At 42.2% G+C, this 71095-nt stretch overlaps 2 protein-coding genes and 8 non-coding genes across 10 annotated transcripts; 7 read left to right on the forward strand and 3 right to left on the reverse strand.

The window, feature by feature from the left end:
* The first annotated feature begins 8201 nt into the window (after window positions 1-8201).
* LOC105729263 (olfactory receptor 6S1) lies at window positions 8202-9197 on the forward strand. The gene has a single exon (XM_021674834.2). It carries the CDS (start codon window positions 8202-8204, stop codon window positions 9195-9197), a length of 996 nt encoding a protein of 331 aa, XP_021530509.2.
* A 10310-nt stretch (window positions 9198-19507) lies between these two features.
* TRNAP-UGG (transfer RNA proline (anticodon UGG)) lies at window positions 19508-19579 on the reverse strand. Its single transcript has one exon. It is a non-coding gene; the product is annotated as a tRNA-Pro (tRNA).
* Window positions 19580-21668: 2089 nt separating this feature from the next.
* TRNAT-UGU (transfer RNA threonine (anticodon UGU)) lies at window positions 21669-21741 on the forward strand. Its single transcript has one exon. It is a non-coding gene; the product is annotated as a tRNA-Thr (tRNA).
* Window positions 21742-22386: 645 nt separating this feature from the next.
* On the forward strand, window positions 22387-22477 carry TRNAY-GUA (transfer RNA tyrosine (anticodon GUA)). Its single transcript is given in 2 exon segments — window positions 22387-22423; window positions 22442-22477. It is a non-coding gene; the product is annotated as a tRNA-Tyr (tRNA).
* A 5285-nt stretch (window positions 22478-27762) lies between these two features.
* Window positions 27763-27844, reverse strand: TRNAL-UAG (transfer RNA leucine (anticodon UAG)). Its single transcript has one exon. It is a non-coding gene; the product is annotated as a tRNA-Leu (tRNA).
* A 12322-nt stretch (window positions 27845-40166) lies between these two features.
* On the forward strand, window positions 40167-40239 carry TRNAT-UGU (transfer RNA threonine (anticodon UGU)). Its single transcript has one exon. It is a non-coding gene; the product is annotated as a tRNA-Thr (tRNA).
* A 310-nt stretch (window positions 40240-40549) lies between these two features.
* TRNAP-AGG (transfer RNA proline (anticodon AGG)) lies at window positions 40550-40621 on the forward strand. The gene has a single exon. It is a non-coding gene; the product is annotated as a tRNA-Pro (tRNA).
* A 2120-nt stretch (window positions 40622-42741) lies between these two features.
* On the reverse strand, window positions 42742-42823 carry TRNAL-AAG (transfer RNA leucine (anticodon AAG)). The gene has a single exon. It is a non-coding gene; the product is annotated as a tRNA-Leu (tRNA).
* Window positions 42824-43501: 678 nt separating this feature from the next.
* TRNAP-AGG (transfer RNA proline (anticodon AGG)) lies at window positions 43502-43573 on the forward strand. The gene has a single exon. It is a non-coding gene; the product is annotated as a tRNA-Pro (tRNA).
* Window positions 43574-52691: 9118 nt separating this feature from the next.
* On the forward strand, window positions 52692-53991 carry RNASE12 (ribonuclease A family member 12 (inactive)). The gene is made up of 2 exons (XM_064374454.1): window positions 52692-52806; window positions 53304-53991. The coding sequence occupies exons 1-2, from the start codon at window positions 52773-52775 to the stop codon at window positions 53783-53785; spliced, it is 516 nt and encodes a 171-aa protein (XP_064230524.1). The 5' UTR covers window positions 52692-52772; the 3' UTR covers window positions 53786-53991.
* Window positions 53992-71095: the final 17104 nt, after the last annotated feature.

Here is a 71095-nt window from a genome sequence, read left to right on the forward strand (position 1 = left end):
CTAAAAATTCAAAAATTAACTGGTCATGATGGCGCACGCCTGTAATCCCAGCTACTCAGTAGGTTGAGTCAGGAAAAGCTCTTGAACCTGGGAGGCGGAGGCTGCAATGAGCCGAGATCATGCCACTGCACTCCAGCTTGGGTGACAGAGGGAGATTCTGCCTCAAAAATAAACAAAAATAAACAAACAAACAATAACAAGAAACTCCTCATTCTGGACTGTGATTCTGTGTCTATGTGTGTGTTGCTATATCGCCTCTATTCCTTCTGAACCAGAAGGCAGGTTGTTGCTGAGAAGGTTAAGTTCCTCTTTGAGTTGGTATTTCATTACAGTTTTACATTTTCTGGCTCTAAGTAGCCCAAATGGTATTTGACATTCTTCAGTGGCTGGCTGGTTAATTTTGTGGAACTAGAGTTTTCATACTCAGGGAAGTATTTCTCACCTTTATTAATTTTTCACGGGAAAATCGTTTCTAAAAATTTACCATTGTCTTGAAATAGATATTTGATTTTCACTACATATTTCTGAGGCTTTTTATTATGAAAAATTTCAAACATATTGAAAATAGAATAGTATAATGAATCACATTTATAATGGACATATAGCTCCATGAAGTACCAGTTCATGGCCAAGAAAGTTTTATCTATATCCCTCACTTTATTTTGAAGAAAATTCCAGATATCATATCATTTTGCTGTAGCTCATTTTTATTTACAAAGTGTTAATTAGATTTTTTGTTACAATTTCTACTACAATAGGATTTTTACTAGTAAGGAAAATTGAACCAAAAGAGATATCGAACAATAATTAAAGCAGACATAGCCGGGCGCGGTGGCTCACGCCTGTAATCCCAGCACTTTGGGAGGCTGAGGCCGGTGGATCACGAGGTCAAGAGATCGAGACCATCCTGGTCAACATGGTGAAACCCCGTCTCTACTAAAAATACAAAAAATTAGCTGGGCACGGTGGCGCGTGCCTGTAATCCCAGCTACTCAGGAGGCTGAGGCAGGAGAATTGCCTGAACCCAGGAGGGGGAAATTGCGGTGAGCCGAGATCGCGCCATTGCACTCCAGCCTGGGTAACAAGAGCGAAACTCCGTCTCAAAAAAAAAAAAAAAAAAAAGCAGACATGTAGTTCAAGAATGTTGCAACTCATTTATCCAATAGATGTGTCATTCTGTTAGTCTTCTTGGTTTATACATTTTCTCTTGTTCTTTATGTTCTGACAGGGAGAGTTTTCCAGGGAAAAACAAGAAACAAGGTGCAGAACAGTGTAAGAAAGTCTCAAGTAAATAAATAAACATTTTGTCATTTCCTTGTTTATACAAAAAAAACACTGAAAGGAGACCAATGAAATAATGAAAATGGTTAATTAGGGGGGCAGGATGGGGTGAAAAGGAATGTGGGGGCTAGAACTGTTAAATTTATACATTTTTAGTTTTGAACCATGTGAATATGCTTTAAAAATAAATACAATTTTTTCTTCTAACATGGTTTACTTTCACGTTAAAAAGCTAGGAAATTCGTAAGACCAATTCAGTTTGAAAGTATTTTAAGCAGCAGGTTGCGGTGACTGATGCCTGTAATCCCAGCCCTTTGGGAGGCTGAGGCAGGTGGATCACTTGAGGCCAGTAGTTGGGACCAGCCTGGTCAACATGCTGAAACCCTGTCTCTACTAAAACTACAAAAGTAGCTGGGTGTGGTGGCAGACACCTATAATCCCAGCAACTCAGGAAGCTGAGGCAGGAGAATCACTTGAACCTGGGAGGCAGAGATTGCCGTGAACCGAGATCATGCCACTACACCCTAGCCTGGGCGACAGAGCAAAATGCCATCTCAAAAAAAAAAAAAATGTAATCCCAGCTACTCAGGAGGCTGAGGGAGAATTGCCTGAACCCAGGAGGCGGAGGTTGCAGTGAGCCGAGATTGCACCACTGCACTCCAGCCTGGGTAACAAAAGCGAAACTCTGTCTCAAAAAAAAAAAAAAAAAAAAAAAAAAACGAAAGAAAGAAAAAGAAAGTACTATAAGCTAAATACAAAAGCTGGTATCAACTGGGCAAATAGTTTTTTGTTGTTGTTTTTTGTTTTTGACACAGAGTCTTGTTCTGTTGCCCAGGCCGGATTGTAGTAGCACTACCCTGGCTCACTGCAACCTCCACTTTGCAGGCTCAAGCCATCCTCCCACCTCAGTCTCCCCAGTATCTGGGACCACAGGTGTGCACCACCGTGCCCAGCTAATTTTTATATTTTTAGTAGAGAGGAGGTTTTGCCGTGTTGGCCAGGTTGGTGTCAAACTACTGGCCTCAAGTGATCTGCCCACCTGGGCTTCCCAAAGTGCTGGGATTACAGACCTGAGCCATTGCACCCAAACTGTGTTTGTTTGTTTGCTTGTTATAAACAAGTTGCCTGTCTTTAATCTCATCTATTTCTGTAGTTTCTTTAGTCCTTAAGATTTGATTAAGGTTTAAAAACATGTGTGACTTAAGTGTGCTTTACTAGTTCTTAGATGTCATGGGTCTCTTTTTCAGACCCCTTCTTCGCTCAGCTCAACAAACAGGAGTTGCAGTTTCTAGTTTAGTTTTTTGTTGTTGTTTGGCTTAGCGCAGCCAGTTTCTCCCAGTGTTTGCTCTCACTCCTTTAGAATCTAGTGATGACACTTCTCATGCCTCATCCATGCTTCCATTTAGATATTTTCTTTTTTCTAGAAAGAGTATGTCTAGAAAGGATGTAATTCAGCTAAACTAAATCCCAGGAGCCCTGTGCACTCTTCCTCTCAGTTCAGAACTTAATTGGTGCTCATCTGACAAGGGCAGCTGCTCCTCAAGTCTGGGGTTCAGAGCAGCCTAGTTCACATGCCATTTACCAAGCCCCTCATATGTGCCAGGCACTGTGATTGGTGCTAGAAATACAGAAAGAAAATATTCTTGCTGTAGGAATTTAGAGTCTAGCAGGGGATACAGACAGAAAAGCAACATTATAATACAATGGATTACATGGGGAGAGTGGGTAGGGTAGTAGGACTGAGGATGGCGGGTAGGGGAAGCTGTCTCAGAAGACCGGATATGCACTAGACTAAACTGAGTCTTAGGACATGAGTAGAAAAAGTCAAGATTTTAGTCAGGGGCATTAGAATGGACACAAATGGAAAAAACTTGAACAATGGCCCAGAATTCTGAATGTTTGGGTATGTGGAACATATATATTATCACTAGGAGATAAGGTGCAAGGCTGAGAGAAGCAGTAGAATTCACTAGAGATGAAATAGGGAAATGTCCCTTATCAAGCCCATGGGGCTCCCATCATTTACTAACCCTGAAGCCAGGGGAGGGATTCCCAATCCATTTTAAGTCATCAGGGAGAAAACACAATGTCTGTGTTACTCGGGATATAAACACTTCCCCTGGGTGTCATGCAGAAGAAAGGTAGATGATGGTCATAGCCTTCCATGGTCGGTCAAACTCAAGGTCCACCCTCTCCTTCATTCTCATTGTTAATGCTCCTAAACTTTTGCAGTGACCTGGCTTGATGTAGTTAACAGACAAATGCAGAAATATTCGTAATCACCCTTTCTTGAACGAAGGGTCAGCTGGGTTTTTTTTTTGGTTGTTATTGTTTGTTTGTTTTTTAAACAGAGTCTAGGAAATTAGACTCTATTTAAATTTTGTTTTGTTTTGTTTTTGTTTTTAGTTTTTTAAACAGAGTCTGAATAGCAAATCTCCTGTGTCTTTTAGGAATTTTTCTTTCTTTCTTTCTCTATCGTCTTACTTTCTTACCACCTGTTTAACCTCTCTCCAAAAAGCCCTGCTGCTTGCTGGGCTCCTGATGTCCAGATTAGTCCTCATCTAAAGACATCTCCATTAGAAACTAAAGTTGTGCACAAAGGATCCCCCACCCTTCAGTAGAGAGATTAGTTGGAAACCAGTGACTTCAGCCTTCTCCCTCCCTGCCCTCAGGCTAACACTGGGAGCCAGGGAAGGTAGGATCTAAAAGAAGAAAACTGATACTTTGTACAAAAGTCCCATTAGCAAAAAAGTAAAGACATGGCTTTAAGTGGAACGTTTTCCCACACCTAGAGATGAAACAAACTACCTTAGTGTGCTAAGTCTTTTCAAAGATAGGAGGTAAATGGTGTAGTCCCTCCATATGTGCCCCTAGCCTTCTAGCCTGGTGTTGTTTTTGCAGTAACATTTCTTGTGAGATAATTGTCTTTCATTTGGGAGATAATGGAGATAATTGTCTTTCACTGGAATTATGCCTGTTGAAATCTAAGACAGTCACATTGCAGAAGACATTCTTTCTACAGGGAGGGAAGGGTGGGTCCTGATGGCTGACTTACGCATGGCCATAAGAAGGGCAGCATGACGCATCCTCCTTAGGATTAGAAAGCCACCTTGTTCACCTGGCAGAAAGACAACATCTGAGGAAATAAACCAGAGAGGAAAGCCCAAGAGAAGAAAGAGATTATCCAATTTCTCCTTGTTTTCCCAAATGCTTTGCCTATCCTCCCCAACTCCAAGGATGTGAGCCTAGGGTCAGCTTTAGGGTACACGGTGTGGGAAGGACGCCCAGATGGAGCAGGACTGTGAATCATAAAAAGGGGAAAAATTTTTTTTCAGGGTGACCTCTGCCCTCATGGAGACAACAGGAACATTCAGGAGGAGGTAGGAGGAATTCCTTCCATATTCAGAGTTGAGAATTCATCTTCCTGTCACTTAAGATATAGCATAGATTCAGCTCAATGGTGGATTTTCACAGGGAGGAACAGAGTGCCAGACAGAGTCCCCTTTGAGGTGACCAGTCTCATCTCTTTACATTTCCTGTAAAGAAATGTATGTTCTGTGCTGTGGCCCAAAGGTACTACGTTTAAATGCTGCTCTTTTTCGTTGAAGATGCTTCCTTTTCTCTATCAAATGCATATTAATTTTCTAGTATTCATTTCAGACATTGCCTTTCTCCAGAATACTGCCTGTCTCTCTAAGTTTCAGTTTGGTTCCTTTTCTGTTTCCCCTTGGTACCTTATACTTCCCTGCAACATTCCACCTGTCACACGTCTTAATTTTTCTGTCATTCTTAGTGGGCAGTGAGGGTAGTGACAATGTCTTCTATCTCTGAATCTCCAAGAACAGCAGCATTTGGTACGTAATAAATATGAAGCAAAAGTTGAAAAGCTTTACTGACAACAGGCAATTTTATGGAAGCTGGAGGGAGCGGAGGCACTGAATGAATTCTCAGGGAGGAAGACCACAGTACTGCTTTAACCTAGACAAAAGGTCCAGACATTTTCCTGTCTGGACCTGCCAGATCCACAGGAGAGAAATTGCAAGTAAAGAGCCCAATGCTTGCTGAGAACAAAGACTGTTGGGGTATGCTAGAGAATAATAGAGTCTCACGCTTGTCGCCCAGGCTGGAGTGCAATGGCATATCTTGGCTGACTGCAACCTCTGCCTCCCCTAGATTCAAACAATTCTCCTGCCTCAATCTCCGGTGTAGCTGGGATTACAGACATTCACCACCACGCCTGGCTAATTTTTTTTTTTTTTTTTTTTTTTTTAGTTTTAGTAGAGACGGGGTTTCACCATGTGCCAGGCTGGTCTTGAACTCCTAACCTCAGGTGATCCACCCGCCTCAGCCTCCCAAAGTGCTGGGATGTGAGCCACTGTGCTCAGCATCAGACTAAGGGTTTTTAAGGATTCCAGGTGGGAGAGTTTATCAGAGGCTTAAACTGCTTCTCTATCTCTTTGTTATGCTTACCGAAGAAGGAGAGTTGTGTGTCTGTTCCCACACATCTTTCTGCAGCTGCAGGCATATCCCTGAGCCTGCATTTAGCTTCCCTATCTTAGTGCACCTGAAGGGAAAGGAATGTGCTTATTAACTGTTTTACTGGGGCCCATTGTATGAAGATGAAGTTTGGTGGTTACCCAAAAGAATTTCCTCCCACCTCCCTCTGTGCCCTAGTTGTCTTCTTTTTTTTTACTGTCTGCTCTTTCTGGCTGCTTGTAGTTAGAAGAGAAGTGATTTCTTTGAAATGCATGAGGTTAGAAAAGGAGCTGGAACTTAAAGTGATGGTGTTTGAGATTACAGTGCTCCTGCTCTGTCAAAAGGAAATAAAGATTCTCCTGATATCTGAGGCATTTTTAAATAAGCTTTCTGAATATAATTGACTTGATTTTTCTGACTGGTGGTGGTCCTCAGAACTGGGAGGACTTGAATAAAAAAATAAGAACATTTTTTATTTTATTAATAGTCAGAAATTCACAGTTTTGGCTCTGACAAATTATCTAATAGAGCCCGAGTTTGTGAAATGGCCTTGGATTGGTAGTTCAACAGGATAAATGTGGGCTTTTATCAGTCTAATTCCCCAAAATACTTAACTAGAAGTTGACATTAAGTAAGCAGTTATGGAAAACTGACTGACTGATTCAATGTATCAATATAGTTTATTCCTATTCTTTTTTTTTCACACAGCACAACTTGCTTTAAAAATGCAAATTCTTTGTAGCAATCTGAGCTGATTTAGACCCTCTGGTTGTTGGAAAGATTCTTCATGAAAAGGTTTTTTTTTTTTTTTTTTTTTTTTTTCTTTTTTTTTTTTGAGGCGGAATCTTACTCTGTCGCCCAGGCTGGAGTACAATGGCACACTCTTGGCTCATGCAACCTCTGCCTCCCGGGTTCAAGCAATCCTCCTGCCTCAGCCTCCCAACTAACTGGGATTATAGGTGTGCACCACCACGCCTGGCTAATTTTTGTATTTTTAAGTAGAGATTGGGTTTCACCATGCTGGTCAGGCTGGTCTCGAACCCCTGACCTCGTGATCTGCCTGCCTCAGCCTCCCAAAGTGCTGGGATTACAGGCATGAGCCACCGTGCCCGGCTGGTAATTTTTTTTTTTTTTTTTTTTTTTTTTTGAGACAGAGTCTCTGTGCAAGTGCAGTGGAGTGCAGTGGTGCGATCTCGGCTCACTGCAACCTCTGCCTCCCGGGTTCAGGTGATTGTCCTGCCTCAGTCTTCTGAGTAGCTGGGACTACAGCCGCGCGCCACCACACCCAGCTAATTTTTGTATTTTTAGTAGAGACAGAGTTTCGCCATATTGGCCAGGCTGGTCTCGAACTCCTGACCTCAAGTGATCCGCCCCGCCACTCAGCCACCCAAAGACCTGGGATTACAGGCGTGAACCACTGCGCTCTGCAGAAAAGGGTAATTTTATGTAATTTCCTTAGGTATACCGATGGCCTAGATTCCTGCGACTCATTGTACAGTTGGACAGTTAAAGTGCAAATTGATAATCTACCAAGGGTAATGGCAAGCCAAGCCTAGATACTGATGTCCTAACTTATAGCCAGGGGCTTTCTTCTGCCACATAATTTTTAAGTGCTAGAAAACTCTTTTTTTAAAAACAGAGTCTCACTCTGTCACCCAGGCTAGAGTTCAGAAGCACGATCTTGGCTTATTGCAACCTCCACCTCCACCTGAACTGGGTTCAGCGGTTCTCCTGCCTCAGCCTCCTGAGTAGCTGGGATTACAGGCACCGGCCACTATGCCTCGCTAACTTGTATTTTTAGTAGAGACAGGGTTTCACCGTGTTGACCAGGCTGGTCTCAGTCTCTTGACCTTGTGATCCGCCCACCTCAGCCTCCCAAAGTGCTGGGATTACAGGTGTGAACCACTGTGCCTGGCACGAAACACTTAAATTCTTTGCGTTATTGTATCATTTGCTCCTTACAGCATTTCGTGACTGAGGAGCAGGAGAGGGTAAGTAAACTTGCCAAGGCTACTCAGCCAGTAAGTGGAGATGCAGGCATTTAAAACTAGGCAGTCTGACTCAAGTTCTGATCCGAGTTGAATGGCAATCGTATTCCTCACAGTTGTTTTTCAGATATTTTTGCCCAGCTCAGATGCTCAGTGATATTGCTATTACAATAATGAGATCTCATTATTTAAGATCTGAGAACAGGAGTTGTGAAGATGGAAGAGATGCTCCTGGCATTTTCACACCTACATTTTGTTATCCTTTATAGAAAATCTTCTCCAGCACTAAAATTAATCAGATAATGACCTTAAGTGCTTCAGATCACAACAGGACCTGCAATTAAAGAAACTGGGGATATGTGTGCCATACTATGATAAAGTATGTTTTAGGATTGTAAGGAGAGGACCTGCTCTCACCAGGATTGTGTTTTTGTTCTTGCACAGGTGGAAAAGATAATGACTCCTGATGGGAACCAGAGTAGTGATGCAACAGAGTTCGTCCTGGCAGGGTTCCCAAATCTCAACAGCGCGAGAGTAGTATTATTTTCTGTGTTCCTTCTTGTCTATCTCCTGATTCTGACAGGCAATGTGTTGATTGTGGGGGTGGTAAGAGCTGATACTCGACTACAGACCCCCATGTACTTCTTTCTGGGTAACCTGTCCTGCCTAGAGATTCTGCTGACTTCTGTCATCATTCCAAAGATGCTGAGCAATTTCCTCTCAAGGCAACACACTATTTCCTTTGCTGCATGTATCACCCAATTCTATTTCTACTTCTTTCTCGGGGCCTCCGAGTTCCTACTGTTGGCTGTCATGTCTGTGGATCGCTACTTAGCCATCTGTCATCCTCTGCGCTACCCCTTACTCATGAGTGGGGCTGTGTGCTTCCGTGCGGCCTTGGCCTGCTGGGTGGGGGGCTTCGTCCCTGTGCTTGGTCCCACAGTGGCTGTGGCCTTGCTTCCTTTCTGTAAGCAGGGTGCTGTGGTGCAGCACTTCTTCTGTGACAGTGGCCCACTGCTTCGCCTGGCATGCGCCAACACCAAGAAGCTGGAGGAGACTGACTTTGTCCTCGCCTCCCTTGTCATTGTATCCTCCTTGCTCATTACTGCTGTATCCTATGGCCACATTGTCCTGGCTGTCCTGAGCATCCCCACTGCTTCAGGACGTCAGAAGGCCTTCTCTACCTGTAGCTCCCACTTGATAGTGGTGACCCTCTTCTATGGAAGTGCCATTTTTCTCTATGTGCGGCCATCACAGAGTGGCTCAGTGGACACTAACTGGGCAGTGACAGTAGTAACGACATTTGTGACACCACTGCTGAATCCATTCATCTATGCCTTACGTAATGAGCAAGTCAAGGAAGCTTTGAAGGACATGTTTAGGAAGGTAGTGGCAGACTTTTTAGGGACTCTTTTACTTGATAAGTGTCTCATTGAGAAAACAGTAAGGTGAAAGTGAAGAGACTCAGTAACTAATCTTTTTTTTTTTTTTTTGAGAAAGAGTCTCATTCTGTCACCCAGGCTGAAGTGCAGTGGTGTGATCTCGGCTCACTGCAACCTCCACCTGCTGGGTTCAAGTGATTCTCCTGCCTCAGCCTCCCAAGTAGCTGGGATTACAGGTGCCCACCACTACACCTGGCTAATTTTTGTACTTTTTTTTTTTTCAAGACGGGGTTTCACCATGTTAATCAGGCTGGTCTTGAACTCCCGACCTCAGGTGATCCACCTGCCTTGGCCTCCAAAGTGCTTGGATTTACAGGCGTGAACCACCATGCCTGGCCCTAATTTTTGTATTTTTAGTAGAGACAGAGTTTTGCCACAAGGGCCAGGTTGGTCGTCTTAAACTCCTGGCCTCAAGTGACTTCCCCCACCTCAGCCTCCCAAAGTGCTGGGATCCATGCTCGGCCTTGTTGTCATTTTTTAAAATAGTATTTTAAAGTCCAAACATTCTCATTATCATGCTCCTTTCCATCATCATCATGGACATCACCAAAAGACTGAATTCTGGAACTACTAATGAATTCCAAGGTCATCAAGTCCACCCTTCTTCTCCTTCAGGCTAAATTTCTTGATTCTAGATTATACCTAATAATAATAATACATATCATTATTATTGATACATCATGATCAATATCATCACCACTTCCTAAGACCTTCCAACCTGTGAGTCTTAACCTAAGGGTCCATAGTCACATAGAGAATCTAAGAATAGGTTTCAGAAAATTTATAAGCCTGCTTAGGTATCTACATTTTATGTGCTTGAACATATATGCATTTGTCTGGGAAGAGGAACCACAGCTTTAAGTCAGCATTTAAATCCATGTGTACCCTCACCTCAAAAGTTAAAAACTGATTAAAAGTCTAAATAGAGCCTTCCAACTGCTTAGGCAAATCAAGAATTTTAAGAAAAACTTTCTTATAGACATAAAAAGAAATAAAAATAGATTATCTGTATATTTTTATGTACTTTTTAGAAAAAAACTACATTTACTACTAGATGAAAAAGAGGTTAAGCAAAATTAATAAAGGGACTTAATTACTTATTTTATTTTATTTTATTTTTTTTAAAGATGGGGTTTCACCATATTGGTCAGGCTGGTCTCGAACTCCTGACCTCAGGTGATCCGCCCACCTCAGCCTCCCAAAGTGCTGGGATTACAGGCGTGAGCCACCGCGCCCAGCTTTAATTACTTCTCTATGGTAATTCCAGGTTCCCTTGGAAAAGCAGATCAATGAGAGACTTCATGAATAATGGCATTTACTGTATTTTTCTAGTGTGTTCTTTATTACAATGATAAAGACCTCTCCACCCGTTTTGTCACTGGATGATGTTTCTTTCATTTGTTCATCTTTTTACATTCTTATATCAGTTGTGTTAAATCTTCTTTTGTTTTTAGTAAAATCAATATTGGCATAAGGAACTTTAATACTAAAGAGTTAAGAATGCCACATGGGCTGGGTGCGGTGGCTCAGGCTTGTAATCCTAGCACTTTGGGAGGCCGAGATGGATGGATCACCTGAGGTCAAGAGTTTGTAGACCAGCCTGGCCAACATGGTGAAACCCTGTCTCTACTAAAAATACAAATATTAGCCGGGTGTGGTGGCAGGTGCCTGTAATCCCAGCTACTCAGGAGGCTGAGGCAGGAGAATCGCTGAACCCAGGGGGCAGAGGTTGCAGTGAGCTGAGCCTGGGTGAAAGGTACAAAACTCCATCTCAAAACAAAACAAAACAACCACAAAAACAGAATGCTACATATTGTTTTGTTTACCAAGAACCAAACTTTGTAGTAAATTTTATCTACTGCATTGAACATTTGAAAAGGGAATGGGGATTTTTTTCCGTGGTGCCTTTGGAAATCTTGAAAACAAATATTTGTTTATTTATTCATTCATTCATTCAACGAAGGTCTGTGAAGCATCTTTGTTGAACACTGTGATATATGAATATATGCTAAGATGAACAAGAATAAATTGTTTCTAACCTCAAGCAGCTTGAACTTTAAAGGGGAGAATTGAGACAAATAATGATTTAAGGGTTCACAAAAGGACATTGGAGATCTTATAAAAATTGGTTTACAGCGGGGTGCAGTGGCTCACGCCTGTAATCCCAGCACTTTGGGAGGCTGAGGCAGGCAGATCATGAGTTCAGGAGATTGGGACCATCCTGGCTAATACAGTGAAATCCTGTCTCTACTAAAAATACAAAAAATTCGCCTGGCGTGGTGGCATGAACCTGTAGTCCCAGCTACTCGGGAGGCTGAGGAAGGAGAATCGCTTGAACCTGGGAGGCAGAGGTTGCAGTGAGCCAAGATCATGCCACTGTACTCTAGCCCAGCAACAGAGCAAGACTTTGTCTCAAAAAAAAAAAAAAAAAATTGGTTTACTCTTCCTAGTGTATTTTCTTGTTAGAAAAATTGTCACAGAGACTATCATTCATTAAACAGGAATTGTCAAATTGGAGTGTGTTTGTGTACATAGGGAAATTGTGCAAAACACAAAAATGTCAAGGTATAGACAGCATACTAAAAGCAAAATAGTGCTGCAAAACTGGCAAACTGAGTACTAGCATCAAAAGACTTAGCCATAAGCTTCAGTGGGGATGGAAAATAGAAATGTTTTTAATCTAGTTCTACTCATGACGCATGCAAACACACTAGATAATTTTATTCCAAAAGATTTCTGAGTACCAAAGGAATGGAAAGAATGATCATTGATTCAATGGAGGAAAAGAAGTCTTCTGGAGCGATCTACAAGTGTTTCCCAGAGAGGAGATGAAGTATTGCCTTAAAAATTACCTGGATTTATGAAACATAAAATCTGAAGTCCATCCCAACCACTGGCCAACGAAAGGAATTCGTGTAACAATTTATAGCATTTCTTGAAGTAATACCCCCCTCCCTGCTATGGCAATAAAACATGTTAAACCATCCATTTTCAACATTTGTTTCATTGTGAAAAATAACTTTGCGCTCAATTTAATTCAATAAAATTAATTGAATATCATATTCTGGGAAGTAAGTTGATATGTAGAGGTACAAATATTGGCCTCTGCCATCAAGGAATTCATAGACTTTTGGGGTAGACATAATACATATGAATATATAAATATATGCATACACACATCGATCTATCTATCATCTATCTATCGATCAATCTATCATCTATCTGTCTATCGATCTATCTACACATATGGGACTGTGGGCTAAAATGTAATAAGACCATTTTAAAATTTTAAAGTGACTCTAACAAGATGACATTTTACTAACAAAGCATAAGATAATTGAACATGATTATGGAGAGAAATATCACAATAAAAACTATACCAGGGAGCAAAATTTTAAAAAGTTTGAATACTTTGTAGTGTATCTGAGAAAACAAATTTCTATTTACTTTTGAGAAGGTAAATGTGACCGCAAATTTATTAATGAGCTAATTATTATACTCTGGACATAGGGGAACAAAGATTAATAAAAAAGTAAATGTTGGCCGGGTCCTGTGGCTCACGCCTATATAACCCCAGCACTTTGGTAGGCTGAGGGGGATGGGATCACTTGAGGTCAGGAGTTCGAGACCAGCCTGGCCAACATGGCGAAACCCTGTCTCTACTAAAAATACAAAAATTAGCTGAGCATGGTAGTGTGTGCCTGTAGTCCCAGCTACTCAGGAGGCTGAGGCAGGAGAATCACTTGAACCCAGGAGGCTGAGGTTGCAGTGAGCCGAGATTGTGCCACTGCACTCCAGCTTGGGTAAGAGAGCAAGACTCTGTCTCAAAAAAACAAAATAGGCCGGGCGTGGTGGCTCACGCCTGTAATACAAGCACTTTGGAGGCCAAGGCGGGTGGATCACCTGAGGTCGGGAGTTCAAGACCAGCCTGACCAACATGGTGAAACCCTGTCTTTATAAAAAAAAAAAAGAAATAAAATAAAATAAAATAAAAAGGTAAATGTTTTACTTTGCCCAGATTAAAATGAATCTGGTGAAATTAGCCATTCCCCTAGTATAAAAAATATATTGGTTTAATAGTACATTGACTAATCAAGTTGGTAATCATAGAGTTAACAGGAAAGCCACATGTACTATCTAGAATTTCTATAAAAGTACCTTGACAGGCCGGGCGCAGTGGCTCATGCCTGTAATCCCAGCACTTTGGGAGGCCGAGGCTGGTGGATCACTTGAGGTCAGGAGTTTGAGACCAGCCTGGCAAACATAGTGAAACCCCGTCTCAAAAAAAAAAAAAAAAAGAAAAAAGAAAACTGTTTTTAATAAAAAAGTAAAAATTAAAAAAAAAATAAAAGTACCTTGACAAGTGTCTTTATTCAAACTCTTATATGAAATAAATTTGCCTGAAATTTTGGTATGATGGTATGTGTACATTGAGTGTGCATATGAGTGTGTACATGAGTATAACAGTGATAAAACTTGTGTGTGCATGAAAGTTTGTGATTAGGCCATGCGTGGTGGCTCACGACTGTGATCTCAGAACTTTGGGAGGCCGAGGTGGGCGGATCACCTGAAGTCAGGAGTTCAAGACCAGTCTGGCCAACATGGTGAAACCCTGTCTTTAAAAAAAAAAAAAAAAAAGTAAGTAAGTTTGTGATTAAATAAAAAAAAAAATCTGTTTATTGATGTTTATTTCTAAGCTTTCCTTTCTAAGATCTTACCTTCATTGACGTGAAATTTGTATTTTCTTTTTAAATATACAGTTAAGACAGAATATACTTAATTTAGAAAAAGCATAAAATGCTTCTGTTTGCACCGCTTCACATATAAAACTCTTAATAAAGCCAGGTGCAGTGGCTCATACCTATAATCCCAGCACGTTGGGAAGCCAACAGGTGAGGATTCCTTGAGCCTAGGAGTTAGAGGCTGCAGTGAGCCATGATCATGTCACTGCATTCCAGTCTGGTCCAGAGGGTGAGACCTTGTCTCAAAAATTAAATAAATAGGCCGGGTAAAGTGGCTCACACCTGTAATCCTAGCACTTTGGGAGGCCGAGGTGGGTGGATCACCTGAGGTCAGGAGTTTCAGACCAGCCTGATCCACATGGCAAAACCCCGTCTCTACTAAAAGTACAAAAAAATTAACCTGGTGTTGGGAGCCTGTAATCCCAGCTACTCGGGAGGCTGAGGCATGAGAATCACCGGAACCCAGGAGACAGAGGTTGCAGTGAGCCAAAACCATGCCACTGCACTTCAGCCTGGGCGACAGGAATGAGACTTCATCTCAAATAAATAAATAAATAAATAAATAAAGCTCTTAATGACTTTGTCAATAATGACAATGATGCTAAGCTCAGCAAGTGTATTTTACTCTTTATACTTTGTAGAGTTTGGCACAACTGGTCTTGTCATCTTATTTGAAATAGTGTGTTCTTTTTGATTTATTTATTTTATTTCAATAGTTTTGGGGGAAGAGGTGGTTTTTGGTTACATGGAGAAGTTCTTTAGTGGTGATTTTGGTGCACCCATCACCCGAGCAGTGTATACTGTACCCAATATGGAGTCTTTTATCCCTTACCACCCTCCCACCCTTTCCCAAAGTCCATTCTATCCTCCTTATGCCTTTGCATCCTCATAGCTCAGCTCCCACTTATAAGTGAGAACATACAATATTTGGTTTTCCATTCTTTTTTTTTTTTTTTTTTTTTTGAGACAGAGTTTTGCTCTTGTTACCCAGGCTGGAGTGCAATGGCGCGATCTCGGCTCACCGCAACCTCCGCCTCCTGGGTTCAGGCAATTCTCCTGCCTCAGCCTCCTGAGTAGCTGGGATTACAGGCACGCGCCACCATGTCCAGCTAATTTTTTTGTATTTTTAGTAGAGACGGGGTTTCACCATGTTGACCAGGATGATCTCGATCTCTTGACCTCGTGATCCACCCACCTCGGCCTCCCAAAGTGCTGGGATTACAGGCGTGAGCCACTGCGCCCGGCCTGGTTTTCCATTCTTGAGTTACTTCACTTACAATAATGATCTCCAACTCCATCCAGTACCATTATTTTGTTCCTTTTTATGGCTGAGTAGTATTCCATAGTGTATACGTACCACTTTATTTTATTTTTTCTTTCTTTCTTTCTTTTTTTTATAAGATGGGGTTTCACCATATTGGCCAGGCTGGTCTTGAACTCCTGACCTCTAGTGATCCACCCACCTCGGCCTCCCAAAATGCTGGGATTACAGGCTTGAGCCACCATGCCCGGCCCCACTTTATTTTTATTTTTTATTTTTTATTTTTTGAGATGGAGTTTCACTCTGTCACCCAGCCTGGAATGTAGTGCCGCGTTCTCGGCTCACTGCAACCTCTGCCTCCCGGATTCGAGTGATTCTCCTGCCTCAGCCTCCCGAGTAGCTGAGATTACAGGTGGGCACCACCACAGCCAGTTAGTAGAGATGGGGTTTCACCATGTTGGCCAGGCTGGTTTTGAACTCCTGGCCTCAAGTGATCCACCCGCCTGGGTCTCCCAAAGTGCTGGGATTACAGGCATGAAACCACCATGTCAAGCCAATATAGCACATTTTCTTTATCCACTTGTTAGTTGATGGACATTTATGCTGGTTTCGTAATTTTGCAATTGCAAATTGTGCTGCTTTTTGTGCAAGTGTCTTTTTCATATAATGCCTTCTATTCCTTTGGGTAGATATCCAGTCGTGGGATTGGAGGATTGAATGGTAGTTTTACTTTCAGTTCTTTAAGGACTCTCCATACTGTCTTCCATACTGGTTGTACTAGTTTACATACTCACCAGCAGTGTACAAGTGTTCCCTTTTCACCATATCCATGGCAGCATCTATTATTTTTTGATTTTTTAATTATGGCCATTCTTGCCATAATTAAATAAGGAGTAAAGTGGTATCTCATTGTGGTTTTAATTTGCATTTCTCTGATAACTAGTGATGTTGAGCATTTTTTCATGTTTGTTAGCCACTTGTATATCTTCTTTTGAGAAATGTCTATTCTTGTATCTGTGGAAGGGCGCTTGCCATGGAAAAAAAGAAAAGTAGAAAAAAAAGAGAAATATCTATTCATGTCCTTTGCCCACTTTTTCAAAGGATTGTTTGCCTTTTTCTTGTTGATTTGTTTGAGTTCCTTGTAGATTCTGGATATTTGAATCCTTTGTTGGATGCATAGTTTGTGAATATTTTCTCCCACTCTGTGGGTTGTCTGTTTACTTAGCCGATTATTTCTTTTGCTGTGCAGAAGCTTTTTAGTTTAATTAAGTCTCACTCAATTTATTTTTATTTTTGTTGCATTTGCTTTTGGGTTCTTGGTAATGAATTCTTTGCCTAAGTCAATGTTTAGGAGAGTTTTTCTTTTCTTTTCTTTTCTTTTTTTTGAGACGGAGTTTTCGCTCTTGTTACCCAGGCTGGAGTGCAATGGCGCGATCTCAGCTCACCGCAACCTCCGCCTCCTGGGTTCAGGCAGTTCTTCTGCCTCAGCCTCCCGAGTAGCTGGGACTACAGGTACGCGCCACCATGCCCAGCTAATTTTTGTATTTTTAGTAGAGGCAGGGTTTCACCATGTTGACCAGGATGGTCTCGATCTCTTGACCTCGTGATCCACCCTCCTCGGCCTCCCAAAGTGCTGGGATTACAGGCGTGAGCCACCGCACCCGGCCTAGGAGAGCTTTTCTGATGCTATCTTCTAGAATTTTTATGGTTTCAGGTCTTTGATTTAAGTCTTTCACCCATCCCGTGTTGATTTTTGTATAAGGTGAGAGATGAGGATTCAAATTAATTTCTCTACATATGGCTTTCCAATTATCCCAGCACCATTTGTTGAATAGGATGTCCTTTCACCATTTTATGTTTTTGTATGCTTTGTCAAAGATTAGTTGACTGTAAGTAATTGGTTTTTTTTTCTGGGTTCTCTATTCTGTTACATTGGTCTACATGGTTTTTGTTGTTGTTGTTGTTTGTTTGTCTTACCAGTACCATGCTGTTTTGGTAACTATAGCATTGCAGCAGAGTTTGAAGATGGGTAATGTGATGCCTCCAGATTTGTTCTTTTCACTTAGCCTTGCTTGGGGGCTATGCAGGGTCTTTTTTGGATTTATGTGAATTTTATGATTTTTTTTTCTAGTTTTGTGAAGAATGATGATGGTATTTTGATGGGAATTGCATTGAATCTGTAGATTGCTTTTGGCAGGCAGTATGGTCACTTTCACAATATTGATTCTATCTGTCTATGAGCATGGGATGTGTTTCCATTTGTTTGTGTCATCTATGATTTCTTTCAGCAGTGTTTTGTAATTTTCCTTGTAGAGATCTTTCACCTCTATGGTTAAGTATGTTCCTAAGTATTTTATTTTTTATTTTTGAAGCTGTTATAAAAGGGATTGAGTTCTTGATTTGATTCACAGCTTGGTTGTTGTTGGTGTGTAGAAGTGCTACTGATTGTGTATGTTGATTTTGTGTCTTGAAACTTTGCTGAATTCATTGATCACATCCAGGAACTTTTTGGATGAGTCTTTAGGGTTTTCTAGGTATTCAATCATATGATCAGCAAACGGTGACAGTTTGACTTCCTCTTTTCCAACTTGGATGCCCTTTATTTTTTTCTCTTGTCTGATTGCTCTGGCTAGGACTTACAGTACTATGTCGAATAGAAGTTGTGAAAATGGGCATCCTTGCCTTGTTTCAGGAGGAATGCTTTTAACTTTTCCTGGTTCAGTATGATGTTGGTCATGGGTTTGTCATAGATGTCTTTTGTTACCTTGAGATATGCCCCTTTCTATGCTGATTTTGCTGATGGTTTTGATCATAAAGGATTTCATCAAATGCTTTTTCTGCATCTATTGAGATGATCACATAACTTTTATTTTTAATTATGTTTATATGATGTATCACAGACTTTATATCCAACTTCCTACTGGGCATATATATACACTGGTAGTCGTTCAGCAAAGACAAAGTCCCAAGCTAGACGTCTCTCTTTTCCCACCCGCCAACCAACCTAGAAGACAGGGCATGTTGGCAGATTCTTCCTTTTCTCCTCCTTTCCTCTAATCACCAATCACAAAAGCCTTTATTTTCCTCGAAACACATAACTCTTCCAAGAGAAACCTCAGAAAGGACAAATATAATTGCGCTAGACAGAAATCCTGTCAAAGATTTCTTTCTATTTATTTATTTATTTATTTATTTATTTTTCATAGAGACGGAGTTTCGCTCTTGTTGCCCAGCCTGAGGTACAGTAGTACAATCTCGGCTCACTGCAGACTCCACCTCCCGGTTCAAGCAATTCTCCTGCCTCAGCCTCCCTAGTAGCTGGGAGTACAGGTGCACACCACCACATCTGGCTAAATTTTTGTTTTTTTAGTAGTGATGGGGTTTCACCACGTTGGTAAGGCTGGTCTCCAACTGCAGACCTCAGGTGATCCACCCACCTTAGCCTCCCAAAGTGCTGAGATTACAGGCATGAGCCACTGCACCCTGCCTGAAGATTCCCTTCTGAACAAACAGTTTAGAAAGACAAGTTTGAAGCAACCGTCATCCCAGTAGTTTATAGTGAGGGCAACTTCTACACTCCGGAATCGAACCACACTCAAAGGTTATAGGTAGACAGCAAACAGTACTGCCTGTTGATTTTTCCGGTGAATCAAAGAGCACTAAAGGATCTGATGGATTCTTGCCGGAAGTGGCAAAAACAACTATTCGTATGTTATATTGTGTTTTCGAAAATAGCACCCGGAAATAATTCAATTGCTCTTCATTGAACAAAATGGATGTCTGTGTCTTCCTCAGGTTCCCAGGGCTGCGACATTGCATTAGAACGATGCAACAGCACGTGCAACTGTGGGATAGGCAGTCTCACGACAACAACCAAGAGCTCAAGGGCGCGCTGCGGAGCAGGCGCCAACGCCAGGGCAGGGGCTAGACGCCATCCGCGGCTAGGTCACTGCGCAGTCAGGGACTCAGAAACCGGGTTCTCTTGGGACACTGTGACCCCAACACGTCTTCAGGTAGCAATCTTTTCCATACGAAGTTACCTAGTGAGAAGTGCACTAGTTTGTTCCACACAAAATACTGGGTAAGAACTACCCGAACACTCTCCTGACAAAAAAGCCAGTCAGAGCCGGTCTGTGATGAAGACCTTGGGCCTTGGTAGTATCTTCGTTGTCTTTGACTCTTTCAGCAAAAACGGCAAATTCGCTTAACAATCTCATCCCCAACAGGTCGACAAGAGGCTTTGAAGCTAGATGGACCTAACCTTGGCGGTGATTGCATTATTTGTTAACTACTGGCTTTAAAGAGAGAAAGATGAAAGGGCTCGTCCGGGATTTGAACCCGGGACCTCTCGCACCCAAAGCGAGAATCATACCACTAGACCAACGAGCCACAATTGGGCAAACGCTTTTCTCTCACATTATTCATTTATTTTTTAGTTGTAGCACACTTGAACAGTTTTGATTCTTTTCCAGTCCAGTGATTTTCTCCAGATCCCAGGAAAGTCAATGTGCGGGTTCAAAAGGACCAGAGCCCCAGCGTTTCTTAGGTAGAAACATTCATTTCAGGATCCGGGCCGAGCTGTGAGTCGGTCAATGGACCGAAAATGTCTGGGTACTCAAAGGGCCCAGAACCGTCTCAGGTGGCCTGTGGTTGGAGGACCCAGGAAAAACAAGAACGACCGATTTCACTCACCAAGAGATGAATGCCACCTGTGGGAGTGGCAGGGGAAAAGGTCGAACCAACGCTCCCAAAGAGGCTGAATTCTAAACCTCAGACCTCTGGCCTACAGCACCCAACACTCCACGTGTGTGATTTTGCCATTTCCTTTCAGGTTTACTTGATTATCTATGTACTATAGGTTTAGATTTAAGGCATCTTTCAAGGGTGTCCAGGAGGTGCCGTCAGGGAAAAGTTGCTCTTTGCCCACACTCTCTTCTACAGAAGCCCACTTCTCCAGCACTCAAAAGATGGTGGGTGGGTGGAAGGGGAGGGGGCTGTCCTTACTCTGCAGCCTCTTCTGCTTGGGAAACGAAGCTCCCGGGCTCTCGCCCTAACCTACCCAGGGCGGAGCAGTGTCTGCCTTGACCTCGTTGCTTACCCTGAGCCGAGCTCGCTCCCAGCTGGTGGGAGACACCCGGTCAAGAGCTGTCCAGTGAATGACTGAGCCTCCTAAGAGGTTGACACCAAAGGATAGAAGAGAGGAGAAACTCTTCCTCTCCAACTTTCCCACGCGACAATGCCACTTCTATTCTTTCTGGACTTCAAGTTGGGGCTTAGAAAAGCCCGGAGACCCAAAGAGAAGGAGCTACCGACGGACTCCGAGTTGGTAGGAAGACGAGCATTAAAGGACCAAGGAAAGGGATGGACCCCTTCTAGCCGCCTCTGCTTCAGGTAACAGATAAATCTGTGACCGAGCCTGACTCCGCTGACAGTCTGGGGGAGATCTGGAAGTCTTGGGGCCCTCATTGTCTCCACCTCCAAACTCTGAAGGTCCGAGGGGTACTACCGTCCTGTGCTTGAAGACAGCTGCCACCCTTTTAAAAACAGCCCCAATCTCAGACTGAGAGACCTGGACTAAGAATCCAAGCAGGTTAGGGAGAATGGCTCTGATCAGTCTTGCATTCTCTTCTTCTTCTTTTTTTTTTTTTTTTGAGACGGAGTTTCGCTCTTGTTACCCAGGCTGGAGTGCAATGGCGCGATCTCGGCTCACCGCAACCTCCGCCTCCTGGGTTCAGGCAATTCTCCTGCCTCAGCCTCCTGAGTAGCTGGGATTACAGGCACGCGCCACCATGCCCAGCTAATTTTTTGTATTAGTAGAGACGGGGTTTCACCATGTTGACCAGGATGGTCTCGATCTCTTGACCCCGTGATCCACCCCGCCTCGGCCTCCTAAAGTGCTGGGATTACAGGCGTGAGCCACCGCGCCCGGCCCGCATTCTCTTCTATAATGAAATGCACCCTGACCCTGGCGTTACTCGAGCTTCGGGACTTGTCAGGCCTGAAGCTGGGGAGCATGTACCGTCGAGCATGCGTTGTTAAGATAACAACATATATTAAATGCTCATGTCTTTTATGATTTGTTTGTTTTTGATGAATAAGCAAACTGAAAATTCATTTCTTTTAAAGAACATAAGCCATTTGTCTATCGAAACGTATACCTTTAAGTATCTTAATCCAACAGAGCCATCTTTAAAAGATAATAATGCAACTATCTCCAAAGAAGCAAATAATCCAGAATTTAAAAGTTGAAATAAATAATCATTACTTTTTATTAAATACTGTTGTTATTCCCCATTTTACCCTTACAGTGACTTGCACTCTAGTCCGGACCTGGTCAAGAAAATGTTTCTTTCTTATACATAAGAGGCATGCCCTTCAAAAATTCCTTTTATCTCTTAAAATTTATTTAAACATAAATACCAGTTACCTACGATTTTATCTGCATAATTGATTCATTGTTAAATATACCTCCTGTGTTGGCTCCATAGCTCAGGGGTTAGAGCACTGGTCTTGTAAACCAGGGGTCGTGAGTTCAAATCTCACTGGGGCCTTAGGCAGAGGAGATTTTCTCTTTCCCCAGGCAACAGGAGCTTTTACCTTCCACAGGTAAGGAGCATTTTACCTTTTCCAATGTTGAAACAGACTAGTGAAGAAAGGAAGTACCTTACCATATTTCTAGATCCTGGATTTGAGATGAAAAAGTCCAGCGTCGGGGTCCTATGAACGATACCAGGAAAATAGGTGTTTGTACCTTTCAGTAAGCAAGGAAGAAACTAGATTGCTCACGTCTCTGGGAGAAAAATGCTAGAGTTGGCCCATACCTCCGTGTTTGTGGAAGATATCTAATTAGCCTGCTAATAGCCATGACCCCTGGAATCCTGCGCACTTCTCCACTTGTAGTCTGCTTGGCAGTCCGTTCCTGCGCTCCTGTGGCGAAAACTGGATCGCAGATTATTCTGAGGACAGCCTAGTTCAGAAGCTACGCAGATTCACCCCAAGCCGGTGGCTTCTGCTGTTTCCATTCTCACTACCTCGGACTCAGAAATCACTTTCTGCTGCCTCAAGGCTGTTCTCGGGACACAGTCCCATAGACCTGGCTCTCTGGAAACTTCTTGAACTCTAATTTGAGACCAAATACAAAGAAGTTAGCCGCTAATCAATGCACAAAAATCTACGCTGACGCTTATTATACAGCCCCTTCGATAGCTCAGCTGGTAGAGCGGAGGACTGTAGAGATTTGCAGCTACCGTTATCCTTAGGTCGGTGGTTCGATTCCGCCTCGAAGGAGTAGTGGTATATTTTTGTGCTTCAGTCTACTCAAACAGCACAAGGTTTTATTAGTGTATCCTCCTAACCCAAAGACTGTGAAGCACTAATCTGAATTATATTTTCAGGCAACAAAAGAACATTTTGCTGACCATGAACCTTAATTTTATGAGTCCTCTGTGATCTTGCAGTAGATGTGATTCCATTTACTTATGAGGTGTGAATTAATGATGTTCTTTTTAGATTTGAATGCATCACCTAATCTGTAAAAGTAGTTTACATTGAGTGAATAATGGGCAACATCCCTCAACCTCACCCCCATCCCTACACTTTTTCAGTATTGTGAATAATTCATACTAGACAATTCAGGCTTTAAGGAGAAATACTTCAGAAAGGACTGCCCCTCAAAAGGATCTAAACAAACAAGCAAAAGGTCAGCATTTTCCATAAAATACTCCTTCCTTAATAAGAAATCAAATTAGAAACTATTCATTAATATCTAATACTGACAACAACATTCTTGTAGAATGTCTTTGCTTTCTGGAGGACAGTTGGGCATTATATCAAAAACTCTAAAAAGATATTGTATTTAATCAAGTATTCTATTTCTACTTTTAGAAATGTATTATTCAAAAATGAAAAAGGATACATGCCAAAATCTGTTTATCTGTAGGTGATTGATACTCTTTAGACTTTTACGTATTTTTCAAATGTGCCACTTGTATACATTACATTAAAAAAATAGTTTTTTACTTTATAAAATGAAGTTTTAAAATACCTGGTGCCATTATGGTAGACAATTTTTGTAGTTTCTTACAAAACCAAATACATGTTTCTCATACAATCCAGCAATCACACTCTTAGGTGCTTACCCAAATGAGTTGAAAACGTATGTCCACACAGTACCCTTCACATTAATGTTTATAGCAGCTTTATGTATAATTGCCAAAACCTGGAAGCAATAAAGATATCCTTCAACAGGTGAATAGATAAACTGTGGTATATCCAGACAATGAAATGTTATCAGCATTTTGAATAAATATGTTATCAAGACATACAAGACATGGAAGTAAATTTAAATGCATATTACTAAGTGAAAGAAGTCAATCTGAAATGCCCATATACTGTATGATTTCAATTATATGACATTCTGGAAAAGACAAAACATTGTAGACAGTAAAAGCATCAGTGGTTTCCAGGGGTTAGGTGAGAGGAATGAACATGTAGAGCACAGAAGATTTTTAGGGCAGTGAAACTACTCTGTATGGTGTTATAATAGTGTATACATGTCATGATTATGATGCATTTGTTCAAACTCATAGAATGTACAGCACCAAGAGTGAATCTTGATTTAAACTACAGACTTTGTTTAGTAATGGTATATCAATGTTTGTTGTAACAAATGTACCATATTGGTGCAGGATATCCTTGATGAGGGAGGCTGTGGGGACAGAGGGCAGAATGTAAGAACTCACTGTACTTTCTACTCGATTTTGCTGTAAACTTAAAACTGCTCTCAGATGTAAAATCTATTACTTTTTAAAAACTTGGTGACTAAGTAATTCACAGTTTAGTTGAAGTAACAAAATAGATAATGCTGTGTTGATATATTGACACTGCCATAAACATTTACAAAACAATATAGGAGCACATTCAGGACAATGAAATGGAGTGATCAGAATGGTGAGGAGGGACTAACTGAAGAGAGCTTCTTGAAGTTGAATTTCGAGCCAGAATTTGACAGAGATATTGATGCATGCTTCAGTGAGTAAGGGAGCTTTCAGGTACGTGTGTGTGTTGGGGAAAGCACCAGTTAGAGTGCGGGAGAGGAGTATAGGTAGAGGATGTGGGACGGGGGTTAGAGTAGAGCTGGAGGAGTGGCTGGGACTATCAAGAAGAACAAGAGGAGGGGACAGAAGGAAGGATAGGGGTTCAGGATCATTTTGGTGGTGGCAGAGGTGATGGAGGCAGAAAAAAGCAGGGATGGTGAGTGGCATGAGTGATGGAGATAGAAGCAAGTTAGCATTCTTCTATCAACAGGAGAGGGAATTCACGGACACTAAGGCAAAGTGAAACTAAGTGAAAACAGTAAAACAATACAAACAAAAACACTCCAAGGTGGTGCTCTTGAAAGTCTGGGGAATGCTAGTGTCCTTGGTGGATGCAGAGAATGCTGGAATGTGGAAAATGCTGGCCTGACTGAGGAGTGGGAGAAGGAATGGAGGAAGTTTCAGTTCACTTCATTTGAATGGAGATGATGGCCTCTAGGCAGCTGAGAACATCAAGCTAGATAGATCAGGTTTCTGGGAGTCACTAGAGGGAGATGAACAGAAAAACAAAAATTAACTCAGTCTCAAGATAAAGCACGTGACTCAATTTCAGGAAGAAGGGAAGACAAACTGTAAGCCTGAAATAATCAAAAGGGTCAGAATCTAATTTAAAGAGAGTTTACTAAAACCTAAAGTGTGAGGATGGGCCATCCAGAAACACCAACTCCAAAGCAATAGAGTCAGCATTCCGAAGTAGGAAAGTTGAGGTTTCATTTATATAGGCAGAGACAGAGGAGTTTTTAGCAGGATTACATTATTCATTTTTCAAACAACATTATTCATACAAGGTTGGCACATAGTTACAGCCATTTGATTGGTTATAGGCAGTATTTCTTTTTGGCAAGGGTACATTTAACATTTTTTGCAAAGGGCATAATAATCATGGGTTTTCTGTTATCTGGTCTAAACAAACAAAGCCAGACAATTCAAAGGAAATTCATCTATAACAAGGGTCATTAACTAAGAAGGCTGTAGGTTTTTGTTCCTGATGTTGTTTAATTCTCTCTAGTCATGGTATACACAGAACAAGTGAAATAAGAAAGTGAATCTATAATTTGAGAACAGAAGTTGTAACCATATGTGACTCAGATCACAGTCATGTCTCTCTGAAGGCTTAGAGTGTTGTGGCAGTGGTGGTGGTGGTGGGGTTTCCAGCAGCTTTTACATTTGATTTATTTTCATAAAACAGAATTGGAAGACAGAACAATTGCCTTGTGGAAAAAGGAAGGACAATGATATGGAAATTATGCAAACAGGGAATTTTATATAAAAGTGCCAGGAAGGTCCAATTTATCCACAGATACAGAGATATTTCCCCCAACTAGGCACTGAGAGAAAAACATGCCTTGTCTCTCGATTTCGAACAAAGCAAAACAAAAGTCTTCTGTTGTGAAGATCTTGGGGGCCCAAGATATTTCTTGGTGATAGGTGGGTGAAAAGGAAGGAAACTGATCTGGAGGAGTCATCAACGTGAAATGGAAGATGTTTGGAAGTGCATGGAAAAAGATTTTGAATGAGGAGTCAGGAAGATATAGAAAGGAGGGCAGACCTGACGCAGGGGCTCACACCTGTAATCCCAGCACTCTGGGAGGCCGAGGTGGGTGGATCACCTGAGGTCAGGATTTCAAGGCCAGCCTGGCCAATATAGTGAAACCCTGTCTCTATGAAAAATACAAAAATTAGCCAGGTATGGTGACACACACCTGTAATTCCAGCTACTTGGGAGGCTGAGGCAGGAGAATTGCCCCAACCCAGTAGGCAGAGGTTGCAGTGAGCCAAGATCATGCCACTGCACTCCAGCCTGGGTGACAGACTGAGACTCTGTCTCAGGGGGTGGGGGGTAGAGGGTAGAGTCAGGAAGTGGCATGGGGCTGAGTCTGGGAGCTCAGGAGTTGGAGATCAGCCTGTGAGACATAGGGAGACCACTATCAGCTCCTCCTCCCTTCTCCCCTCCGATATCCTCGGCTCTACACAAACAAACAGCTGGGCGTGGGAGTGATAGTGTAGCACTGTGATCCTACCTCCTTGGGAGACAGGTGGGAGGATCGCTTGAGCCCGGGAGGTCGAGGCTGCAATGAGTAGTGATCTCACCACTGCACTCCAGGCTGGGCGACAGAGTGAGACCCTGTCTTTTAAAAGTGGCACGACACTTGGTTCTTGCCCGAGTCGCAGTTCTCTCCTCAATTTCTTTCATTCATTCCTCATGACATGGCAGTGAAATCTCTCCTCGAGGAAGCTGCCTGGCCAAATCCATGAGTATTTCTGTAGGTGATGGGCTGTGGTGGCTGAAAAACGCAGTGGGACAACGATTCTGAGACGATACCACTAAATAGGCCCTGAGTGTATCCCCTCCTGTTTTCCACAGTGGGTTAGTTTCTACCCCGGCATTGTAGCTAGGTAGTTCAGAAACCTGAACAGTTGCCACCACCTTCACCTATTCACTGGGAAGGGGCAGGAGGGTGGCTAAACCCACAACATTCACAAATGCCCCCTAGGCCCAATGAATGGAGTCAGTCAAGAATCTGTTTTGAAGTGTTTTTGAATCACAAACCCATCTGCAAAGTCAAAATCAAAATAACTGCTAACTCGTCTTCTCCCCATTCCACATGAGGTAATGATGCCTGAATGAGAGCATGAACCTTGCTGCGATTATTTATTTATCTATTTATTTATTTATTTATTTATTAGACGGAGTCTTGCTCTGTCACCAGGCTGGAGTGCAGTGGTGATCCTGGCTCACTGCAACCTCTGCCTCCTGGGTTCAAGCGATTCCCCTGCTCAGCCTCCAAAGTAGCTGGGATTACAGGTGCTCACCACCACGCCCGGCTAATTTTTTTTTTTTGGCAGAGATGGGGGTTTCACCATGTTGGCCAGGATGGTCTTGATATCCTGACCTCGTTATCCGCCCTCCTTGGCCTCTGAAAGTGCTGGGATTACAGGCTTCAGCCACCCCGCCCGGCCGCTGAGTTTTTGCCTTCTGCATTCGTTCATTCATTCATTCATCCATTCACCGTGTTCAATTAAAAAAGTAACGTGATTAGAACCAAAATAGGGTCTGGGCAGGATATCTCGCAAGCACAGAGCTGCAACTCCTAAAGCAGCGCCGGCTGCGGGCTGATAGGACCATTGGGACAGTTTCTGGCAGAACTTGCTGACCACTTTATGCTTAAACGACAAAGACTCAATATGAGCGTGTATTTTAGAAGAGAACTGAAAGCTTTCCTGATTGCCGGAACCCAAATGGTGCAAAAGCCGGCATCCAGAAAGTCAGTACAACGAGCAAGTATGCATAGGAAACCACAGGAGACCCTGCTTAACCGAAAGAACTTTCAGCTGGAAGCCGAGGCGATTTGAATCACGAACACAGAATTCACGGAGGAACTGATGCTGCGTACGCTGGGAGAAAGAGGATTTAAAGCCCTTAGTGGTTACAATCTGTTAGTACTTCAGAATCCTTGCTCTGCTAAAACATACCACTGGCAGTGGTGGGATTCGAACCCACGTCCCCGAAGAGACTGGAGCCTAAATCCAGCGCCTTAGACCGCTCGGCCACACTACCACCCCGAGCACAAAGGTTTGTAACTACATTCTTCATTCTCTCAGCATTTTGCACCAGCGTACAAGTGCAAAATTCTGGCTTTTCTTCGCGGAAGCAGAGCTCCTGATGGCATTTTTATCCATCCTTAGGAATCTGAGCAAACCCGAGGAGAGGACGAATTACTGCATTCTCACTCGCCCTGGGAAGTGGGCTAGCAGGTAATCAACGATTATTAGCGTGAATGTCTTCGGAAGACCTTTATCTTTTATTTAACCTAGGCAATAAAAACACGGAAACTTTAAAAATCTCACTGGTGATTTGCAAGTTATTCGAGAAGACTGAAGAATAAGAACTCCTTGCTTTGGATCGTTGTTGTATGGGTACAAATAGTGCTTGGAGTGTCATGGGATCAAAGCTCAGGTCACTTATTAGGCGCCTTCTCCTTCAGAGACCTGCTTACGCCTGTCAGCGCGTTCAAAGGAAACTCCTTGGTCGCTTCCTCCTGCAGTTTGAGCATGGCGAGGTTGGGTGTAATTGCCGGGCTTCGTGGTCAGTAATTAAGGCCGCTCTGCACGCTCAGGTAGACTGACGTCCATGCAGTAGCACCGAAACCGTCTCCCTTTTATAGGGACCGAAGGGACCTCCAGAGGGAGGTCACATTCCAAGGGCATCCCCAGCACAGAAAGGGTGATTCCCAGGCTTCCCTGTAGCCCGGGAGCTGCTCATTCTGTTCTCTTTCTTTCTTTCGTCTTCTTCTTTTTTTTTTTTTTTTGAGACAGAGTCTCACTCTGTCACCAGGCGCTAGGCTGGAGTGCAGTGGCGCGATCTCGGCTCACTGTAACCTCCGCCTCCCGGAATTGAGCAATTCTCCTGCCTCAGCCTCCGTAGTAGCTGGGACTACAGGCGCGCGCCACCACGCCCAGCTAATTTTTTGTACTTTTTAGTAGAGACGGGGTTTTATCATGTTGGCCTGGACCATCTCGATCTCTTGACCTCGTGATCCGCCTGCCTTGGCTTCCCAAAGTGCTGGGATTACGGGCGTGAGCCACCGCGCCCGGCCTCTTTCTAATTTCTTTCTTTCTTGTTTCTTTTCCTTCCCTCCCTTCGTCCCTCCCTCCTTCCCTCCTTCTTTCCTTAATTCCTTCCCTCCTTCCTTTCTTCCTCCTCCTCCTCCTCTTCCTCCTCCTTCTCCTTCTCTCTCTCTCTATCTCTCTCGGCAGTATGGCTATTTTCATGATGTTGATTCTTCCTATCCATGAGCATGGACTGTTTTTCTCTCTTTGTTTCTGTCCTTTCTGATTTCCTTGAGCCGTTTGTAGCTCTCCTTCAAGAAGTCCTTCACTTCCCTTGTTAGCTGTATTCCTGGGTATTTTATTCTCTTTGAAGCAATTGTGAATGGGAGTTCATTCTTAATTTGGCTCTCTATTTGCCTGTTGTTGGTGTATAGGAATACTAGCAGTTTTTGTACATTGATTTTGTATCCTGAGGCTTTGCTAAAGTTGCTTATCAGCTTCTTCTTTTTACTCTTTTTTTCTTTTTCTTTTTCGAGACGGAGTCTTGCTCTGTCGCCCAGGCTGGAGTGCAGTGGTGCGATCTTGGCTCACTGCAACCTCTGCCTCCCGGGTTCAAGCAATTCTCTGCCTCAGCCTCCGAGTAGCTGGGATTACAGGCGCCCGCCACCACGCCCGGCAAATTTTTGAATTTTTAGTACAGACGGGGCTTCACCATCTTGGCCAGGGTGGTCTTGAACTCCTGACCTCATAATCCACCCGCCTCGGCCTCCCAAAGTGCTGGGATTACAGGCGTGAGCCGCTGCGCCCCGCCTTATGCCGGTTTTCAAGGGGAATGCTCCCAGCTTTTGTCCATTCAGTATGTTGGCTGTGGGTTTGTCATACACAGCTTTTATTATTTTGAGGTATGTTCCTTCAAAACCTACATTATTGAGAGTTTTTAACATGAAGGAATGTTGAATTTTACAAAAAGCCTTTTCTGCATCTATTGAGATAGTCAGTCGAGTGTTGTACTGTTTCTTTCTAAAGGAGCAGAGAAGCTAGAAAACAGTTTCAGAGGTGATACTTGGGGTCTCTCTCCCGCACCCAAAGTGGGAATCACTGATCTGCCAACAACCCCACTCGGCGCAGAGCCCTGGACTATATATTATTTATATTCTTTGCTGTTTCCACTTGGCCGTTTTCTTGGTCTGTGGATCCAGAAATTCTCCTAAGAGTCTAATTAAAGGTACCTAATTTTAAGTGCTCCTTCTGTCCCCCATATCGATCACCAAAAAAACCCACAACCCTCTGTCGCCTCTCCTGGCCCTAGGACTCTGAGGTCTCTCCCCAAGCCCTGGTGGCCCACAGGGTCGGGTTGAAGGTGAATTATGGAGATCGCTCCACCAGCGTAGAGACCCCTCCGTGTCTCCGCCATGACGGAGTTAGAGCCCGGACATATTCTCCCCACGCTGAGGGCAGTCGAGCTGAGGAAAAAAGAAGGAAGTGATAGAGGCCTGAGTTTGCAGAAGCCTATTCTTGATCCACTGAGCTAATGGCATGTCTGGGTGAGGCCTGCGTGATTATCTATGAGACTATTGTCTCTTGAAGTTCCCATTCTGGGCTGGTTTTATGACTCTGTCTACCTGCATTCACTAAATCCCGTGATCGCTCACATGTTACTAGAAAAATGCTACCCCTCAAATTATTGCTCGCCTTGATGTTATTTACTGTAACTGTAGCCATTGATAAGAGGATAAGAATCTTAATAGGATTAGAATCTTTTGTTTGTTTTGGGTTTAGTGATCTTTAGCTTAACCTGTATGCTACCCCCTCTCATACTTACTTTGTAATTTTCTGTTCCCTCCTGATAAAACTTTTGTAATGGGACCTACGTCAGACACTGTATGAAAAAACGTATATAAGCAACTGTGCACAAAGAATAAATCGCTGATCTGAGCACAGCTTGTTTCAGACCTCCAGACCCATTTCTTTCTCTATCTCTCTTTTCTTCCGCGCACTCTCTCTTCCAGGTATTAGGACCCTCTTGCTGGTCAAGAGATCCCTGGCAGACGTGCCGATCTCACGGACCCCAACAGTGAATAGAGAGGAACAAAGCGTTCTTCCCCGGGCCTTCGCGGGAGAGAAATCCTGCGAGTTCATGGTAACCGAGGCCAGGAGCTGGGGGGGGGGGGGGCGAGCCGAAAGGAAGTTCTTAGAAAGCAGTTTTAAAATAGGGCTCAGGGAACACCGGATAAACGTAGAACCCAGGCAGGGAAGCGGTGGCGGCAGAGGAAAGGGCCCGGACGTTCGGAGGTCGGAGACGGCTCTCCTCCCGCGCCCCTACCCACTCTAGTCACGGCTCCCCGCAGTGCCTCCCAAACTCACCTCGTGTTACACCCCCTCTCCGCGCCTCGTCGCCCTCTGGCGCCAGCACCCGCCTCCCTAACCTCCAACTCACAGGCAGTCTACACTCACTGGGTACCCACCGTTGGCCCTGACTGGGTCTTTCTCCCTAGAAGGAGGAGATGAGCACCCAAGGCCAACGGGCAGCCTCTCGTAGGTTTTGAATCCAGCCAGATGGTCAAAGATACGGCCTCCTACGCATCACTTAAGATGGAGAGATTAAAATACCCGTCGCCAGCCCCTTTGGCTGAATGTATGACTTCTAAGAAATTTCACATTGTGTTTTGACGCTTTGGAGGAAACCTTAGAAAAAAAAGGAATGTGAGCTTACTGCCTCCATCAGTACATGCAAGTCTTTGCCAGGGTCAGAAGTAGAAAGACTGAAGTTCTTAAGCTGGAGAGAATCCTAGGAATCCTGTGCTACCATATCAATGTGTAGATTTGGGAAGCATCAGCTTGAAAGAAAAAAAAGAGCCTGGGGCTCTTTGTGACTTGAAAGAGCTGTGGAGGGTGAACGGGAGGGAAGAGAACACATATTTTAAATACCTGTTGAATTATTATGCCTAGTATTGAGCAAATAAGAGACTTAGGGCCCATGAATGGGCCTCATATTGAAACTTTTGATGAGATCTCCAGAGGAGATTTTACAGGTATGCGGATCACTCCGCCAGCGTAGAGACCCCGCTGTGTCTCCGCCATCACGGAGTTAGAGCCCGGAAATATTCTCCCCACGCTGAGGGCAGTCGAGCTGAGGAAAAAAGAAGGAAGTGAAAGAGGCCTGAGTTTGCAGAAGCCTATTCTTGATCCACTGAGCTAATGGCATGTCTGGGTGAGGCCTGCGTGACTATTTACGAGACTACTGTCTCCCTTGAAGTTCCCGTTCTGGGCTGGTTTTATGACTCTGTTTACCTGCATTCACTAAATCCTGTGATCGTTCACATGTTACTAGAAAATTGCTACCCCTCAGATTATCGCTTGCCTTGATGTTACTCACTGTAACTGTAGTTATTGATAAGGGGATAAGAATCTTTATAGGATAAGAATCTTTTGTTTGTTTTGTGTTCAGTGACCTTTAGATAAACCTGTATGCTACCCCCTCCCCTGCTTACTTTGTAATTTTCTGTTCCCTCCTGATAAAACTTTTGTAATGGGACCTACGTCAGTCACTGTATGTAAAAACATATATAAACTCTTGTGCACGAGACTAAACTGCTGTCTTGGGCCTGGCCTGATTCAGCCCTCCAGATTTCATTCTTTCTGTCATTCTTTTCTTCCGCGCACTCTCTCTTCCAGGTATTGGGACCCTCTTGCTGGTCAAGAGACCCCCGGCAGACGTGCCGATCTCACGGACCACAACATACAGGCACATTTATGTCTCTTTGTGTTTAAGTGCTAGTTTGATGAACAGACCTGCTATGGTTTCGATATGGTTAATTTGTACCCAGTAAAACTGATGGCGCAATTTGATTTCCAATGTGGCAGTGTTGGGAGATGGGGCATGGTGGGAGGTGTTTGGATCACAGTAGCAAATTCCTTATGAAAGCCTTGGTCCCCTTCTCTCTGTAGTGTGTGAGTCCTGGTTCTGGTGAGACTGGATTACTTCCTTTGGGCATGGATTAGTTCCCTGGGAGAGTGGGTTGTTATACAGCCAAGATGCCCCTTGGTTTTGTTTTGTTTCTCTTTGCACATGTCTGCTTCCCCTTTGACCTCTGCCATGTTTTGACCTAGTATAGTGGCCCTCTCCAGAAGCCTGACTGATGCTGGTAACATGCTTCTCTTAATTTCCAGCCTTCAGAACTGTGAGCAAAATAAACCTCTTTCTTTCTAAATTACTCAGCCTCAGGTATTCTATTACAGCAACACAAAATGTACAAAGACAATACTCATTTGACCAGGCGTGGTGGGTCACGTCTGTAATCCCAGCATTTTGGGACACTGAGGCAGGCAGATGGTCTTGCCGTCAAGATTTTGAGAACAGCCTAGACAACACAGTGAAACCCCATCTCTACTAAAAATACAAAAATTAGCCAGGCATAGTGGCACTGCCTGTAATCCTAGCTACTCAGGAGGCTGAGGCAAGAGAATTGCTTGAACCTGGGAGGTGGAGGTTGCAGTGAGCCAAGATCGTGCCATTGCACTCCAGCCTGGGCGACAGACTCTATCTCAAAAAAAAAAAAAAAAAAAAAAAAAAAACAAGTAAAAGACAATAATCATAATACTTATTTAAATAACCCATAGTTTCTCTATATGTTGACTTTTTTTATTTTTGAAATATGAAGATTCTCATGTGATGGAAGTAACCTGAGCCCATCTTGATCTTTTTTAGTGCCAGATCAGGCAATAAAAGGAACCAGTCAACAGGAAAGAACCTAGTCATCACAGCAGAGCTCTCTTTGCTCCTGGAATGTTGCAGGTTCAAATTCCTCAAACTGACAGGTGTCCGAGCACTTTCTTTTCAAGATAGAAAGTACCACACTCTCCTGTTCCTGGCCAAAGTTCCTATACTAACAAGTGGGCATGGCTTCTCCTATTCAATCTCAAAAGTTACTTGAGCACCTGTTTCCTGTCGTGTGCTCACTGGATCCTTCAGGGGAGGGAGGAGCCTTGGTCTCTTCCTTTCAAGAAGTGGATCACAAGTTGGATTGCACAGCTCAAACGGGAAGCGCCCTGAGACCCATAAGCCAAGTGTCTCAGCTTTCTTAGTGGAATACTGCATACTTAACTGCCCAGCATCTAAAGCAAATGGATAACCACTCTTTCAGAAAGATGCCTGATACAAATACATGCAATGAATTCGTCTGGTGGCCCATGTCTATTCCTTCAGTCTTCAGCACAGAATACTGGTATTCTAGGCTCCAGCATTCTACGATATTGTCGGCGAGTTTAACCTTGAATTTCCTGCTATTCATATCTTGTTAATAGTCCAGATGATGAAAATTTAGAGAGAAGCAAGAGATTTACTTTAAGGCCTTAATATGCAAAGTGTGACTGGGGGCCAACAGCATCAGCATCTTCTGGTAGCAGATTAGAAATGCAGAATCTCAGGCCTACTGAATCAGAATCTTAACAAGCTCCCCAAAAGTATGTGTTAAATTTTTAGAAATACTCTATGTACCAACTTCTGTATCAAATGTTCTATGCTTATTTAGATCATCTGAATGTTTTCACCAGAATCTTTCTGGATCAGTCTGCAGCAGAAGACATGTACTACATTGCAATGTAAAGCTCTATTCCTAGCTCCAATAGACAGCCATCTCTCTATTGGCCTGAGGACCCCTCTATGTGCTATAAAATCTTGCTTAAAATTTAATGCTATGTTTAAATTAAATAATATTTGTGATGACTGCATCAGATAGTCAATGCTTTCGGCATTTATTGAACCCCACTTACATACTTAGCTCTGATATGGTTTCATATGGTTATCACATTGACCATGACAGTAATGCAAAGTACTGTGATGTACTTAGACATTTTCTAAAGTAAGTGCTCAAAGAAAAAAGGGAAAATTACATTTTTTTCTTTGTATTCAGCAGGGAGATTTAAGCCTCTTATTTCTAGTTTGTATTTGTCTTTACGCTTTTCGTCGAACTTCATTGGAGAGATGGGACAAGAGGGACTTTATGGAGCAATTCAATGGAATCAATCACTTCTGCAAGCTTCAGGTGAAAAGAAATGCAAACTTTGAACTATGGTATGATCAACAGGAATGGAAAAGGGAAGGATATGAGGCATTCTTTATTTTACTTCTGTTCGTTCTTCTTCTGTAGCTCTGATAAAGAGCCATCCCCCCTATTTCTTTGAGCATTTACTTTAGAAAACTTGTAAGTACATCACAGTACTTTGCATTACTATGATGGTCAATGTGATAACCATATGAAACCATATCAGAGCTAAGTATGTAAGCGGGGTTCAATAAATGCTGAAAGCATTGACTATCTGATGCTGTCATCACAAATATTATTTAATTTAAATGTAGCATTTAAGTTTAAGCAAGATTTTATAGCACATACAGGGGTTCTTAGGCCAATAGGGGGATGGATCTCTATTGGAGCTAGTATCATTGTCCTCCTTCCCCTACTCCATCCACACAAATATTGTAATAGTCTTGGTGCTTTGGGTTTAAAAAGATCATGTCTGATGTGCAACTTAATTTCTTCTTTGATTTCCCTTTACTGCTTTTCCTAGTCCCTGACTTTAATTTTATAATGTTCCAGGTGCTCAAAACATGGTCAGCTTATCAATGAACACATAGGAGTGTTTATAATGGGTTTAAACATTTGAGGCAGGCCAGTGGGATGCATCTGCCAGGAGGCCTTTTGGGGCTTAGAAATAGAATCTTGCTCACTTCACATCCACCAAATAAATCTGTGCTCACCATTTGATTAGGTTTGGGGAGGGGCTGAAGACAAACAAGGTTATTATCCTTGCTCATGGGGAACTTGAATTTGAATAAAAGAGAATATCTTCTCCACCTTTTACAATACACACAATAAAAACCTAGAAGAATGAACAAACGCACGGAGACACACACGCTATAGTTGTATAGCAATACAAGTAGTAACTGATAATCACCAGAGTGAGTGTAGCCTCAGTTTCCAGAAGGTTAAGATGTCTGTGGAAATCTGAAGAAAATAACTTTGAGAAAGTACAAATCAAGGCAAGTACGTGTGTGTGTGTGTGTGTGTGTGTGTTTAAAGCTTTACAAAGCCACATTCCTTGATATCTGAGATATACAACCTATGTATCTCAGAAACCAGTATGCCTGTCCATAGGTGTTCCTGGATGTTGTTATAGTGAATAATTGGTTGGGTCCTGGTAACTGTGCCTACTTTTCTGGGATATAAATTCCTGACCTTTAAAAATACTCTATAGCCAATGAAGCTGAAAATTACAAAGTCTCTCCCAAAGGATGGCATTAAAGTCTTCTTTTCTGAACAGAAGCTCTTGAAATAGTGCACTCTCATGTAAATAAGTAACACTCATTAGACTTCATTCTTTCTGCTTGGGTTACTAGAAATTCAGTCCTACCTAGACCCTAGAAAAGCTATCCCAGAAAATTAGTAGTAGCGTTCTTGACAAAAATATTTAAGCTAAATCTAATCATGAGGAAATAAGTAAATATTAAACTGAATCTTATATGAGGAAATAATCACATTCAGAATGTGAGACTTCCTATAAGACAATTGCCATGAGAAAAGAAAGTCTAAGAGGAGGGGAATTTTCTAGATTAAAGGAGACCAGAGAGATGTTACAACTAAATGCAGTGAGAAACATTGTTAGAACTTAAATTATTTTAATAGGAACGGGGTAACTGGGGAAATTTGAATGTGGACTGTATGTTTATTAGAATATAAGGAACTATAAATTTTCTTAGGTGGGATATGGTACTAATATTCTGCTCTTGGATAGTATATGTGAACGGGGGACGGGGAGGTAAGGAGGAAGCAAATGTTACTAATAATTGGTGTTCTAGGTAAAGAGTGTATAGGTTTTATTGTACTGTTTCTTAAACTTTTGCCTAGGGTATAACTATACAAACAGACAGGGGCCAGAACATACATAAAACTAGAACTCTGACCAGTAGTAACCTACAACAGCCAGTGCAGGAAGTCAACCCACAGTGACCAGCCCAGGAAGCCAGACAATTATCTATAAGCCAAACTACTAGGAAGTCAGACCACTATCTCTAAGTATCCAGCCCAGGAAGCCAAATAATCTCTGTAAAATCCAGACCCAAATGGCTGGGAATTTATGAATAATTACTTGTTTCTGTTTCTATGTTAGGATCAACCACAGAAGGCCAAATATACATCCCTAACCAATCACATGGGATGCCCCACTTCTAGTTGGTCTGCCCACCGCTTCCCCATGCCACAGCCTCTAGTCAGGGCACACTTGAAGCCTTCCCTTTGTCCACTATAAAGTTTTCTCACTCCTCTGCCTGCCTTTGAGTCTCTGCCAAGTCACAAGTGATGCTCCTTCAGGTCCTCACTTCCAAGATGACAAAAAAAAGAAGTAACAATGGTCATGCCAAAAAGGACCATGGCCTATTCGCTGCATGAACTATGCCCGATGCCCACCCAAAGGCAAGGCTATTAAGAAGTTCATCATTCAAAACATAGTAGAGACTGCACCTGTCAGGGACATTTCTGAAGCTAGTATCTTTGATGCCTACGGGCTTCCTAAGTTGTTTGTGAAAATCTGCTACTGTGGGAGTTGTGTCATTCACAGCAAGATAGACAGGAATTAATCTGGTGAGGCCTGCAAGGACCAAACACACCCACTCTGACTCAGACCGGTGGGTGCTGCCACAGGACCCCTACCAAAGCCCATATAAGAAGGTGAGTAAGCACTAAAGAAAAACTATCCTCTAGAGAAAAATAATAACCTTTGCTTGGTCTCACTTAGCAGGTGTTCATTTATTTCACATTAGAATTAAAGTTTTTCCAAATGAAAAGTTGAGGGGAGGCTGGGCCCACTGAGTGGCTCACGCATGTAATCCCTACACTTTGGGAGGCCAAGGTGGGCAGATCACGAGGTTAGGAGATCGAGACCATCATGGCCGACATGGTGAAACCCCGTCTCTACTAAAGATACAAAAAATTATTAGCTGAGCATGGGGGTATGCCTCTAATCCCAGCTATTCGGGAGGCTGAGGCAAGAGAATCGCTTGAACCGGGGAGTCAGAGGTTGCAGTGAGCCGAGATCATGCCACTGTACAGAGCCAGACTCTGTCTCAAAAAAAAAAAAAAAAAAAAAAGCAATTAAAAATATTGCTAAGATTACAACTAGGGGTCAAGCTGCTCCGCAGGAGAAGTGCTCAGGATGGGCCGGAACACAGTGGAGCACAATCACGTTTGATATTGCTCTCTAAGTTTAATAAACTAGCAGAAGGGGCTCTTGGAATTTCCTAGGGTCAGACAGGCCAACTCAAATGAATTGTGGACTAAGGGGCTGGAAGAATGCGAATATAACATAAGGTCCTGGAACAACCTTTGATGGTAGGAGGTAGGCTGAATGTGGATGGGGTCAATTGGTCAAAGATTTATTTGTACTGATAAAGGAGTGAACCCTCTCCGCAAAGCCAGCCTCTGTCTAGGAGAAACGAAAAACATCAGATCCATGGTTGTCCCCCTGGCTTCTCTCCTTGGCATACTTCTTTGAATATTTTAAATTATTCTTAAATGTTTAACAGTCTGTGGTTAGAAGAGAAGAAATCAATTCATGTAGGGAATAGAAGTGAGCTTGCCAAATTGTGACAGGGTGAGGATGAGGGGACAGATTCTAAGAGGAGGTGAGGAGGCAAGAATACCATCAGAGAAAGACAAGCAAAGAGAGGAGGGGAAACAGCAAAGAGGAAGAAGGCCGTTTGAGAGACAGTTTGCAATGCTTAGTAATGTTGCCTATGGTCAGTCTCCCTGAAAATAATAATAATGCAGAGAATACTAACTATGATGATAATAATAAACACCTGTTTCCAAAACAGAGACTTTGAGACCTGGCAGAGGTAAATAACTGATTTAGGTTCTTTCTAACCACTGTACTAAATACTCTATGTCTATACTTGCCAACAATCACACGTCATCTATGACGAAAAGTGTATTTTAATTTGTTTTTTCTGCTCTAGAAAAAAGGTAAACCTACTTGTGTCCCCCAATATTAAAAAACAAAAGGTAGGCAACCTGCCATTTCCTTAAGCTACGAGGGTGTCTTTAGGCACAAAGAGATCACGTTAGAGGTTTTCTCCAATGAACTGTCTTGTGTAGGCAAATAGAGTATAGAGACTCAATTCTTAATTCAGTCATTTAAAACAAAGGGTTGTAGCTCCTTTGGAGCAGGAGACTGAGGGTTAAACATCCAGGAGTTTTGGAAGGAGCAGCCCTTGTCAGGCTACAGAAGATAGTATTCATCTCACCTTAGGACAACATTGTGAGGCCTCTTCCTGACTCATCCCTAATCCAAGAATATCTGCCACAAACACCTTACTTTGCCTATCTAAATAGAGTAATTTTCTTCCTTGAAAATGTGTAAGGTCAACAGCATCATATTTTACATTTAAATAATGAAAATTAAAGGAGACAATGAATCATAATAACCTTACAGATTTCTTACAAATTTTGTGATCTTGGACATGAAAGCACTAAAAAATTGTGAGTGTAAGAGCAGACCTGTGGTCAGAGGGTCTAAATCTTCCTAAGTAGAGTCGGTTCACTTCTTGGGGTTGCATGAATCAGTGCTTTTTTCTCAGTGTTCTCATCTACAGCTTATTTAAATGGGTACTAGGTCTTTCTTAGTTAAAGAAATGTTTAGTTTCTGTTCACCAGCTTATATAAACAAGGCTTATAAAAATTAAAAACAATCTTTTCTAAAAAGTTGTATTATTTTCATACCAACTATGTGAAAATCTGTGTATGTCTTTAGGGAAGGATTAAACTCTTCTTCCTTAACACCCATTTTCCCTGTTTGCTTCTACCCCTGGACCTTTGAGAGAGAGGGACTAACTCCAGAAAGGCAAGTTTAGAGGTTTGGGGCTCTAGATTCAGAAAGGAAAAAACCGTGGAAAATCTCTTCTCACCTCCGTCCCTGGATTTTACCACCATATTAAGTGGAAGGAGTGCACTACAATTTCCTTGTCCATCAGAAACCCTCCATAGACGCCTTCAGGGAGGTGTAGGGGGAGGGTCTCCCTTGTACCCAAAGATCTGAAATTCTTGTATCTGCACTATTTCCATGCACCCCAGAGGCACAGTAGGCAACGTCTCAACAGAGTATCAGGGCGAGGAACGGGAAGACAGCCTGGTAGTGACTCTGCTCAAAGCAGAATCTTTTCGAGAGGTTTACAGTACACAAAAATGATCTCATGTTGTAGGGGAATGTCCTGGAATTGATTCAAAGAGGCACAATACAAATCTATAAGGCGAAAGGTAGAGATAGGGTGACCAGGCGAGGGCTCCATAGCTCAGGGGTTAGAGCACTGGTCTTGTAAACCAGGGGTCGCGAGTTCAAATCTCGCTGGGGCCTGCACTTTTTTTCCCCCTGCCCACAGAATTTCACATCAGAAGGTAAGCGGGGGCCGGACAACGCGGCACCAACGTGGCTTTCTCTTGGCACATCTGCTTGTCTACGGCGCCGCTTAGGCAGCTGGGCTAGGCGGATTCATATATGCTACTAGAAGCTGCCAATCTCAATGACTTGCGGTTTGTGGTTTACTTCTGCTGCGCAAATAGCATGCATTCCTGCCGATAAAAGGCAAGGAAGGACCTAGTTCGTCAGAAAAATGCCTAACGACTTCAATGAGCCTTAAGGCAAAACTAAGAGAGCTTTGCGCCACGGCTCGTTGGTCTAGGGGTATGATTCTCGCTTAGGGTGCGAGAGGTCCCGGGTTCAAATCCCGGACGAGCCCTCTTTTCTGCACTTCAACAAGATATGTCTGGTTGAAAACTTTCCCACTGCATTTTGCTCTCTCTCTACACTATGCATTGAAAAATTGCAGCCAAAGACTTCCCAGGGATGTGAAACAATAAAGCAGAGAAAGTTCTAGGTTATCTTTTTTATTCTCTCTGACAAACTGTAACACATCTTCCTCTCCCTGCCTACCTCTAGCAATCCTGTTCAGCCAAATAAACGTGGATGTGAAGTTGCTTGGAAACTTTAGCCCTTGGTAAACACAAGGAGCTGCTGTGTAACTGTATGATGTGTATCTTTTAAAAAGGGGTTATATATTATTACATAATACCGCCTTTTCTTCTTCTTTTCCTTTCTTTCTTTTTTTTCACCCTTTCCGGTTTTTTTGTTTTATTTTTTCTGTGAGGTAGGCAATGAATTCTGTTAACTCCAGTGGAGCAATAAAGTGATGGGGGAAAGTGTATCTCCAAAGACAAATTTTGAAATGTTAAGTTTAAAAAAAAAATGTTTTGTGGACCCTTAGCAACTTTCTTTATTGTGTGAATAACTACTACAAAATAAAACGATTCCTTTAGAAGTGAACTATATCCCTTCCTGGCAGCAGATGGACTGACTAACCCATATCAACACTCATATTCTCTGTCTTCTGTCCTGTTTCAAGGCCCATCTTTCACTTCTCATATTTAAGGGCAACACCTTTAGTTTCACATCAGATTAATTTTCCATTTCCTCTCCTTTAGGTAAGGACCTGGTTTCTGAAATCAACAGTACCTCCTCACCTCCACCCCCAAGCCCCTAACTACACACACAGCAGCTATTTCCCCTAGTGTGCCAATCATTCCCATCTGCATACAAACACCAAATAGCTGCAGTATCACCAATCCTTAAAAAAAAAATCCTTCTTAACCATTCTTCCCAGCTATCATACCAATTCTCTTTCTTCTGTATGGATAAAACAATGTTCTTAAAAGATCTGCATTATCTCAACTTCCTCCCCCATGCTCTGTCCTCAACCAATTATGATCAGGCCTTTTTTCTCCTCCACGCCACTGAAACAAATGGCTTTTGTCAAGGTCACCAATGACTTTGATGTTTCCAGATCTAAAGATCTTTTCAGGCTTCATCCTACTTCACTTCTCATCTCAGGAGCCTACCTTTCAGTCTCTTGATGGCTCCTCCTATCCTGACCTCTCAATATTTGAGTGTTATCTTGCTCTCCCCTCACCCTTTTTGTTTTGTTTTGTTTATATCTCTATACTCAGCAAATCATGAGGCTTAACATAGCATTCTATACTGATGATCCCTATTCATAAGCCTTGACCTAGGTTTGTAGATATAGTTGCCTGCTCGCCCCAGTGTGTGAACGAGTTACAGGCATCTCAAAATTTACTTGTCTCATGTAGTAGCCTTGATTTCCTGCCACTCCTCTCCCAGTTGCTCTCCAACCACCACCCATATCTTGGGAACAGATCCATCATTTATCCAGTTTCTCCATACCTCACATCCAATCCACTGTTCTATCTTCATCTATTTCCTAAAGCACTCATTATCACCCTAGTCTAAACTCACCTTCGTCTCTTACAAATCCCACAATGGCCTTCTAACTCATCTTCCTACTTCTTCTCTACTTACAATGTTTCAAGACCATTTTTGGTCATTGTGGCATTCATTTTTCCAGTTTAGACTATGAGTTTCCCTTGTGGGCAGGCATTATTTTATTCATCTTTCTGTACTCCTCAACAACAGTGCAAATTAATCTCGTTTATTTTTGCCTTTGCAAAGCGCTCAACATACGCTTATCCACTTCAAGGCAAAGTGAAGGCTACGTGTTAATGATATTAATGTCCTAGCACTTTCCCTTCTTCTGGAAACCATTGATTCAAAAACATCTTTATGATCTTGAGAGGGTTTTACTGTATGAAGTACTTCACATTATGAAAGACTCAGAAATACGATACGCTCCAGAATAGCACCCAGCTACTTTCTTTACCAACTGGAGAGAAGAGATTGGGTGCTAGAGAAAGGTGAAGAGACTGTGTTAACGTGGTAGCGCCAGTACAGTCTTCGCGATACACGGATGGTTCAAAAAAAGAGAAGAAAAAAAGAACAAGCCACATATGGCAGCGGTGGGATTCGAACCCACGCCCCCGAAGAGACTGGAGCCTTAATCCAGCGCCTTAGACCGCTCGGCCACGCTACCTGCTGGCTAACATGCTGAAGCATATTTTCTACCCTTCCCTCTTTTGCTCTCCTCACCCGCCAACTTCATGACACTACATTTATAGTTTTATTGGATTTTTTTCTTTCTGGTTTGTTTACCTCTCCTTCCTCTTTTGAGCTGCAATATTTGAGATTGGTGGAAAGAGTTATAATACGTGTTTTGCAAGGCGTCCAGAGAGAGGGAGGGCAACCTCGTCAGGTCTAACGGTTCGGAGCGCCAGTCGTGTGCCAGGCACAGGCGGGTGATCCGGCAGTCGGGGCCCTCTTCTGCCTCGGGGTCCCTCCACCGAAGGCGCCCTGAGGCGGAGCTTTCGCCAGGCGGGCCGCGGGCACGGCGGTCGGTACCTGTACAAACGAGATGCCTTCCGGCCACTGGATAACTCGGGACGGTCCCTGATTTGCCCGTCCTCTGTCCTGCAGCAGCTTTGGCTCACTCAGAAGTGAAAACATGCAGCTAAATGATTCCCGCTGACGCCTAAAAGAAATCTACAGTCTCAAGGCGCCGCCTTCCGGAATTTGGGTGAGAAAGTCTGCAGTGATTCACTTTATCCACTAGGTGTCACCCCTGCCCATAATTATAAAAGAAGACAGTGACCAACTGTAGACGTGGCTAAAACTTTCCTATCGAAGTTTGGTAACCCAAATGTCCCTTGCGGGTGGCTCGTTGGTCTAGGGGTATGATTCTCGCTTAGGGTGCGAGAGGTCCCGGGTTCAAATCCCGGACGAGCCCAGTTTTTCTTCTTTCTCCCAGTCAGCCGGCCCCCATAAAATCAGATTTTCTGTCAGTGCACACCCCAATACGACCACAGCTTTATTCATGTTAAACACCATCGCACAAAGTAAGCACCGTAAGAAGTTACTATTAGTATGTGAATACCATCTAATGCTCCATTATTTCAAAGATATGTATTTCATCTTTAGGCAAAAATGCTTTGTCATGGTATTACATTAGGAGGATAAATACCAGGTGCTATCACAAATGTAGTATTTCTTTTACATAATCATTATTTTAAATCAACCAGCTTTTCTTTTTTGCAGTTCTTAGTTATTATCCAGGAATTGTTATTCAGGACAGGCATATCTTAATATTTCACATAACCCTCACTTTTCCTCTATTGCAAGCGCAGAGGATAGCAGATGTGGTGAAGGTCTTGTCACATAATAAAGGCTAGGCTCCCTCGTTTCAAGCCTGAGCTCACTGAGCCCTTCTGTGTGTGCATAGGGGTGGGAAACTCTCAGGTGGTGTAGCCTCTTGGGAATGAACTTCTCACCAGGGATTTGCAATCGTATCTGCATATTAGACTCACTTGGGAAACTTTTTAACCATTCACTGCTGGGTGTAATCCCAGAACAATTACACTGTAACCTCTGAGGATGGGATCCTGGGAATGATGCACACACTCTCTCTCTCTCTCCCTCTCTCTCTCCTGCCTCCTCCCCCACCCCACTCTCCCTCCCTGTACCCCCCTTCCTTCCTCCCTTCCTTCCTTGAGTTTTGCTCTTGTTGCCCAGGCTGGAGTGCAGTGGCACAATCTCAACTCACTGGAACCTTGGCCTCCTGGGTTCAAGCGATTCTCCTGCCTCAGCCTCACATGTAGCAGGGATTATAGGCATGCACCACATGCCTGGCTAATTTCCGTATTTTTAGTAGAGACAGGGTGTCACCATGCTGGCCAGGCTGGTCTCAAACTCCTGATTTCAGGTGATCCACCCGCTTCAGTCTCCCAAAGTGCTGGGATTACAGGTGTGACCACTTTGCCCAGCCTGGGAATGGTGATTTTTCAAACGCTCCCAAGATGTAATTGGAATTGCCCCGGGAGCTACAGATGCTACCAGCTTGCTCTACAAGCCACAGCTGGAGATCACGCCCTGCATGGTTACTTGTGTTAACTAAATCTAGGCTGCCTGTGTCCTACTCTGCGTTTCTCAGAATCACCCCCTTCCAGCCAGTACTTGATCCTCCCTAGTTATGTTTTCTTTTGGGTACAATTGTGTGCCAAATTATTTTAGCTCTGCAATCCTCCTTACTTTCCCAAGCCACAGAAATGGACTACGTTACAAGCAGGAAACTCAAAGAGGAAAAAGACAACCTAGTGGTTCATCCCGCTTGTTTGAGAAAGGTATGTGGCTGTGTGTGTTGTGGGGAGGAGGGCTTTCACTTTCTACACAATGGCTAGACCCTCAGAACACCCTCTTCATCTCCATTCTCCCATTACCAGTGGGATAGTGAGTGTTTACATCCTACAGTTCAGCCAGATGTGTCCTGACTCATCTGATGAACAAGAGCTAGAAATCACAGGTATTTTTCACCTCACTCCTAGCGACACTGTTGAGTATTTAACTTCTGATACCTCTTCAGATATTTAGAAGAACTACGAAATAAATAATCTTGGAATTATCCTTTATTCCTCTCTCTTACAACTCATGTTCAATCCTTTAAATAATGATGTTGGCTCTATCATCAGACTGTTTCCAGAATTCAAACACTTCTCACCACCTCCACCTCCACTGCTGTAGTCAACGCTGTCACCACTTCTCACCTGCCCTATTGCAGCAGCCCTTTAGCAGGTCTCTCTGTTTTGTCCTTGTGCCCTTAAATCTATTTTCCACAAAGTAGTCAGAATGATCCTGCCAAATCCTAGGAGCTCGTCGTTTCTCTGCTTACAACCCTCTGTGCATCTCTGCCATGCTAAGGGTTAGGTTCCAGTCCCAGCTGAGGGATGAGGGGCGTGGGTGGACATGGGGCAGGGACCTGGAGGAACACTCAAAAGACAGAAGGTAAATGAGACATGGCTTCAGTCAGCAGCCCCTTCACAGGGTCAGTGTTACATTTACACACTACAAACACAATAGTGGCTGAGAGCCAAGTGGGGAGCTTCTCTATGTTGTGTCCACATGGCTATAATTTTATAAGACATGGGACCGTGCACTTGCGCCCCAATCCTGCTGAGTCATCTAGGCTGTTTTCCTCGGCCATGCCTGCTGCCCTATGCCTGCCTGGCTGCAGCACTGCCATGTTCCTTACGATCTCTATTTCAATCAGCATAATTTATCTCAGCATAAGATCGAAACCCCTTGCCATGGCTTAGAAAAGTCCCTACGTGATTTTGCCACTTCTTGGACTCTCTTTAGTTCCCTAACCTTATCTCCTGCTATTGTCTCCCTTTTCTCGCTCCATTCCAACTACATTAGCCTCTGCTGCCCTCAGAAATACTCACTACGGTGCCATTGTATTTGCTCTTCCCTCTGCCTTGAGTCTTATCTCTCCCATATTTGCAAGAGTCAGTGCTTCACTTCCATAAGATCTCTGCTCAGATTCCACCTACCAGAGGTGATTTCTCGGTCCACTCCATATGAAATTGCAGCCACCCACTTTGCTCTCTACTCCCTCCTTCTCTACTTTGATTCTTCATTGCACACACCACCACCTGAATTTTACTGCTGCTGCTGCTGTGGTTAATTCTCCCTCCCCCACCAGTAGAAAGGAAGCTCCTTTAGACCAGGGTCTTGTTTACAGCTGAAGTCTCAGAGGCTGGAACAGTTCTTAACACCTAATAGATACATTATGAATATTTGGTTAATGAATTGTGTGAATTGTTTTAAACAGAAAAGTTATACAGGCTTTTAAGAGAGAACTGATCCTGGGACACTGGGGAAGATAAGGAGTGTGGAAGCACTGGGGGCTTGACATCAGAGGGCTCTTGCTGTGTGGGAACTACCACCCTCAGGGAAAGGCGTGGAAGGAGGGGCACGCCTGGATGCTATTCTGCAGCAGCTCTCCTTCCGGCCAAGCATGGCTCTATAAATGCCCTGAAGAAGCACTAACTAGTTCTTCCAACTGGACATAAAAAGGCACAAAGTAGGCTTTTGAGAGCTGTCAACTGGGAATGAGTGCCAATGACTCTTGGTGCAAACTTCCTGTAGGCAGAGCTGCTTGAGTATGGGGTTGCATCAGGCTCTTAGGACTTTAAGCAAACAGTGAACCCGATGGTGTTTTTGGTCACACAGCAGGGTTGCACATAGCAGAGCCATTCCATAAGAATCTATCAGATAACTGACTTAAGATGAGGACCAAAAGCCCACAAATAGGGAGGCAAGAGAGGAAGAGGAAAACCAAGGCTGGGGAAGGGCGTGGATAACCCAACACGACCTCACCAACCTCACTTCACCAGGGTTTTGTGATGAGGGGTCCGTCACTATAAGTGATGAGTCCCAAGATTCATCTAAGATAAGTGTGAGTCCTAAGAAAACATTGCTGTTGTGCTTGGAGGATAGAAGGAGGAATGTATGGGACAGGGACAGGTCACAAAATATGTGTGAATAGGGCAAGGGTTTCTGCTTTAGGCACCCTTCACACTTTTGTGAAGTCAAACTGGAATCTGCCCCCTGTGGATAAAGCAGGTAATGTGTGGGTCTTCCATTTAGGGTCTCAGAGAGTTTTTAGATGAAATTGTCAATTTCCAGGGGCCTCACTACTTTTTGCTGATTCTCTGTGTGCATAGGGTGGGGATGGAACTATGAAAGAGAGTTGTGTTGTTGTTCAGGGAAGCGGTGCTCCTGCAACAAGGCTGAACTGCTTATGAAGGCAGACGGCATCTCATGGATACAGAAGCAAAGCAAAGCAGAGCTGGCAGCCACTGGCCAAACTCCTGACCGGGTCTTGTTTTTTTTTTTTTTGAGACAGAGTCTCGCTCTGTCGCCAGGCACCAGGCTAGAGTGCAGTGACCCGATCTCGGCTCACTGCAACCTCTGCTTCCCAGGTTCAAGCAATTCTCCTGCCTCAGCCTCCCGAGTAGCTGAGACTACAGGTGCACGCCACCACACCCAGCTAATTTTTGTATTTTTAGTAGAGACGGGGTTTCACCATGTTGGCCAGGATGGTCTCGATCTCTTGACCTTGTGATGCACCCGCCTCGGCCTCCCAAAGTGCTGGAATTACAGGCGTGAGCACCACGCCCGGCCCTGACCGGGTCTTTAACAGCTGAAAAGAGGTTCAGAGTACAATATTAGATTTAAGGCCTTGAATAGTAAGGAAGAATTAACACTTTTCTTTCCTTTTATTGATCTTTCTGATCTTATGTCCATAGGAAGCTATTTGGTTCCACTAAAGTAACTTCAAAAAAGATGCATGAGTTTTATAAAGAAAAGCTCTCTGGGCCGGGCGCGGTGGCTCACGCCTGTAATCCCAGCACTTTGGGAGGCTGAAGCGGGCGGATCACGAGGTCAAGAGGTCGAGACCATCCTGGCCAACATGGTGAAACCCCGTCTCTACTAAAAATACAAAAAATAGCCGGGCATGGTGGCATGTGCCTGTGGTCCCAGCTATTTGAGAGGCTGAGGCGGAAGAATCGCTTGAATCCAGGAGGCGGAGGTTGCAGTGAGCCGAGATTGCGCCACTGCACTCCAGCCTGGTGAGAGAGCAAGACTCTGTCTCAAAAAAAAAAAAAAAAAGAAAAGCTCTCTGATATTATAAAGAGCAAAACATAGCTCTTTTAGGCCATCATAATACATTATTTCAGGAACTCAATATTTATTGAGCAAGTAGTTGTTGAACATTTATTGTATTCCGGGCACTGTGCTTAGAACAGAGATTTCTACAGGAAACCAGACAGATGTTGTCTCTGCCCTCATTGAACAGTCAGACGATTTTTTAAAGCTATGAAATACAATAAATTTATTATGTTAGTGATAAGGACCACAAGGGAAATTACATGGTTTTATGCAAACAAAGCAGACCTCACTTCACTTACTCTGGATTTTCTGGGAAGACCTGTCTAAGGAAAGGAAGGAAGGAAGGATGTATAGGTTCACCCGGGCAGAACGGGGAGAGTGAGTGGAGAAAGAAACACTCCATAGTGAGAGAACCAGATATGTTAAAAAAAAAAAGAAGAAGAAGAAGAAGGAAGAAAAAGAAAGAGAGAAAGGAAGGAAGGAAGCAAGGAAAAAGAGAAAAGAAAAAACCTTGAGTTGGGCTGGGTCTGGTGGCTCATGCCTGTAATCCCAGCACTTTGGGAGGCCACGGTGGGTGGATCACTTGTGGTCAAGACTTTGAGCCCAGCCTGGTCAACATGGTGAAACCTCATGTCTTGTAAAAATACGAAGATTATCTGGGCATGGTGGTGCACACTTGTAATCCCAGCTACCTGGGAGGCTGAGGGGTGGGAGGATCGCTTGATCTGAGGAGGCGGAGGTTGCAGTGAACTGGGATCATGCCACTGCACTCCAGCCTGGGCAATAGAGCGAGACTCTATCTCGGAACAACAACAAATGACAGCAACAAAAACAAACAAACAAAAACTTTGAGTTGGAATGAAGCCTGAGGAATTGAGGGAACTAAAAAGAGTAGTGTGTGGCAGGAATATGAAGACGGAGAGAGAGTGGTTTGTGGTGGGGCTGTCTATGCAAGGCCTGGTAGGCAGAGGTGAGGGCTGTGGTCGTTTTCTTAAGACTAATGAAAAGCCATTGACACATTTTAGATGGAGAAAGTGGATATCACAGGCACGTAACTGGATTTGTGTTTTGAAAAGATGACTGTGGTGAGGTAGGGTTGACAGTAAGTCCCTGGGAGCCATGTTTCAGCTTTCCAATACACAAGCATAGAGCCCTGCTTCAGAGAACGGTACAGTCTGAGGTGCTTTTTCACAACCGTGAGTTGTTTTCACCTCCTCCATCCCACCAATTCTGCCAACTCCTGACTACTTTCAAAGGAAGCCAGTGAGGCCCATGGGATGGAGCTCAGGGTCACCGAGCTAGTTAGTGGCAGGACCGGTGTCAAGCCAGGAATCCAGCTTTCATGACTCTCAGCTCACTGCTCATTCTGCTCCAGTCAGGTGCTTCTGAAAAGGGAGTTTCTGTTTGTAATACATCTGGGTTCTTTAGAGCCTTCGTGATTATTTGGGGTCAGGGTACAATTATTCATGTTATTTCAAGCCTGGGAGCGCGATGAAAGATGTGAATGTCTAGGAGGTGCCATAGGGGAAGGCTGGCTAATTGTTGTTCCCCGAGGAGAATTCAAAGGGAAATGTTGAGGGCTGAGCCTGGGGATGCACAGGAGAAGCCAGATAAGCTATGATCAAAGTATTCTCAGAAGTGGAAAACTGAAGGCACAGGCCTACCCAGAAGTTGTTAGAACAACATGCTTGGGAAACGGTCCCTTAGCCTGGTCTTCCTTGGGCTATTGCCTGGTGGCAATCATTTCAGACACAGGAGGAAAGTCATAAAGCAAGAAATGACTTGTTTACCCCCCAAGGGGGAACAGGACCTCCCATGTGCATAGCACAGGGCTACAACTGCAGGGCTGAGACTGATGGCTTCATCAGAACATGTCCTGCTCAAGATCAGGAGCAGCTTGTTCTGGAAAAGTACAGGCCCTAGTCTGTCTACTTCATCTGAACATATAGTAACCAAAAGACTTAAACTTAGTTTTAATTGTTTTTGTGGAATGGACTCTCACTCCATCACCCAGGCTGGAGTGCAGTGGCATGATCTTGGTTCACTGCAGCCTCTACCTCCTGGGTTCAAGTGATCCTCCCACTTCAGCCTCCTGAGTAGCTGGGACTACAGGCATGCACCAGCACACCCCACTGATTTTTGTGTTTATTTTATAGAGACAGGGTTTCACCATGCTGCCCAGGCTGGTCTCAAACTCCTGGCCTCAAGAGATCTGCCTGCTTCAGCCTCCCAAAGTGCTGGGATTACAGCCATTAGCTACTGCACCCATTCTGAATTAGTCTTAATTTGATATAGAAGCAATACTGTGATGTTTGGCTGGAGTCTACACCCAGGAGTGGGATTACAAGGTCTCAGGTCAAATTCTTAATTTTACCAAACATTTCCAGGTTACTTTCTAGTATTGCCATAGCAGTCTTTATGCCCAGCAATGTTTTTACCAGCACTTGATATTATCTGTTTTTTTAATTCTTGGCAATAATTTTTTTTCAATCTGATGGTTATAAACTCTCTCTTTGTTATTTTACCTTCCATTTCTTTGATTACTAATGAAGTGGAGCATTGCTCATTACCCATTTTGGCTTCATCTTCTGAAATTGGCTTTTCTCTAAGAATTTTTTTCCCCCTGGGGTTTCCTGTCTTTTTAGGACTTACATGAAGGAGTTCCTTATATGTAGATGCTAATTCTTAGGTGGTTTTAGGTATTGCAAATATTTTCTTCCAAGCTGCCACACTAGTTAACATTTGGACTCAGTCTCAACTCCTTTTGCAGTGTAATACTCTAGGGATAGGTTTAGTTGCCTCCTTTGGGGAAAATCTTTGTAACAGGGATTGCTTCTCTGCCTGTACACTTAGTAAAGCATTAGTACTTCAGCTACTTGGAAGTTCTGGCAGGAAATAATGAGCATGTTACAGTTCATAGATATACTTCTCTTTATACATTGGAAATGTTACTGCAAGATGTACAAAATCAAATTTTGTTAATTGAAAATCGTGTCAAAAATTAAGCATGCACTTATAACTTCGTGGCATTGGGCAACACATATCCAAAACAGGATAGTCTGAATTCTGAAAGGACACCCAGAATGGATATTTTTGCTCATTTGCACAATTTGAAATTCTGCTTTCGTTGTTGTATAGAAAGGGATGCATTCTTTGAAGGCTTCTCCAGGATTCTGTTTTTCCTAAATAATTTTTTACCCCACAATCATTTTCTTATTACCAATTAGAAAGACACAGATATGCACAGAGGAGATTTTGTAGCTGTTGGTCCAGAAGAGAAATGACTTCAGAGCATGAAGTAGTAAAACTCAGTCCATTTGCCAATTCCTGTATCAACTCACTGGGAGATGAGAGCAACAAAAAGAATTCTCTTGTCTCAATACCTTGAACCACTGTCTTTTTACTAAGCCCTATTCACTAATCTCCCATGTAGGTTTCCCATGTGTACCATGGTTCAGTGGTTTCCAAATTTTGCTGTATATTAGAATCACTTGGGAATCCTTTAAGAATCCCCAACCCAGGTCACCCACAATATCAATTAAAGCAGAATGTATCAAGGTGGAAGCCACAATTTTTTTTTTTTTTTTTTTTTTTTTTTTTTTTTTGAGACGGAGTTTCGCTCTTGTTACCCAGGCTGGAGTGCAATGGCGCAATCTCGACTCACCGCAACCTCCGCCTCCTGGGTTCAGGCAATTCTCCTGCCTCAGCCTCCTGAGTAGCTGGGATTACAGGCACGCACCACCATGCCCAGCTAATTTTTTGTATTTTTTTTTAGTAGACACGGGGTTTCACCATGTTGACCAGGATGGTCTCGATCTCTTGACCTCGTGATCCACCTGTCTCGGCCTCCCAAAGTGCTGGGATTACAGGCTTGAGCCACCGCGCCCGGCTTCACAATTTTTTTTTAATCTCCAGTTGATTCCAATGTTCAGCAGTTTGGGAACTATTTCCATGCTCCTCAGAAGACCAGGGCTTTATCAAGATTAATGTTATTACCAGGGAATTGTTTTGTGGTGTCCTGGACACCACGTGGGAATGAAACTTGCTAACACTGGAATTCAAGTGTTTGGCACTGACAGGGTGGGAGTCTTGCTTTCCTTCTCACTTCCCATCTCCACCTTAACCTTTCTGCAACTCATTTATTTGTCAATGAAATGAAAACTTTCATGTATTTGTCATAAGGACTGACTGAAAATTTAGAACAGAGACAGTACTGTGGTTGGTACACACTGGACTTCACTAAATTTTCTGAAAAGTCCACACTTGTTTAATGAGGACACATTCAGGACCTGCCTTACCTGACTTTCCTGCTGAAGGTAACCTCTTCCTTCACAGTGGTGCCTAAGCACACCCTCTGCAGGTCCCTCCTCTCTGCTCTTTCTACTTTGGCCCTCCCCACATTCAACTGGCTCTCTATCAGTTATCTTCAGGGAACAGCAAGACACAAGCGATTTTCTCAAATTCATCATCAAAAGGCTATGTTACCTGTGAGAGCCGCCAGAGAAATGACAGGTGAGAGGAGCTAGCACCGAGTCAAGCAGGACTGACAGAGGGAGGGACTTGGAAGGAATTGGCAAGAACAGATGAGTAGAAAGTACTAAATTCATGTGCAGTTGGTTGGAGTTAGGGTTGAGAAAATTATGGGAAAGAAGGTTATTCAGGAATTTGAATAACCTTGACCACCTTCTATATGTCCAGCTCAATGTTGAGCACTTTGAAGGATCTGAGAAATAAGAGATGTGGTATCTGCTGTCAAAGAACTTGTAGAAACAAAACAAACACCACAGGAATAATTTAGAGAACAGCTCAGTATCAAACTCTGAGAGCTGAAACAGTCAGAAAGGGCTTTCTTGGGGAACTATGCCTCCAGCTGGATCTTGCAAGGTCAGCATGATTTTATTTAGCAGAGAGAAGGAAATAAAATATTCAAAAAATGGGGGAGCAGCCAGAAGTTGGAGCAGAAGGAATCTGACTGTCCTTTGCTTCTTTCTTCTTGTCTTACTCAACAGCAGTTAAAGCCAAAGATGTGAAGGCACTCTCACCTCTGATGGTAATAATGGTGATCATTTTCTTGGTGCTTCTGTTCTGGGAAAATCAGGTGAATAATGAAGTAGTGATATCAACCTTAGAACACTTGCATGTGGACTACCCTCAGGAAGGTGTTCCTGTTCCGGCAAGGTACTGCAACCACATGATCATACAAAGAATCATCAGGGAGCCTGACCACACTTGTAAAAAAGAGCATGTCTTCATCCATGAGAGGCCTCGAAAAATCAATGGTCTTTGCACTTCTCCCAAGAAGGTAGCTTGTCAAAACCTTTCGGCCACTTTCTGCTTTCAGAGTGAGACAAAGTTCAAAATGACAGTCTGTCAGCTCATTGAAGGCACAAGATACCCTGCCTGTAGGTACCGCTATTTCCCCACAGAGGGGTTTGTTCTTATCACTTGTGATGAGTTGGGGCCAGATAGTTTCCAGGGCTATGTTAAATAACTCAAGATCAGTGCCGGAGTCTGAGCTCTCTTTTCTCAATGGCATTGGAGCTGGCTGTCCCTGAGGCAGACCTGAATGTGGACATGGGGCAACGCTCTGAGTGGAAGGGGAAGGCACTGGTAAGGAATTTATCCTTCCTGTATTGCTGAGTTGGGGTTGTTTTATTCTGCTTCAATAAAAGAATCTTTACTGAATTAAACCATAAATTCTACATGTGTTTCAATTTGTCTCTTGTCTCTGGTCATTTCATGAGAGACAGAACTGGGATTAAGACAAAGTAAGTGAGACACTCACTTGAGGTGTAAAATTTAAGAGGGTACCAAAAAACCAAAAACCTTGTAACCTAGGTAAATATAATTGATTTCATTTTTTCTTTTTTTGAGATGGAGTTTCACTCTTATTGCTCAGGCTGGAGTACAATGGCATAATCTCGGCTCACCGCAACCTCTGTCTCCCGGGTTCAAGTGATTCTCTGCCTCAGCCTCCCAAGTAGCTGGAATTACAGGCATGCACCACCATGCTTGACTAATTTTGTATTTTTAGTAGAGATGGAGTTTCTTCATGTTGGTCAGGCTAGTCTTGAACTCTTAATGTCAGGTGATCCACCTGCCTCAGCCTCCCAAAATGCTGGGATTACATGCATGAGCCACCACACCTGGCCTTGATTTCAGTATTTTTGAAAAATCAAAATTAATGCAAAAATCTTGGATGCGCAGAGTATCTATCACAAAAATTTGAAGATCCAATCTGACAAGGCTAGGATTAGGGTAAGATGAGTTATGTGAGTTTTACTAGTGCAGGGTCAGATCCTGGTATTTAAAATTTTAGCATTTGTTCATCAGGTATTTTTTTTGCATTACATTTATTTTCTGGCCAGGTGTGGTGGCTCACAACTGTCATCCCAGCACTTTGGGAGGTTGAGGCGGATGGATCACTTGAGATCAGGAGTTCAAGACCAGCCTAGCCAACATGGTGAAACGTTGTCTCTACCGAAAATGCAAAAATTAGTCAGATGTGTGGTGCATGCCTGTAATCCAAGCTATTTGGGAGGCTGACGCAGGAGGATTGCTTGAACCCAGGAGGTGGAGGTTGTAGTGAGCTAAGGTTATGCCACTGCACTCCAGCCTGGACAACAGAGCAAGACTCTGTCTCAAAATCAATCAATCAATCAAAATTTATTTTCTAAAAATGTTGCATTAAAATGTTATTTATCTTGATTATTGAGTTTTGTGGCACTTTCTTAAATTTTCGTCTTGGAATGAGTGTCTCATTAACCTCAGCCTAATCCTAGCCCTGCTCCTAGCTGGAGAAGCAACTGGGGCCACCTCTTAGGGTCTTTTTAAAAGATGGCATATACAACTCAAGCTGCATTTGTTCCTGTTCAGCAGCTATTTTTGTGGCTTAAAATAAAGCAAGGAGCCTGATTGGTCTGAAACTCTTTCCCTTCAAGACTTTAAAGTGGCATGGATAAGGATTTCCCAGGGGATTGAGACTCTCAGAGCTCAGTGATCTCCTCTTTGCATCTCCAGAAGGAACAGAGAGGACTTTGAGCCAGACTACTAACTCCTTTCTCTTTTTAGTTCTTACAATGGAACTTACTGCTTAGTTTCCCCACATTCAGCTATGGGCATAGTATCCTTACAGCTAGGAGGAGGAAGAGAAAGAGAGGCTCCTAATTCCGGGGATTTCATGAAGTCCTCTTCTTCTCTATTCATTAGTTTTCTCATTGGTAAAGTGAGGATCTTGAATTAGATAATCTTTCAAGTTCTTTCCAAGTCTATTAGTCTGTAATTCTATTTCTTAGGTAGTATAGAAAATGGCTATATTACAGCCAACGTTGGAGGGGAGAATTTGTATTGTGAAGTAGTAAGAAATAAGGGGCAATTGGAAAGTAGAGGCCAGATTATGTCATCACTAATTCTGAGCTATGGCATTTCAATCCTGGAAGTGAGAGCCAGAGACTCATCCAGTGACCTAGAGCAGGCATGGGTGGGTCACAAGCTTTAGAGAGCACTCTCTGTCCTGGTCTTTTCAGTTGAGAGACTTCAGCTGTTCATTGCTTATTTGGATATAGTTCAAGGTCATATCAAAGAAGAAGGAGCACTTATACTAGTTTTTTAGCTTTGTCTTTTGTAACCATCAAGTTCTATCTGATTGATCAGATTTAGGAGGGGGGTGGGGGATAATCATAAGTGAAGGGCACTTTGCAACCTTGTGAGTAGGCAAAGCTTACCCATCTCATGGCTTCTTCCATCTTAGGTGGCTATTTTTCAGCTGAGTTTCGTTTTCTAGTTCTCTATGGTAATTCTGTGGTCATTGTCTTCATAGAATTTTGGGTGTTACCAGGTAAACTGAGCCCTCAGCATCTGAATAGAAACTGAACAGGAACAGGTAGGTGGTCCCTAGCATGTGATTTGTTGGGTCTTGGTAACATCATTTTCTGGGCAAAACCTTGAAGTTTTCTTTAGGTTTCTACATCTATGTTCAGAATTCCGGTTCCTTTTCCTATCAATCTTCCTAGGTTTTGCTGTCTTTTCTTTCCTTTTCAGTGCTTTTCCTTCCCTTCCTTCCCCAACCTCCTCTTTTCTAATTAAAAATAAAATCTTGCAGATAAAAGTATAACTGAGATGCAACAATAGGATCTATCCTCAGAGTAATTTCATTTAATAGGGATCAACACTAAATTCAAATGAATTGTGACATTTTAGACACTTGTAGTTTGGGTACGTGTGTGTATCTATATCTAACTACCTGTATCTAAATATGTTTATATATTTTATATACATATATATATATAGCAGATTTACCAAATCAGAGTCTCATTCTGTTGCCCAGGATGGAGTGCAGTGGTGTGATTGTAACTCACTGCAGTCTTAAACTTTTGGGCTCAAGAAATCCGCTCTCCTCAGCCTCCCGAGCAGCTGGGACTATAGGCATGTGCCACCACAACTGGCTTTTTGTTGTTGTTGTTGTAGAGATGGATTCTCACTCTGTTGCCTAGGCTGGTCTTGAACTTCTGACCTCAAGTGATCCTCCCACCTTGACCTCCCAAAGCACTGAGACTACAGGCATGAGTGACTAACGGGCACCTCTTAGCAGTTTGAAATAAAACCCAGGCAACTGTGAATGCTGCCCACTTGAAATACATGTTTCAGAAAGACTGGAAATCTCTGCCCTGCTCTTCTTTCTATTTATTTTTCTCCTCCTGGTCTTTCTGTTTCCCTATTACTACCTCATGACTGATGTCAATGGTATAGGATATAGAAGTTTAGGAAACAAAATAAATTCTCTATAAATCCCTCATACTTTCTCCCTTCAAAATGCATCATGTCTTTGGTCAAGGCACCCTCGAGTACATACATGAACACATATACTTAATTCTTAATAATCTATCAATAATCCATCAACCCAATTAAAGCTTATGTATTCTTGGTGCTAGGTTTTTGCTCTAGTTTCTCACATAGACATTTTAAATTCAAATCTAATTTTTAAAAAGTTCATACATAATAACATCAAATAAGAAGTATAATAAGGGAAAGATAAGAAGTTCAGAGAAGTTGGAAATGGATTTAGTAGACTTAAGCAGTGATGAAATGTTTAAAACAAAGAATGAGATCTGAACTGGGCTTTGAAGGATTTCAAGAGGAAGAAAAGTACAGCCATTCAAGAAAGAAGCTAAATGGGAGAAATGGCATAGGGTATATTCAAAAAAGAGAGAGTCACACTGATTGACTAGGGCAGGTTTGTATAGCAAAATAATGGCAGATAAATCTTGAAAGGCAGATTGAGATTAGAGCAATGTACAAGGTCACATGTATAATAGGTGGTCCCCCAGGAGCAATGAGGACAGTCTGATTCTGCAGGCCACACTTTTAGCTACTCATCTTTATTTGATGGAAAAAAGCAAACTTGCTTATAACCATACAGAAAAATAAGGGTAGAACGCTCCTAAAGAAATTCTACTTCACAGGATTGTTTTCAGGATTAAATGGTAAACCATTATGATTATTTTAATTATGATTAGATAAGGACACTCTGCTAAGCAGATAATTGAAAAGAATTCAATATGTCAAAAGGATCTATATCTTTAATATATAAAGAGGTCATCAGTTTAATAAGAAAAAGATGTAAATGTAATATAAATTTAAATGATGGGCTATCATATTTACCTACCCAATCCACAAAAATAAGATTAAACATACAAAGTAGTTGGGGCATAGGTACAGGAAGGGGACATTCTCATGCACTCCCCTCAGGAAAGCAAATTGGTACATTTGCTGTCTTTCCCGAGAGCAATGTGAGCTAAGCCCCATTCTAGTTTCCAGGCCTCTGCACATCTGGCTGCTTTGCCTCCTTGTTGACACTCCTCTCTCCTCTTAAACCTTCTTTAGGTAAGAGGCTTGCCTCAGTCAACTTGGTTGGTCTTTGAGGTCACATCCTCATTGGAGGATTGAACAGGCCTTGAGGCTTGTCGCACATAGGGTCAGAGGACATGGCCACAAGAGCTGGCCGAGCCTGGGAATGTGAGAGCTCTGGACTAGGCTGCTATGCGTGTATTCTCCGCATCCTCCCCAGCTCAGGCTGTTCCAGGAACCCCATGTTCTCTATGGAAATGTGGGCTGAGCTGTCTGACCTGTCATATTAAATGTGCTTTTGGAGATCTCTCCTGGGTACAGGAAACAGATGCCTGTTAGAGGAGGAATATGAGATACTAGGCAGGGTTGGGAAGATAAACCCTTGACCCTGCCCACACAAAGTGTGATCACTTCCCCCTTCCTTGTACTTTTCACCTTCTTCTTTTTTATTTTTTTGAGACAGGGTCTCACTTTACCACCCAGGCTGGAGCGAAGTGACATAAACACAGCTCACTGCAGGCTCGACCCCAAGCTCAGGTAACCCTGCCACTCCAGTCTTTCAGGTAGCTCGGGTCACAGGCACGCACAACCACATCCAGCTATTTTTACCTTTCCCTTTTATCCTTTTATATCCCTTCCTCATCCAACTTCCATGCTCTCTTCTCTTGACTAGATTGTGCCCTCAAAACACAGCTCCCTTTTGCACACTGCCATGACTTTCCTATTTTATTTTCCTTTTAGGCTTTGCACCATTCAACTTTATGTATTCTTTTCTGTGTCTTGCATTCACACTCACTGTTTGGGTATAAAGTGACAAGCTGGACAGATTCCTGGAGCCAGGCCAATTATCAGACTTTCATTTAAAGGCCAATATTAAATGAGTCTTGGTTTCAGCCCCTGTGAGAACATTCCACACGCTACTGCAGGGCTTGTGGAACATGGGGGCCTACTTTGTTTTGCTGAGCGACATCATCTAGACACATAATTGCCCTCTCTGATTCTCCTTTCCCTCTTCTGAATAATGTCCCCTCTGTGCCCCAGCGCTGGAAAATCTCCTGCTGGGCGGGACTTCACTCAAGTGCAAACTCATCCAAGCACCACCCAACTAAAGCTTGTGTGCTACTGCCACATCATGGTCATATATATATGTGTGTGTGTGTATATATATGTGTGTGTGTGTGTGTGTGTGTGTGTATATATATGTGTGTGTGTGTATATATATATATATATATATATTTTTTTTTTTTTCCTTGAGCAGCCCTCAAATCTTTCCAACTCACAAGTTGTATGGTGATCCCTTTTCCATCTCCCCAACTTCTGTGGGGCCAAGACTTTGTCTTCTCTCCCTGGCAAAGACTTTCAAGCTGAAAATTCTAAGGGTTTGACAAATGATCAGCAAATCGCCACCCAAGATTTGTTATATGGCTCCATATGTTGATATTTAAAAAAGCTTTATTGAGGTATAATTGACATACAATAAACTGCACATATTTACATAGTCTAATATCAAAAGCACATATATCTATACCCATTAGATCATAGCTGCAATCAAGATAGTCAACATATCTAAAACCCACAAAATTTCCTTATGTCCTTGAGTTAGTCCTCCTGTCCCCACCCCAAGCAGCCACTGGTTTACTTTTTTTTTTTTTTTTTTTGAGATGGAGTTTCACTCTTGTTGCCCAGGCTGGAGTGTGATGGCGTGATCTTGGCTCATTGCAGCCTCTGCCTCCCAGGTTCAAGTGATTCTCATGACTCACCCTCCTGAGTAGGTGGGATTACAGGCATGTGCCACCATGCCCTGCTAATTTTTTTTTTTTTTTGTATATCTAGTAGAGACAGGGTTTCTCCATGTTGGTCAGGCTGGTCTCGAACTCCTGACCTCAGGTGATCCGCCCACCTTGGCCTCCCAAAGTGCTGAGATTACAAGCATGAGCCACCCACCGCTCCTGGCCAATTTACTTTCTTTTCATTATAGGTTAACTCCCATTTTATAGAAATTGACTAATATGCTACATACTATTTTTTGTCTGGCTTCTTTCACTCCACTTAATCATTTTGAGATTCATTTATGTTGTTGTGTATCAATAATTCATTCCTTTTTTATTGCTGAGTGATATTTCATTAAATGGATATATCACTATTTATTTATTCATCTACCTGAATAAATGAATAAACAGTAAAAATCTGGGCTGTTTCCAGGTTTTGGCAATTATAAATAAACCTACTGTCTGTGTCCATGTAAAAGTCTTTATATAGATGTAAATTTTATTTTATTTATTTACTTTTATTTTTTATTTTTTTTATCTCTAAGTGAGAAAGTGCCTGCAGAAAATTTTATTTTCTTTTGAGGAAATACCTAGGAGGGAATGGCTGGACCTCGTTGTGGATGTTGTTTACCTTTTTTGTAAAAATTGGCAGACTGTTTCCAAATTTGGTTTACCATTTACAGTTCTACTAGTAATCTAGGAGAAATCCAGTTCCTCAACATTTTTACCAATACTTAGTAAAGTCAGTCATTTTCATTTTAGCCATTCTGATAGGTGTCTATTGGTATCACATTGGGATTTTAAGTTGCATTTCCCTAAAAACTAGTGATTTTGAGCATCTTTTTTATGTGTTTGCCATTCATACATATTCTTTTTTTGAAATGTCTGTTAAATAATTTGCCTATTTTAAAATTGCACTATTTGCATTTTTATTGTTGCGTTTTCTGGGTAATAGTCTTTTATCATAGACATGCTTTGCCTCTAACATAGATGTATAGTGCCTGTTAGTTTTCTCCTCAATATTGCTTGAACAGCATCCCACAAGTTTTGTTATGCTCTTATTGTTTTCATTCAGATCAAAATATTTCCTAACTTCCCTTTTGGTTTTTTGTTTGACCTACGCTTTGGCAGAAAATATGGTATATCCTGGTGAATGTTCCATGTGCACTTGAAAAAAGTGTGTGCTCTGCTGTCACTGTGCATTCTTTAAGTGTCAGTTATGGGAGGTTGATTGATCAAGTTGTTCAAGTCTTCAATACTCTTGCTGATTTTCTGCCTTCCTGATTTACCAGTTATTGAGAATAGATATTGAAAACTCAGGCTATGATTATGGATTTGTCCATTTCCCCCTTCAGTTCTTTCCATGTTTGCTTCACATAATTTGAAGCCATGTTTTCCGTGGCTTAAGTGTTTAGAATTGTTCTGTCCTCTTGACTAATGGATCCCTTTATCATTTGGAAATGACTCTTGAGCCTGGGTAATATTCTTCCTTCTGAAATCTATATAGTCTAGTATTGATATAACCACTCCAGCTTTCTTTTGACTAGCATTAGCACGGTGTATGTTTTCACATCCTTTTAGAGTTAATTTCTCTGCGTTTTCATATAATATACATTTATTATAGATAGTGTATAGTTGAGTCTTCTTTTTTTAAATCCAGTCTACATCTGGCTTTTAATTGGTGTGTTTAGACCATTTACATTTAATGAGATTATTGATGTGGTTAGTCTGAGTTTAATGTCTTGCTGTTTTTATATTTATCCCATCTATACTTTGTTCTGTTTTTTGATGTATTTTTGGCCTTCATTTGGATATATTAAGTATTTTTTATGTTCCATTTTATTTCCTTGGTTGGTTTTTTAGCTACAACTCTTTGTTTTGTTACTTCAATGGTTGCATTAGGATTTATAGTACACATCTTTAATTTACCACAGCCTACTTTCAACGGATATTATTATTTTTTTATTATTATTATTTTTCTTACGAGATAGAGTTTTGCTATTGTCACCCAGACGAGAGTGCAGTGGTGTAATCTCAGCTCACTGCAACCTCCGCTTCCCAGGTTTAAGTGATTCTGCTGCCTCAGCCTCCCAGGTAGCTGGGATTACAGGCACCAGCCATCATGCTCAGCTAATTTTTTGTTTTTTTAGTAGAGATGGGGTTTCGCCGTATTGGCCAGGCTGGTCTCAAACTCCTGACCTCAGGTGATCCAACCACCTTGGCCTCCCAAAGTGCTGGGATTACAGGCCTGAACCACTACTACTGGCCACCAACTCATATACTACTTCTATAGCATAAGAACCTTACAATAATATACTTCTATCTCCTCTCAGATTTTGTGCTTATATTGTCATGCATTTTACTTTTACATATGGTGTAAACCACATTATACCATATATAATAATTACTTTTTTTCTTTGAGACAGAGTCTTGCTCTGTCATCCAGGCTGGAGTGCAGTGGTGCAATCTTGGCTCACTGCAATCTCCGCCTCCCAGGTTCAAGAGATTCTCCTGCGTCAGCCTCCCGAGTAGCTGGGATTACAGATGCTCACCACCATGCCTGGCTAATGTCTGTGGTTTTAGTAGAGATGGGGTTTCACCATGTTGGCCAGGCTGGTCTTAAACTCCTGACCTCCGGTGATCCACCACCTCAGCCTCCTAAAGTCCTGGGATTACAGGTGTGAGCCACTGCACCCAGCAGTAATGAGAAAAATCATACATAGCTACCATTTATAACATTCTTTCTTCCTTTATATAGATGTAGATCTCCATTTTCTTCCTACCTGTATAACTTTTTAAAATATATCTTGCAATGTGGATTTGCTGGTGATAAATTCTTTATGTTTTGTGTTTATTTTCCTTGAGTCTTTGAAAGATATTTTGCAAAGTATAGAATTTGCAGAAATTTCATTTTTCCTACTTTCAGAACTTTAATGATGCTTTTGCATTGTAGTCTTTCTTATATTATTTCAGATGAAAAATCTAATGTCAAGTTTACCTTTGTTTCTCTGGTCATAACACATTTTTTTTTTTTTTTTTTGAGACAGAGTCTCACTCTCTTGCCCAGACTGGAGTGCAGTGACCCAGTCTTGGCTCACTGCAACCTCCACCTCCTGGTTTCAAGCCATTCATCCACCTCAGCCATCTGAGTAGCTGGGGCTGCAGGCATGCACCACCATGCCCTGCTAATTTTTATATTTTTAGTATAGACGAGGTTTCACCATGTTGGCCAGCCTGGTCTCAAACTCCTGACCTCAAGTGATCCACCTGCCTTGGCCTCCCAAAGTGCTGGGATTACTGGTGTGAGCCACTGTGCCTGGCACTGACCATAACATGTCTTTTGTTATGAGATCACTTCTAAGGTTTTCCCTATCACTGTTTTCTCCCCGCCCACTTCGAGCATTGATATACCTTGGTATATTTCCTTCATGTTTTGTGCTTTGAGCGTGCTAAGATTTTTGTATCTGTGAGTGTATATTTTTCAACAAATTTTGAAAGCTTTTGGCCATTATATCTTTAAAAAATTTTAATTTCTCCAGTTCTCCCCTTTGGAGTCTCCAGAGCCACTTGAATTTACTGTACACTATTTTTTCTTTCACAATTTCTAATCTGCCATTAATGGCAACCAGTGTATTTTTTTTATTTCACACATTGTAGTTTTTATCTCTAAAAGTTTGATTTGGTTTGTATTTTTATCATCTAAAACTCAACTTATCCTTTTTCCCATGTAGAATTCAGTTGTGGTAACTATTTCTCTGTTAATTCTGAAATTTATACCTCTTCTGTAACTGTAAACAGTTCAGTTTCCATTGACTGATTGTTCTCCTCATGAAGGTTTGTGTTTTCCTGCTCTTTTACATGCTTGGTAATCTTTGGATTTCAGATGTTTTGATTTCTACATTGTTGGCTTACCTCGAAGGAATATTTGTATATTCCTATAAATCTTCTTGAGTGTTGTTCAAGGATACAGTTAAGCTGTTTGGAACCACTTTGATCCTTTTGGATCTTGATTTTATGATTTGTTAGGCAGCTCTGAAGAAGTGCTTAGTCTGGGGCTAATTATCAACCACTACTGAGGACAGAGCTTCCTGAGTGCTCTAATGCCCTATCATTTTTTACTTTTTCTAGTATGGCTAATAGGAATAGTCACTATTCCCTCTGGTCCTTTTAGAGGGAATAGTGATCAATATGTGATCAACATTCCACTGCTGAATGCTGCAGGGAGCTGTATTAGTCAGGGTTCTGTAGAGGGACTGAACTAATAGGATAGATAGATATATAAAGGGGAGTTTATTAAGTATTAATGCACACAATCACAAGGTTTCACAATAGGTCATCTGCAAGCTGAGGAGCAAGAGCCCTTCTGAGTCTCAAAACTGAAGAACTTGGAGTCTGATGTTTGAGGGCAGGAAGTATCCAGCATGGGAGAAAGATGTAGGCTGGGAGGCTAGGCCAGTCTCGACTTTTCACATTTTTCTGCTGATTAGGATTTTTTAAAAAAGGTGGAGGGGAAGGGTTGGCACAGTCTAAAATGGATATTTCTCTTACTGGTGGTGGTATTCTTTCTATAACACAAGAAGTTGTCATATCTTTGGGCCTTGATGGTTCAAGTGGAAGTTAATAGTATTAGGATTAAATTCTTAGGTACCTGAAAGGCATAGGAAAAACTCTGCTCAATAGTAAGGCCATTTATAACAGAAAGAGAAACTTTGATGATGCCAATCAATCAACACTCACATGTAAAGGTACTGAATTTTTTGTACTAGGACAGCTTCAGATTCCTGGGTTTCTCCAATTTTGTAAGGTGGAAGACACCTAGAATAATAACTGAGATAAATTTCACTGCCACCTTCAGTAGTTGGGGTTTTGGTACAGATATGTTAGATTTAGAGGAGAAATTAATACTTTATTTACATCTGAGTTTGAGAAGCTCGTTCACACTGCATATGTTTAGAAAGTATTTTTTTAAGCTGTTGGTCTTTGAATCTTGTATTTGGTGACTTTAGAGATTTTTATTTTGTTATTTGTTCATGGTGAAATTTTCTGTGCACTCATGTATATGGTATGCAATTCACTTTATGTGTGTGTAATCAAGTCTTTCAGTAATTTTCTTTATGTCTGTGCTTGTCTTTTTAAATAAGAACATCTTTTATTTACTCAAAAATGATTAAAAATATTCTGCTATATTTTAATTCAATATCCTTACTATTGTTATTAAAATATTACTTTGATTTCTAGTTCATCATAAAACACATTCAATACATTAAACAGCCTCTTAGAAAACAGTTTATCACTGAGATTAATTAATGTGTCCAAACTCTCAAAAGCTCCTCCCTCCCCAAATTCCCTTCTTATATGGAAAGCAAGTATATGGGGAGGGAAATGTGTATGTCTCTACATTGTAGCAGTAGACATTCATGGCCCTCTGGTGTTCTGCCTTTCCTTCCCTTTGTCTGCAGAGCTGTAGCCTCTGTCTGCAGTGTGCCTGATGTGGTTTGTGTTATCTGGAGTTTATCAGCTTGTTTAGGGCCCAGTAGCATTCCCTGGCTGACTCAGCCTCACCCTGGCTCTCCTTGACTGTAGATTCATAGGTGACATGACTGCATCTGGAAGTCCAATTCAGCCTCAGCTGTGAAGGGTTTTCTTGGAGAGGTCCTCTGTCTCTCCACTCATCATCTAGGCTACATGGAGGCTGGAAGTATTTCAAGAAGCCTGAGCATCCACTCTGACTGTCCGTGTTGTGCCTCATCATTTACTCTGAAGAGGGTGTAACCTAAGGGCTCTTTACTCAATATCATCTCCAGTTTATCTAATGAAACTTTCATTCTCCAAGACTAAGCCTCACCAGAAGAAATTGAGAGATGTATGACTAACGGTTTTGCTCTCATATTCTCCTTCTATTCTCCTATCTATCATCCCTCTGGTTTTGGCTGGAAATGGGGCAAAACTTTCCTTTGCTTGTCCTTGTCAAATTCGTTTACTTGCAAGTAACAGTAAGCTGCATGGCCTAACTATCTTAAGCTTTTCTATAAACTTAATTGAGAAATTATTTTTTTCTGTTTCTTTAGAGGTGAGGGTCTCACCGTGTTGCCCAGGCTAGTCTCAAACTCCTGAGCTCAAGTGATCTGCCCTCCTCAGCATCTCCAAAGTGCTGGGATTACAGGCATGAGCCACCATGCCTGGCCAGATTTTTTCCTGACAGAAATTAATCTCAGGACTGGGGAAGGAAAAATGTGAGATGAGCATGTAGTATCTTGTAATGCTAGAAAATACAGAAATATTTTTAAAAGGATAAGGACCTGAAGGAGCTCTTAATGACCAAAGCTGGAACAATTTTAGCGTGAAAATAAATTTTAAAATACCATCACATTGGGGATTAAGTGTAAATAAATATATTTTTAAAATAGTGTTGAATGTAAACTCAGAATAGAATAAACATTCATGAAGTCAACACTAATACGAATTTTAACTCAGAATAAAATAAATATCCAGGCTGGACATGATAGTGTGTCCCTGAATCAGTCCCTGCTACTCAGGAGGCTTAGGTAGGAGGATCCTTGAGCCCAGGAACCTAAAAATCTAAAAAGTTGAGCTTATGGAAGTACACAGTAGACTTCCACAAATGAGGCATAGAAGAAACACACCTTGGCTGGGTGCGGTGGCTCACGCCTGTAATCCTAGCACTTTGGGAGGCCGAGGTGGGTGGATCACCTAAGGTCAGGAGTACAAGACCAGCCTGGCCATCATGGTGAAACCCTATCTTAAAAAAAAAAAAAAGAAGAAACACACCTCAAAATAATAAAAGCGATGAATGACAGCCAACATCATACTGAACAGAGAAAAATTGAAAGCATTTCACCTAAGAGCTGGAACAAGTCAAGAATATTCACTTTCACCAATTCTATTCAACATAGTACTGGAAGTCTCAGCCAGAGCAATCAGGCAAGAGAAAGATAAAGGACATTCAACTTGGAAAAGAGGAGGTTGAACTATCTCTATTTCCAATGATATGATCTTATATCTTGATATGATCTTATACCTAGAAAACCCTTAAAAACTTCTCCAAAAGACTCCTAGAACTGACGAATGAATTCAGTAACTTCTCAGGTAACAAAATCAATACACACAAATTAGTTGCACTGTTATACACCAACAATGACCAAGCTGAGAATCAAATCAAGAATTCAATCCTTTTACAATTGCTACAAAAAATAAAATGCCTAGGGATATACTTAACGAAGGAGATTAAAGACCTCTATAAGAAGAACTACAAAATACTGTTGAAAGAAATTGTAGATGACACAAACAAATGGAAATACATCCCATGCTCATGGATTAATGAATCAATATTGTAAAATGACCACAGTCCCCAAAGCAATCTATAGATTCAATACAATTCCTATCAAAATAGCAACATCATTCTTCACAGAATTAAAAAAAAAAATTCCAGGCCGGGCACAGTGGCTCACGCCTATAATCCCAGCACTTTGGGAGGCCAAAGCGGGTGGTTCACGAGGTCAAGAGATCGAGACCATCCTGGTCAACATGGTGAAACCCCGTCTCTACTAAAAATACAAAAAAAATTAGCTGAGCATGGTGGCGTGTGCCTGTAGTCCCAGCTACTCAGGAGGCTGAGGCAGGAGAATTGCTTGAACCCAGGAGGCGGAGGTTGCGGTGAGCTGAGATCACGCTATTGCACTCCAGCCTGGGTAACAAGAGCAAAACTCCGACTCAAAAAAAAAAAAAAAATTCCAAAATTCACATGGAATCAAAAAAGAGCCTGAATAGTTAAAGCAATCCTAAGCAAAAAGAACAAATCTGGAGTCATCACATGACCTGACTTTAAATTATACTACAAAACAACATGGTACTGGTATAAAAGTAGATACATAGTAACTGTGTATGTATATTTACATAGTATACTATGTAGATACATTTACTACATTGTAGATACATTGTATATATATCTACATAGTATAAACATTATAGATATGTATATCTACTATGTAGATACATTGCATATGTATCTACATAGTATAATAGTAGATACGTTTCTTCTTAGTCCTGAAACTCTTGCAGGCATAAATGAGGCCCTTTAATCATCCCTTTGCCTCTCTTAAGCCCCAAGCTAAGACCCAAACCGAGATTCCTAGTGCTTGGTGTCCTCAGTATCCATTATGATTTACGAACACAGGTCACAAGAAAGCTTTGTGAGATACATGAAATGCAGTCAGATATCTACTGAATTTGTGAACTGAATAATAAAATTTGGAAATTAAATTTAAAAGCCTAAGGAAGAACTATGTGTCTTACATTTTAAAATATTAACCAATGGAATTCCAATTGCTAAAACCAAAATAAACTTCTGAATAGGCTTTCTGAAAAAAGTGTTTCAGTGCTCGGGAAAACACATCAGCCCTTCTGTTTTGCACCTTCTGTTCTGCAATAGCCTGATAACATCAGCACGTCTTCAATCACTGCTCAGTGCTTAGTGTAGAGAAAAATCCCCATGATCATAGGCCTGCCTTGGGCCTTCTGTTTTTGGCTGAGGGTCAAGAAGGGTACAATGATGATCATGGACCTTACTGGCAGACTCAGGGGAACCCCTGGGGCATAGCGTGGGCATGATCAAAGGACAGAGTTGACCAGTTAAAAGAAAACGTAAGAGATATGAAACATTCTGATATGTGCAGTCCATCACACATTGACCTCATTGTCCTCATCATCTAAGTGGGGGCAGGAATTGATTTTCTTCTTATTTCAACCAATAAGAACACAAATTATGAAAGCTGCCCGGGCTTCAACAGCTTTTAAGTACAAAATAAGGCTGTACCTTCATTTAAACACACACACACACACACACACACACACACACACACACACACACACACTTGAAGACTTCAAATGTCCATGTCCCCAGATAGGATCATACTTTTTCTTTAACATCCTTGGGTAACTTATGAGTTTCCTGGGGGTGCTAACTTCATGCATCCTCACAGGTCCTTTGAATTCTTTCTGCTGTGCCCCTTGTCCAGGGGTCATGTCCATAACTGTCCTGTCAAAGGCTATCTTGAGCCTGTTCCCACAGGAGCTGCTGCTTCCGGCATCATCCATCACCACTGTCTCAGGGGATAGGTCACTGCTGCTTCCCTGGGACTTTTATATCTCAAGAAAATTACAGCTAGATTAAGAGGAATAAGCTCTAGTGTTCTATACGATGGTAGGATGGCTATAGTTAATAATAATACACTATACAGTTTCAAATAGCTAGAAAGAGGATATTGAATGTTTCCAGTGCAATCAGGTTTGGTGGTTTGCACCTGTAATCCCAGAAATTCAGCAGGCTGAGGCAGGTGGATCCCTTGAGGCCAGGAGTTTGAGACCAGTCTGAGCAACATTGTGAGATCCTGTCTATAAAAGCATCTTTTAGGGCCGGGCGCGGTGGCTCACGCCTGTAATCCCAGCACTTTGGGAGGCCGAGGCGGGTGGATCACGAGGTCAAGAGATCAAGACCATCCTGGTCAACACGGTGAAACCCCGTCTCTACTAAAAATACAAAAATTAGCTGGGCACGGTGGAGCGTGCCTGTAATCCCAGCTACTCGGGAGGCTGAGGCAGGAGAATTGCCTGAACCCAGGAGGCGGAGGTTGTGGTGAGCCGAGATCGCGCCATTGCACCCCAGCCTGGGTAACAAGAGCGAAACTCCGTCTCAAAAAAAAAAAAAAAAAAGCATCTTTTAAAAGCTGGGCACGGTGGCTCACGCCTGTAATCCCAGCACTTTGGGAGGCTGAGGTGGGCAGATCCCGAGGTTAGGAGTTCGAGACCAGCTTGGCCAATATGGTGAAACCCCATCTCTACTAAAAAATACAAAAAAATTAGCCGGCATGGTGGCACGCTCCTGTAGTCCCAACTACTCGGGAGGCTAATGCAGGAGAATTGCTGGAACCTGGGAGGTGGAGGTTGCAGTGAGCCAAGGTTGTGCCACTGCACCCCAGCCTGGGCAACAGTGCGAAATTCTGTCTCAAAAAAAAAAAAAAAAAAATCTTTTAAAAAAATGTGCCAGATGTGGTGGTGCACATAGTCACCAAAATGTACATTTACGTTCTGTGTACTTTTCTAACTGTGTTATACTTCAATTTCAATATGTTTAAAATTGTTCTGGAATCAGTAGATTTGCATTTTAAAACTTGATGTATATTGACAATTTTTTTCCAAAAACTGGTATCAAAACGTAGTCTAACATATCTCTAAATCCCTCTAACGTTATCAGATATATCATATTCCATTCTAGTAGATAGAAAATTCTATTTGTCTTGTTATTAATGAGGTTAAACATCACATGTTTACTAGCAATTTATTTTCTTTTGTGAGTTTCCTATTCATGTCTTTTGCATTATTTAGGAGCGATTACACAACAAAATTGAATTATTCTAGTAGATGCTGCAAATATTTATCTTATTCAGATGCTTCTTTTACAAATTTGTGATATTTCTGTCACCTAGAAGTCTTAAAATTTATATAATTAAATTATGAACAATGGTTTGTAATATCCCTTAATATTATATACATTTTCCTATGTTTTCTGCATGTGTTTTATAATGTTTTTAAAAATCTTTATGTTTTGAATATTTAATTTGTATGAGATATTTTTTAGTATATGATGTGAGGTAAAAATCCAACTCTTATTGATTTTTAAAGTATAGTCCAATAGGTCACCACTAGTTTGAAATTCTACTGTTGTAGCTTCTGGCCTGGTGGAATAGGTTGTTTCATACCAACCCCTTGCTAAAATAATGAAGAGTTGAACACAAAGATTTTTTAATCTCTCTGAAGGCATGAGACCGTGCCAAGGTAGTAATGAATTGTGTAACTACCATTCAGGAGTGGAGAGGCTAAGCTTGGTATTTGGGGTCACTTTCCCCCACTTCAAGTCAATGCCAATTTCAAAAGTGGCATATGAGAAGCTGACAAGAGCTTTAATAAGAACCACAGGGCTGAGGAAACAAAAACTAAAGTTTAAGACACAAGAATGAGGAGATATCTGATAGTGTCCCAGGCTTTTAATTAGAATGCCAAGAGCTCTATCTCAGGAGTAAGGAGCCAAAAAAAAAAAAAAAAAAAAAAAAAGAGCTACCATCGCAGAGAATAAATCCCAGCCCTGTAGCATGTAAAATTCTGATGAATAA

The sequence above is a fragment of the Aotus nancymaae genome, unplaced genomic scaffold (genome assembly GCF_030222135.1).
Source record: "Aotus nancymaae isolate 86718 unplaced genomic scaffold, 86718_ANA_hifiasm-v0.15.2.pri h1tg000011l, whole genome shotgun sequence".
NCBI lineage: Eukaryota > Metazoa > Chordata > Mammalia > Primates > Aotidae > Aotus > Aotus nancymaae.

Excerpts from the sequence above, each read along its gene's own strand:
- RNASE12 (XM_064374454.1), top strand. The coding sequence starts at position 52,773 with ATGTTACCTGTGAGAGCCGCCAGAGAAATGACAG. Across the intron at positions 52,807-53,303 it reads AGCCGCCAGAGAAATGACAG|CAGTTAAAGCCAAAGATGTG; the intron begins GTGAGAGGAGCT and ends CTTACTCAACAG.
- LOC105729263 (XM_021674834.2), top strand. The coding sequence starts at position 8,202 with ATGACTCCTGATGGGAACCAGAGTAGTGATGCAACAGAGTTCGTCCTG.